This window comes from Eleutherodactylus coqui, chromosome 2 (genome assembly GCF_035609145.1).
Source record: "Eleutherodactylus coqui strain aEleCoq1 chromosome 2, aEleCoq1.hap1, whole genome shotgun sequence".
Lineage (NCBI taxonomy): Eukaryota > Metazoa > Chordata > Amphibia > Anura > Eleutherodactylidae > Eleutherodactylus > Eleutherodactylus coqui.
This window is the reverse complement of record NC_089838.1, coordinates 325,912,631-325,984,719: the sequence shown is the minus strand read 5'-3', so window position 1 is coordinate 325,984,719 and position 72,089 is coordinate 325,912,631. Positions and strand designations below refer to the sequence as shown.

Below are 72,089 nucleotides of genomic sequence, written 5' to 3'. Positions count from 1 at the left end.
GGGACCTTTATAACTGAAAGGAGGTTTACAAAGCCAACTTGTAGTTATAAAGGAGTTTTCCCTTACTGCTACAGCGTTGATGTCCTAGATATAGCAGTAAGGTAAGTTGACTAATTTTTCAAGCAAAATATATTTCACACTGTAGAGTAAAAATGCTGAAAATTAAATATATATATATATATATATATATATATATATATATATATATATATATATATATATATATATATGTATTTTTAGAATTCAGTGTGTTAAAAAATTTGGAACTATAAAACTATTTTAATTGTCATGTGAGGGTTCTAGCAGGGTAGTTTCATTCATTTCTGCTCAATGCAGAATTTCTATGCATTCCATGACATTAAGAGTCACACAAATGGAGGTTAACTGCTAGTTTATATACACAACCACCCTTTTGGATATACCATGTTGGAATTTCTGCTTATATCACTGGAAGTTCATCTGCCCTGATATGGCTAACACCATAAATTTACCAACATTGGAAAAGTGATACCACAAAGTTTTGTTATTAATTTAATTTTGTTTGCAATATACTTATCAGGTTTGTCAAGCACATCATATTATTTCTTTTCTTTATTCACCCAGCTCTCCAGTGGGAATTTCACCCAGCTTTCCACACAAGATTTTGCACTCAGCGTTCTGTTTCTCAGAACCTTATTCTCACACCCTTCTTTTCTAATTGAGGAGGGGCAAACCCATTGCATACTCTCCTTTCTTACGTCATCTAACTCCACCCCTTTTAGTCTGGTTAATTGTTTGAACATTTTGCTCGCACTTGATTTTTACAATTCGACATCCTTTTGGTGCCTCCCAGATCACCAAGGATGTCATTATAGAATAGTCTGCTCAAGGACTTGTGTGGACCCTGACTCTTAGAGAGAAGGGACATCACCCTTTCCAGGAGAGTATATCTCCCCAAGCAGTGTCTTCTACAAAATAATTGGATTTGGCAATAGCAATAGAAATCTCCTGTCTCTAAGTCAAATCTTTACCTAAGTAGAGAGAATGGAAGCAGGTTATCCCCATCTAATAGATCAGAGATTATCCTAATGCTGTCTTTACTGAATCTTCCAATATTTAGGTTGGGAATATAGTACGTGAGAATTCGTATCAGTAAATCAAAATGTCTCCCTCTAGGGAAGAGCCTCAGCCCATGAACACATACGTTCCAGGCCTGAAGAGCTAGAAGCATAGGGGAAGACAGACTTTACGTATTTACAGTTAGACCTGTTTTCAGATAGAGTTTTTCTAGCATTGAGGCCTAAAACAAGGACTCGAAAGATCTGTTCCCATTGAGGTGTTTCTCCATGTGGTACCAGTCTTGAGTCTGAGAGCTATCCCACCACACAGCAGATTGATTCATGATTGTTGCTTTGTAGTAAGCATGTAAATTGGGGACTCCCAGACCACCTTGCTTATGATATAAATGTAGAATCGGAGCCCCCCTACTTGGCCTTTTATGGTTCCAGATGAAGCCCATAGGTGTTTTTTTATTTTTTGGCAAACACTGGATGTGGGATTGGATAGGCTAAAGGACCGCAATTTTCGAGTACTTCCGTACTCGGGCGAAAAGATTCGGGGGGCGCCGTGGGTGAGTGGGGGGTTGCAGCTGGGAGTGGGGGCGGAGAGGGAGAGAGAGAGGGCTCCCCCCTGTTCCCCGCTGCTACCCCCCGTGCCGCCATGCCTCCCCCTGCCCCCCGGCGCCCCCCGAATCTTTTCACCCGAGTACTGAAGTACTCGAAAATCGCGGTGCTCAATCGAGTAATTACTCAAAAAGAGTAGATTCGCTCATCTCTAGTCCCTACTATGGAGTAACATTATATTACTGGTATCAACTGGTTAAATGCCTATTTCTGAAGTCTGAAAGTATGCTGCGATGTTTATTTTCCAAAATATGTGTCATACCAGCAAAACTCACTTTTTCTTCCTACACATACAGGCACTGCAACCCTCCCGCCTGTGCTTCAGCAAAATCTGACACTTAGCTATGCAAAGGCATATGTAAGAGGGAGCAGTAAGTGAGGATGAAATTCTTCAATTAATATTGAACATTTCTTGCTCGGTACCAACAGATTAGCTAGTCATGGGAGCTCACAGCAGTGGGGCAACCACAGGTGGTCAGCTTGTCTGGGGACCTTTATAACTGAAAGGAGGTTTACAAAGCCAACTTGTAGTTATAAAGGAGTTTTCCCTTACTGCTACAGCGTTGATGTCCTAGATATAGCAGTAAGGTAAGTTGACTAATTTTTCAAGCAAAATATATTTCACACTGTAGAGTAAAAATGCTGAAAATTAAATATATATATATATATATATATATATATATGTATTTTTAGAATTCAGTGTGTTAAAAAATTTGGAACTATAAAACTATTTTAATTGTCATGTGAGGGTTCTAGCAGGGTAGTTTCATTCATTTCTGCTCAATGCAGAATTTCTATGCATTCCATGACATTAAGAGTCACACAAATGGAGGTTAACTGCTAGTTTATATACACAACCACCCTTTTGGATATACCATGTTGGAATTTCTGCTTATATCACTGGAAGTTCATCTGCCCTGATATGGCTAACACCATAAATTTACCAACATTGGAAACGTGATACCACAAAGTTTTGTTATTAATTTAATTTTGTTTGCAATATACTTATCAGGTTTGTCAAGCACATCATATTATTTCTTTTCTTTATTCACCCAGCTCTCCAGTGGGAATTTCACCCAGCTTTCCACACAAGATTTTGCACTCAGCGTTCTGTTTCTCAGAACCTTATTCTCACACCCTTCTTTTCTAATTGAGGAGGGGCAAACCCATTGCATACTCTCCTTTCTTACGTCATCTAACTCCACCCCTTTTAGTCTGGTTAATTGTTTGAACATTTTGCTCGCACTTGATTTTTACAATTCGACATCCTTTTGGTGCCTCCCAGATCACCAAGGATGTCATTATAGAATAGTCTGCTCAAGGACTTGTGTGGACCCTGACTCTTAGAGAGAAGGGACATCACCCTTTCCAGGAGAGTATATCTCCCCAAGCAGTGTCTTCTACAAAATAATTGGATTTGGCAATATCAATAGAAATCTCCTGTCTCTAAGTCAAATCTTTACCTAAGTAGAGAGAATGGAAGCAGGTTATCCCCATCTAATAGATCAGAGATTATCCTAATGCTGTCTTTACTGAATCTTCCAATATTTAGGTTGGGAATATAGTACGTGAGAATTCGTATCAGTAAATCAAAATGTCTCCCTCTAGGGAAGAGCCTCAGCCCATGAACACATACGTTCCAGGCCTGAAGAGCTAGAAGCATAGGGGAAGACAGACTTTACGTATTTACAGTTAGACCTGTTTTCAGATAGAGTTTTTCTAGCATTGAGGCCTAAAACAAGGACTCGAAAGATCTGTTCCCATTGAGGTGTTTCTCCATGTGGTATCAGTCTTGAGTCTGAGAGCTATCCCACCACACAGCAGATTGATTCATGATTGTTGCTTTGTAGTAAGCATGTAAATTGGGGACTCCCAGACCACCTTGCTTATGATATAAATGTAGAATCGGAGCCCCCCTACTTGGCCTTTTATGGTTCCAGATGAAGCCCATAGGTGTTTTTTTATTTTTTGGCAAACACTGGATGTGGGATTGGATAGGCTAAAGGACCGCAATTTTCGAGTACTTCCGTACTCGGGCGAAAAGATTCGGGGGGCGCCGTGGGTGAGTGGGGGGTTGCAGCTGGGAGTGGGGGCGGAGAGGGAGAGAGAGAGGGCTCCCCCCTGTTCCCCGCTGCTACCCCCCGTGCCGCCATGCCTCCCCCTGCCCCCCGGCGCCCCCCGAATCTTTTCACCCGAGTACTGAAGTACTCGAAAATCGCGGTGCTCAATCGAGTAATTACTCAAAAAGAGTAGATTCGCTCATCTCTAGTCCCTACTATGGAGTAACATTATATTACTGGTATCAACTGGTTAAATGCCTATTTCTGAAGTCTGAAAGTATGCTGCGATGTTTATTTTCCAAAATATGTGTCATACCAGCAAAACTCACTTTTTCTTCCTACACATACAGGCACTGCAACCCTCCCGCCTGTGCTTCAGCAAAATCTGACACTTAGCTATGCAAAGGCATATGTAAGAGGGAGCAGTAAGTGAGGATGAAATTCTTCAATTAATATTGAACATTTCTTGCTCGGTACCAACAGATTAGCTAGTCATGGGAGCTCACAGCAGTGGGGCAACCACAGGTGGTCAGCTTGTCTGGGGACCTTTATAACTGAAAGGAGGTTTACAAAGCCAACTTGTAGTTATAAAGGAGTTTTCCCTTACTGCTACAGCGTTGATGTCCTAGATATAGCAGTAAGGTAAGTTGACTAATTTTTCAAGCAAAATATATTTCACACTGTAGAGTAAAAATGCTGAAAATTAAATATATATATATATATATATATATATATATATATATATATATATATATATGTATTTTTAGAATTCAGTGTGTTAAAAAATTTGGAACTATAAAACTATTTTAATTGTCATGTGAGGGTTCTAGCAGGGTAGTTTCATTCATTTCTGCTCAATGCAGAATTTCTATGCATTCCATGACATTAAGAGTCACACAAATGGAGGTTAACTGCTAGTTTATATACACAACCACCCTTTTGGATATACCATGTTGGAATTTCTGCTTATATCACTGGAAGTTCATCTGCCCTGATATGGCTAACACCATAAATTTACCAACATTGGAAAAGTGATACCACAAAGTTTTGTTATTAATTTAATTTTGTTTGCAATATACTTATCAGGTTTGTCAAGCACATCATATTATTTCTTTTCTTTATTCACCCAGCTCTCCAGTGGGAATTTCACCCAGCTTTCCACACAAGATTTTGCACTCAGCGTTCTGTTTCTCAGAACCTTATTCTCACACCCTTCTTTTCTAATTGAGGAGGGGCAAACCCATTGCATACTCTCCTTTCTTACGTCATCTAACTCCACCCCTTTTAGTCTGGTTAATTGTTTGAACATTTTGCTCGCACTTGATTTTTACAATTCGACATCCTTTTGGTGCCTCCCAGATCACCAAGGATGTCATTATAGAATAGTCTGCTCAAGGACTTGTGTGGACCCTGACTCTTAGAGAGAAGGGACATCACCCTTTCCAGGAGAGTATATCTCCCCAAGCAGTGTCTTCTACAAAATAATTGGATTTGGCAATAGCAATAGAAATCTCCTGTCTCTAAGTCAAATCTTTACCTAAGTAGAGAGAATGGAAGCAGGTTATCCCCATCTAATAGATCAGAGATTATCCTAATGCTGTCTTTACTGAATCTTCCAATATTTAGGTTGGGAATATAGTACGTGAGAATTCGTATCAGTAAATCAAAATGTCTCCCTCTAGGGAAGAGCCTCAGCCCATGAACACATACGTTCCAGGCCTGAAGAGCTAGAAGCATAGGGGAAGACAGACTTTACGTATTTACAGTTAGACCTGTTTTCAGATAGAGTTTTTCTAGCATTGAGGCCTAAAACAAGGACTCGAAAGATCTGTTCCCATTGAGGTGTTTCTCCATGTGGTACCAGTCTTGAGTCTGAGAGCTATCCCACCACACAGCAGATTGATTCATGATTGTTGCTTTGTAGTAAGCATGTAAATTGGGGACTCCCAGACCACCTTGCTTATGATATAAATGTAGAATCGGAGCCCCCCTACTTGGCCTTTTATGGTTCCAGATGAAGCCCATAGGTGTTTTTTTATTTTTTGGCAAACACTGGATGTGGGATTGGATAGGCTAAAGGACCGCAATTTTCGAGTACTTCCGTACTCGGGCGAAAAGATTCGGGGGGCGCCGTGGGTGAGTGGGGGGTTGCAGCTGGGAGTGGGGGCGGAGAGGGAGAGAGAGAGGGCTCCCCCCTGTTCCCCGCTGCTACCCCCCGTGCCGCCATGCCTCCCCCTGCCCCCCGGCGCCCCCCGAATCTTTTCACCCGAGTACTGAAGTACTCGAAAATCGCGGTGCTCAATCGAGTAATTACTCAAAAAGAGTAGATTCGCTCATCTCTAGTCCCTACTATGGAGTAACATTATATTCCTGGTATCAACTGGTTAAATGCCTATTTCTGAAGACTGAAAGTATGCTGCGATGTTTATTTTCCAAAATCTGTGTCATACCAACAAAACTCACTTTTTCTTCCTACACATACAGGCACTGCAACCCTCCCGCCTGTGCTTCAGCGAAATCTGACACTTAGCTATGCAAAGGCATATGTAAGAGGGAGCAGTAAGTGAGGATGAAATTCTTCAATTAATATTGAACATTTCTTGCTTGGTACCAACAGATTAGCTGGTCATGGGAGCTCACAGCAGTGGGGCAACCACCAGTGGTCAGCTTGTCTGGGGACCTTTATAACTCAAAGGAGGTTTACAAAGCCAACTTGTAGTTATAAAGGAGTTTTCCCTTACTGTTACAGCGTTAATGTCCTAGACATAACAGTAAGGTCAGTTGACTAATTTTTCAAGCAAAATATATTTCACACTGTAGAATAAAAATGCAGAAAATTAAATATATATATATATATATATATATATATATATATATATATATATATATATATACACATATTTTTAGAATTCAGTGTGTTAAAAAATTTGGAACTATAAAACTATTTTAATTGTCATGTGAGGGTTCTAGCAGGGTGGTTTCATTCATTTCTGCTCAATGCAGAATTTCTATGCCTTCCATGAGATTAAGAGTCACACAAATGGAGGTTAACTGCTAGTTTATATACACAACCACCCTTTTGGATATACCATGTTGGAATTTCTGCTTATATCACTGGAAGTTCATCTGCCCTGATATGGCTAACACCATAAATTTACCAACATTGGAAACGTGATACCACAAAGTTTTGTTATTAATTTAATTTTGTTTGCAATATACTTATCAGGTTTGTCAAGCACATCATATTATTTCTTTTTTTTATTCACCCAGCTCTCCAGTGGGAATTTCGCCTAGCTTTCCACACAAGATTTTGCACTCAGCGTTCTGTTTCTCAGAACCTTATTCTCACACCCTTCTTTTCTAATTGAGGAGGGGCAAACCCATTGCATACTCTCCTTTCTTACATCATCTAACTCCACCCCTTTTAGTCTGGTTAATTGTTTGAACATTTTGCTTGCACTTGATTTTTACAATTCAACATCCTTTTGGTGCCTCCCAGATCACCAAGGATGTCATTATAGAATAGTCTGCTCAAGGACTTGTGTGGACCCTGACTCTTAGAGAGAAGGGACATCACCCTTTCCAGGAGAGTATATCTCCCCAAGCAGTGTCTTCTACAAAATAATTGGATTTGACAATAGCAATAGAAATCTCCTGTCTCTAAGTCAAATCTTTACCTAAGTAGAGAGAATGGAAGCAGGTTATCCCCATCTAATAGATCAGAGATTATTTTAATGCTGTCTTTACTGAATCTTCCAATATTTAGGTTGGGAATATAGTAGGTGAGAATTCATATCGGTAAATCAAAATGTCTCCCTCTAGGGAAGAGCCTCAGCCCATGAACACATACGTTCCAGGCCTGAAGAGCAAGAAGCATAGGGGAAGACAGACTTTACGTATTTACAGTTAGACCTTTTTTCAGATAGAGTTTTTCTAGCATTGAGGCCTTAAACAAGGACTCTAAAGATCTGTTCCCATTAAGGTGTTTCTCCATGTGGTACCAGTCTTGAGTCTGGGAGCTATCCCACCACACAGCAGATTGATTCATAATTGTTGCTTTGTAGTAAGCATGTAAATTGGGGACTCCCAGACCACTTTGCTTATGATATAAATGTAATGATATAAAAGCCCCCCTCCTTGGCCTTTTATGGTTCCAGATGAAGCCCATAGGTGTTTTATTTTTTGGCAAACACTGGACGTGGGATTGGATAGGCTAAAGTACAAAAAAAGTATGATTTTTGGCAAGGTAATCATTTTATACAGTACCACTCTTCTGAACCAGGAAGGTTCCGTCTTCCCCAGTTTCTCTTGTTCTTTTTGGATAGATATAAGTAGGGGATCTAGATTCGTGGGGATGATATTTGATATAGGATAGCATAGTTTTATATCCAGATATGGAATTGTAGGTTTACATTAAAGGGAAATTCCTTCTCTATGTCTGTTTTCAATGTTGTGTCAACGTTGATTCCCAATATTTGCGATTTGTCTATATTTAAATTGTAATATGAAGCTTTGCTAAACTCTGAAATAATATAATTTACTGCTCTCAGGGCATTCAGGAAGTGGACCAGTCATAGGAGCATATCGTAAGCAAAAAGTCCAATTTTGTATTGTCTAAACCCTAACGGGATACCTCTGATCCCTGGGGACACCCTAATAAATTCCGCCAGTGGTTCCGTGACCGTTATGAATAGTAAAGGGGAAAGTGGACATCCCTGGCATGTTCCATTTGTTATGTGGAAGGGAGAGGAAAGTGCACCGTTTATCAAGATTCTGGCAGATGGCATAGAACAGAGAGCTGTAACTGCTTGTAAAAAGCTCTCCCCCACTCTAAGCTTTTGAAGAGCAGCAAATGCGAACCCCCAATGGTGTCTATTAAACACCTTCTCCACATCCAGAGCAAGGAGGAGAGAAGGTACCCGACTCTCCTCTTTTACCACTCACCCCTCCATGATATGAAGCTTGGGTAGTTTCCTCCTCTGCCTGTCTGTGATTTACAGCAGTGGCGGCTGCTCTGTCCGGCGGGCTGAGGGGAGTATGCGCTGCTTCTCTGCATAAAGTACAGCTGGTGGGGGGGCAGTCCCCTGTTAGCTGCAGCATGCCCCTCACCAGCTCATCGTGCAGCAAAAAAATCTGCCACTCTCTGCAGCGGAGCTTTGGAGGACTTTCTTTTAGACATCATCAAGATCCAGCTAGGAAAGGGAATAGCTGCTGGGTGTTAAGTTAGTAGCTGCTTAGGCTGTGTTTCTTGCAGAAATCAGAGAGAGACCTCCGTCCTCCTCAGCAGGCCACGCCCCTATATATATATATATATATATATATATATATATATATATATATATATATATATATAAATAATGTTTGAACACAATGGGAACATACTCTCTTCGTACAAAGTTTCATAAAGTTTTCCTTGGTGTACAAAATCCTACACATTCGCAGGTTCACACGGCACACACTCTCCGGACAGCATTTACATACAGTTTTGGAACTATGTATAACAAGCTTCTCAAAACAAAGTGTACAAAAATGTATAAACAATAAGTTATAGGTCCTTCCCAGAGAACTAATTGTGCTGACGAGACCGTCAGTCTGGATTCTTTACTCCCTCAGCATGGAGCATTCTGTACACTTGAAGGCTTTTTGAACTGTTACTGCATATCTGCAAATTGTTATTAAAGGAAAATGACAACAATACAAGCCGACAGAAGCGTACCAGATGGAAGAGCGATACAATACGGAATCACATGTACTGCCCCAACACCTACCTTTAGTAGTCAGGCCCTGGCTGGGTCATTATTTAGCGAATAATCTCTTCGGTAAATATGTTTATACAAAGTCTGAGAGATTGTATCATTTGGATCATCACTTATTGCATTTTTGCCTTCCTAGTTTGTACATGCTATATTTCAAACATGTAAATAAAAACTTTTATAAAAAGAAAAAAGCCAATTTTTTATCATTCCTTTACTCTCATTTCCCAACATCATTGTAATACATTGAGATCTCTGAAACTTATAATTCATGGACATAACCAAATCAGATTCTGTTGTTTAACTTTCTCTATGCTGAATTTTCATTTTTAACCCCGCATGTTTTAACTCATGGTGAGTGTAACCGTTTCCTGTCTACATAAACGTCCTGATGTTATTTTGCCAAATAGTTTGGTTTCTAGAGTGTTATTACACAAGCATTAGAGGCTATGGGTAACACTCTTGATTTACTGCTAATTGTCAGGCTGCACCTGAATTTGCATTTGTTTCAAGTTTGAAGTGCGGACGCATGCCGGCAATCCATGGTAGAACGTGAGCTGTTTTGCCAGACAGTAATTGGCACATTACCGCAATGTGTGAACCCAACTTCATGTAAGAACTAGATTAGGGAATACACTAATGCTAGGAGTGGCATGAGGGCAGAAGTCACCTTATATACTGTAATTCTCACATTTGTCCTATTGTCAAAGTGTCACAGGTAAACATGGCAGCTGGGTAGAACAGGAGACAGGAGCTGCTGATTGCTTTCAAACTTACCAACCATTTATGTCTTTGGTGATTTCCATCCCCATCAGCCCCAACTGCTGCCCTCGCCCATGTACAGCCACAGTCAGTATTAACTTTCTTGAATCCCCTTAAAGCATTAGATTCCACTGCGGAACACAACAGTTGTTCTCATAAATCACTGAATCATCCACTCTCTCTCTCTTTTCTATTGCTCTTAGCTGCTGAGGACATCTCTACTAACCTCGGTCCTCCTTTTACTTCTAACTCCAATACACTTGCCATGAAAAGTAACCCTTTTAAATCTGATTCACCTTTGTTTTGGGTCTTCTCATGACTCCTTCAACTGTTCTCTCTGGAACTTAGTCCATGTGCAACAAACACCCCGTTGTTCAGGAACGTCTTTCTTTCAAACTCTTACAACCTGCCGGCTCTGATAGAAACATGTCTTCATCAGTCTGACACCACTTCCCCTATCGCTTACAGTGCTTAACACATTTCTCATACCCCCAGACCTGAGGATAGGCATGGTGGAGGAGTGGGTATACTTCTTTCCATACAATGTACTATCCAAGTAATTTGCTGACTCCCCTCATTACATTCCTAGTGTTGTTTCCTACAGCTCTATGCTCATTTTACCAGTTTCTGGACTGTTTTGCCCCTTGCTTCCTCATTTCCCATATTGTGGATTACTGTGTTTCCCTGAAAATAAAGCCCTGTCTAATATTCATATTTGCCCAAAAAAGGTGCTAGGTCTTATTTTTGGGGAATGTCTTATTATTATTCAACTGTTTTGTCTGGAACACAGTCCGTGTGCAACAAACACCCTGTTATTCAAGAACTTCTTTCTTTCAAACTCTTAAAACCATGTTCAAAACCTATAACTATGCCCCTCAGCATCCAAACAAGCCTATATCACCCCCCTCTTTGCCTTACTATCCAGTGATCCTCTATTTTTAAACATACTGTTGCAACTAGTTTTAAGTCACTAGTGAAATAAAAAAGTCGGGAGTGATCAAACAAATTGTAAAAAATAATTGTGACTCCCGATTCCGGCTACCATTATGATCAATAGGAGAGAAAAAATCAGGTTCTCTAATTTGGCCTCCTTGAACAACAGTGATGGTGGTGGCAGCAGCGGTCCAGAGGTTAGTAATGCTGCCTTGCAGTTGTGGTGTCCCAGGTTCAATATCCCATATAAGACAGCTTCGAACCTAGAACTCCAGCACTGCAAGGCAGCAGTGTTAAGCCGAAACACCTGGCCCTTCTGCAGAAAGTTGGTGCATTTTGGCGACTTTTGATAAAAATTGGAACAGGATGAGTTGATCCTATTTAGCAAAAATCGACCTGATTTTATTGCCCGGCCGATCATGATGAGTAAACCTAGTTGCAACCCGACTACTGAAAATCTCCACTTGTCCTGTGCTGCTATCAACTTATCTCTAATCTTTCCTTCATTTCTAAACTGGAACACTTTTATTTCTCTGCTAACTCTCTTCTTGATGCCCTACAATCTGATTTCAATATTTGAAACTATACAGAAATCCAGATCAGATCATCATAATATGTTATTCTCACACACGGAGCAGACCACCATAATATCAGTTATCATCACACACATGGACCAGACCATCATAACATCTGTTATCACACACATGGACCAGACCATCATAACATCTGTTATCATCACACACATGGACCAGACCACCATAACATCTGCTATCATCACACACATGGACCAGACCACCATAACATCTGTCATCACACACATGGACCAGACCATCATAATATCTGTTATCATCACACACATGGACCAGACCACCATAACATCTGTTATCATCACACACGGAGCAGACCATAACATCTGTTATCATCACACTCATGGAACAGACCACCATAACATCTGTTATCATTACACACGGAGCAGACCACCATAATATCTGTTATCATCACACACATGGACCAGACCACCATAACATCTGTTATCATCACACACATGGACCAGACCACAATAACATCTGTTATCATCACACACGGACCAGACCATCATAACATCTGTTATCATCACACACATGGACCAGACCACCATAACATCTGTTATCATCACACACGGAGCAGACCATAACATCTGTTATCATCACACACAGACCAGACCATCATAACATCTGTTATCATCACACACATGAAGCAGACCACCATAACATCTGTTATCATCACACACATGGACCAGACCACAATAACATCTGTTATCATCACACATGGAGCAGACCATTATAACATCTGTTATCATCACACACATGGACCAGACCACCATAACATCTGTTATCACACACGGACCAGACCACCATAGCATCTGTTATCATTACACAAGGACCAGACCATCATAACATCTGTTATCACACACATGGAGCATACCATCATAGCATCTGTTATCATCACACACATGGAGCAGACCACCATAACATCTGTTATCATCACACACATGGACCAGACCTTCATAACATCTGTTATCATCACACACATGGAGCAGACCACCATAACATCTGTTATCACACACATGGAGCAGACCACCATAACATCTGTTACCATCACACACATGGAGCAGACCACCATAACATCTGTTATCATCACACACATGGACCAGGCCATAGTACAATGCAGACGAGTTTATTGAAGAAAGAATCCAAAATATTAATTATCACAAACTTTCCATGTTGCTTCACTTCTCAGATGGGGTTGTCTTCTGCTGGGCATCATAGCCTGTGTGGTGGCTGAGCCACATGTCAGGATCTGGGTCATCTGAGGATCCTCTGAGCCTGTGGGTGAAGCTGCCCTTAATCTGATGTATTATGTGCAGCATATACAGGTTTTATATAATTTATTTCTATAATGGAATGAAGCCAATAAGGAAAGTGTGATGAAAAATTTAGAACCCAAATAAGAGACAAAAATGTTTTTTATTGGAAGCCGATGTGACTTTGTCTGGACCTGATCTGTAAAATACAAGAGAGACAGAAGACAGTCAGTAAGGTGATGGCAGAAGATAGAAGTTAAATACAGTAGATAGATGTACAGTGGCCCAAAACACCTATTTCTGGCCCCTCCATAATTGTCATACATGTCATGTTTTTAATGTGGATGCCCTGTGCAAAATGTCTTGTTTGCTGTTATGTGTATTGCACAGCTGCAGCATGCAAGAGGTTAATGTCTGAAAGTGGCTGGGATATGTCTGGAGAAAGTATCAAAATCTGTCTAGTCACATGATGTCTCCCTTCTATAAGTATGAGTGATTGGGAGCAGGATTCAGTCTTTCATCATCTTCTATGGTTGTTAGTCGAGTAGGAGTGCTGGCCACATGCAGGTACCTTCAACCCTCATGTGATAAAGTGATGGAAGAGGAGGAAAGGTTTCCCGAGTCCTTCTATATCAGGAACCACCTCTGAGGAGAGAAAGGTCGTCTTCAAGAGTTCTGAGTGAGCGTCAGTGGAGTGTCTTGTTTCCCCTCCAGAGTAATTCTGAGAGTGTGTGTGTGTCCCGGAGCAGAGCATTACTGATAACTCAGACTGTAGGCCCAGTTTCACCCTGTGTTCTCCTCCCTGGCCAATCACTAAAAAGCTGTCTATCCTGCACATGCGAGTAAGCTGTATTGTATCGTGATTTACAGGAAAGTTCACCAGTCATTGCCCATTCCCAGTGACTTAGTTATTAAGTTCAAATCATGTGTGTGGACTCTCTTTATTTAACCATCGAATACTCAATGGTGTAAAAGGAACGGTGGCGACAACTTCAAGTCCACCACACTTATTCAGGTAACCGTCAACCAGCGTTGCCTGGAAGAGTCCTAGTGGTGCCTTGGCCGAGCTTCCATGCGTCCCTCCGGGAAGGAGTCTGGTAGAGCCACCATAAGTGACAACTCTACCCCACCAGCTCCTCAGTGTGGGCCTTGTGGTCGCTGTGGGGCACCACAGATGGTGTAACAATTTCTCTGAATGTCCCATAGATGTAATGTATAACAATCCACATACATGATGCAGGGTTATCTGGCAAGTTAAATTCCTAAGGCTGGCTTCACATGGGCAAGAACATCACATGAGGTTTGTGCGTTGAGAGAAATCTCGCAAAAATAGAAACCCCATTCTTTTTAATCGGGTCATACACATCAGCAATGTTTTCCTGCACGGCACCGCGATGCAATGTGGGAAACAAATTGCAGCATGTTCCATCTTGCTGCGTGCTCTTACATCAAAGTTCCCATTGCTTTCAATGGGGCTTTCATGTGATGCAATGCGAGGTCTCCAATTGAAAACAATGGATCCCAGAGGATCCCTTCTTCCCTGAAGTAAAGTGAGGCTGATTTGACATGAAAACATCTATCATCCACAGGGAATTTACATGGTGAGGAGAGCGATATGGGGCCCCATTTCGCGCTCGCCAATGTGAAGTTAGTATTGCTGGAATGTGCAGTTACACCCCAACAAGAGGCCACATTGTATCATAGCCTCCATTGTCGGTGACATCATAGGATAGTCATGGGTTGACAGCTCATTAAAATAATAAGACGAGACCCTCTTTGTAGACTCCCGATGCAGAGATAGAAAAGAGCCTTGTCTAATTATTTTAATGGGGATGCTACATTTCACAGTTTAGGGGGTCAGATATTACCAAGTGACTTCGGTAGTACCTTCATCTATATCACCTTACAGAGTACACCAGGAGGTCGTAAGTGATGTTCGGCCTCAGAAAAAGCTGAGTGTGCACACATGCATAAAGACTATTAACAGAAAAGCAAGCCTGCTAATCACATAATATCATTCAGCATTAGGGTTGCCACCTGGCTGGTATTTTTCCTGCCAGGCCGGTGCCGGTATTATTTTTTTACAGGCCCTTTTACAAGCCGATATTTTCAGAGCCTGCACTGCCCCTTAGCATCTGGTAACTCTCCTCCAACAAGGGAAAGACAGACCTGCAGAGACGACAGCTTCCAGGGCCTGTGATGATGTCTTGTCATGTGATACCTTGTGTGGGAAGAGTCAGGGATCACATGACCACGGGGGCTAAGTAAATGTAGGACTCTGCAAGTGTGTGTGTCAGTCAGTGTCAGGATGGATGTAGGGGAGCTGTGTGTGTGTGTTGGAGCTGTGGGGTTCTGGATGGATGATTGAGTGAGTGGAGTTGTGTGTGGGGGTCAGGATGGATGTAGTGGAGCTGTGTGTGTGATGTGTGTGTGGGGATCAGAATGGATGTAGAAGAGCTGCGTGTGTGATGTCTGGGGATCAGGATGGATGTAGTGGAGCTGAGTGTGTGATGTGTCGGGATCAGGATGGATGTAGCAAAGCTGTGTGTGTGTGATGTCTGGGGATCAGGATGGATGTAGCGGAGCTGCGTGTGCAATGTGTGGGGATCAGGATGGATATAGCGGAGCTGCATGTGTGATGTCTGGGGATCAGGATATATGTAGTGAAGCTGTGTGTGATGTGTCGGGATGAGGATGGATGTAGCAGAGCTGTGTGTGTGTGTGATGTCTGGAGATCAGGATGGATGTAGCGAAGCTGTGTGTGTGATGTCTGGGGATCAGGATGGATGTAGTGGAGTTGTGTGTGTGCGGGTCAGGATGGATGTCAGTCCAGTGCTGCAGTGACAGTGTTGGGACCTCAGGAGGAGAGCGGAGGAGCAGTACATGCAGTACGAAGTATGCACCATGTACTGCATGTAATCTTGTATGTTTAGGTGGCATACGTTATACCAGCTGTACATATAATTACATACAGGACATATCTACCTTACATCAGCATCACAATATACAGGGGAGGTATATCTCCTGTATATAGTGATATGGACCATGCTGCAGTAACCTGGGTATTTCATGTATATAATTATATATGCGTAGATTGTATGCGATGCGAGCGTCTGCAGCGTGTACTCGCGAGTAGATGGCGTGTGAATCACATTAAACATCTTCTCACGCTGGCCTGGTTCCCGCACATGAGCACAAATGCTGGATGGGATCCAGGAGATAAAGGAGGAAAAAAATGCAGCGATAAACCGCGCCCCGACATGCCCCCTTTGTACCATGACCGGTATTTTTTTGTGACAAAGGTGGCAACCCTATTCAGCATACACTAAGGGCTGAAGTGGCTAAGCGTGTTTTAGTTCCTGTATTTAGCCGTGAAAATCATGATGGCATAACGGGATGAAATTAAAACATTGTTTCCACTGTCGGAATTCTCCTGTGTTATTACTATGTGCGAGAAAGACAGGGCACGACCGATCTTCTCGCATTTTTTTTTCAAACTTGCAAACTGGGGAGTCTTAATTGTCCAAGAAAAAAAAAAGGCTTCATGTAGCAGCGAGCGTATTAGCGCATGCCCCATGTGTCTTACCATTAGTGAAAGAGAATGAAGTTGCTGTTTACGTTTCTGATAACTTACTTTGGGAATGTTTAACAACTTCATATTCTTCACTTACATTTACTACGGTCGGTGTGCAGCAAGACGCTATTGTTGGGTTATTATGTCTTGTTCACATTTACCATTTATTCATTGGCTAAAGTACAGGATGAATATTGGGGTTACAAGCGGTTAAACCGCTGAAGGGAAATAATTCTATTTGTACCATTAGTTAGTGATAGGCAGGATTCAGCAGCAGAGCTGTATCCGTTATGGGATTTCTCATCACCTCCACCTGCCTAACCATTTCCTTCCACAATTACAATAAAAGTTTATATATTCTTGTACTCTGGCGTCCGCTTTGGATCCTGGAACTGTATCACCTACGATTTTCCACAACTCTACTTTAATATGGGAAAATAGAAGTATCTTTTCTAATCATTGCTTCCATCCAGAGAGGAAACCTGAAGCTGCTGGGCCAAATGTAAAATCTGTAACAGGGCTCCCAACTATATGCCTCATTCCTAGTACTGGTTTAACCATATGGGAGAAGAGACTTTTTACGGCCCCCTAAGCCTCCGGGGTCTGGGTGTGACCACCCCTTCTGCACCCGCTGCAGTCATGCCCCCGCTTACATCTGTTCAGAGCAAAATTAAGGTCTAGAAGTCATACAAAGTGTCACTTTGTTATTTTACCTTCCACACTCAGCTTTGTTCCTTCTCCGTACTGAGTTAGTTTTTCATTTTTATTACTTCCTCTACAAAGTCGGAGCATCACAAAGCAGTAATAGGTGGAGTCATCTGACATCTGCAGCCCCCGTATGTGGAGATCTGCTGCTCCTGTTATTACAGTTCTTCCTCTATAACTGGGATGTACCATATCTTTGTAGGGGTGGTAGACATAAGGGCCGGTTATGTTGCCGAGTCTCCAGTAAATATTAACCCGCAGGACATCACTCTCCTTATATCTGCTGTATGAGCAGTTTAGTATCACAGACTCTCCTGTACGACCTCGGATGTTATACGGCTGTGTAACACTGAATGGTGAGGAAGATGATGAAGGACCTAGAGAAACACAAGAAATCAAAATGTACTGATATTAAGTGAATATAATTATGCTATGCTTGAAAAAAACCTAATATTTCTACATGCACACAAGCGAATTCATGATCCATGTCTTATGGATCCCAAATATATGATCTGTTTTGTGGCCCTTATGGCATCTACTATTGCACAAAGATGTTTAGAGAACCACCATTCAGAAACTAGCTGGCATTATTCCACATGGCTGTCAATTGACGGTCTCACTTTGGAATGAAGGGCCAAGGGTTTGCGCGGGTAACAGCTCCCTGTTATTGGCTGCCAGAGGTAGCGAGAGCCTGGATCTGTCATGGGGGCAATGGAGAGCCACCCCTGGTCTCGCGATCGCCGTTATCTAATGGGTAATGGCGGTAGCATAAAAGTGTAAAAAAAGTTAAATTAAATTAATGTTTCAACTCCCATCACAGATCGGATCTTTGAGGGGAGCAGAAACTACTCACCTTCATCCTCCACAATGTCCTGTGGTGTTCTGGTCCTTCCAAGACCTGATGCCGTCCTCTGTGCATGTGGGCCAGAAGGAAAATGTTGGACGCATGCGCAGAAGGCCTGGGAGGCCGGGAGATTTAAAAAATCCCTGCTCCCAGCTAGCATTAGTAGCTAGGAGCAGGAAGATGTCACTGGGGACCGCTGTATGTAGTTCCTGGTCACATGATTGCTGTTATCCATTGGATAATGGCAATCATGTAAAGTAAATAAAGTGTAATAAAAGTTTAAAAAGTTTAAGTTTCTTCACCCCTCATGGATAATATCCATGAGGGGAGATAAAATTACATACCTAAGGCCCCCGGATTTATCTGTGGACCTTACCCCGGCTTCTGCGCATGCACCCATTGCCAAAGTGGCAGACACATGCGCAAAAGCCATAGATTGATGAGGTAATTTAAAATCTCCCTGTCCTGGCTACCAAACATAGCTGAGAGCCTGAAGATTTCAGGGGGGCCGCAGTATGTCGTCCTTGGTCATGTGACCACGTAAAAGTAAAAAAAAGGTAGTTTCACCTTCAATCACAGATCTGATGTATGAGGGGAAGTGAACTTATTTACCTAAGCCCTCTGGCAATATCCTCCATAGGATCTTTATCCACGGACCTTTCCACAACTTTGGCGCATGCACCCATTGGCAAAATGGCGGACGCAAGTGCAGAAGCTTGGGAGGGCATGGGAAATTTGAAATCTCCTTGCTCCTGGCTATTAAAGGTAGCCGCGAGCCTGGAGCAGTGATCGAGGGGCACGGTGAGTGGTCCCTGGTCACGTGACTGTCATTATCCAATGGAAAATGTTGATCACGTAAAAGTTAATAAAAAGTTGAAGTTTAATCTCTACTCTCCAATGCAATTGGTGAGGGGAGATGAAGCTTCTTACCAGAGGTCTCTGCATTTGAACCCTGATGTGATCATCCCCCATGGACCTTCCCTGGCTTCTGCGAATGAGCCCGCTAGCAAAATGACAGTCAAGCATAGAAACCAGGGAAGGTCTGTGCAATTTAAAATCTCCTTGCTTCCGACTACCAAAGGAGCAGTGACTAATGGCGTCGTGTAATGGTCTCCGATCATGTGACAAAAATGTAGCGGTCTACCTTAGGCCGGTCTCACACCACCAGATAGAATCCGCATGCGTTTGATCCGTGGTAATATGCAAATCAATCAAATGCATTGGATTACACAATTCCTCTCACGTTAGCGGGTCCGAAAAACGTAATCCATTCACAGAAAACTAAACGCAGCATGCTCTATTTTACCACGGTTATCCGCAACATAGAGCCCATGTTGCACTATGGTCATGGATTTACCCACAACTGCATTGTGTATGGGCGCTAAGCAATGGCGTGGGAAATATAAGCAAAAAAAGTTGTACTTCACATGACCGCCTGTGTGAGTACGCAGTTATGCATAGTACATTACATGGCTGTACACCATGGCCGGGCTCCACTGCAGGCCTCCGCAAGCGGATTCCACATTCAGCCGCTTGAGTCCAGTATTATTCAGATCACTTCCTGTAATACGTAGTTTACAAGGAGCCTTGGGAATGCTCACCTTTCCAGGAGCAGATTGTTGAAAGCCTTCTGTTTCAGATCGCCACACCTCAGCAAGCTTACGAAGCCTCACAGAGTGCCACTCTTCACACCCCATCCCTGCTGCTGAGGTCAAGAAATACCCCCTTTTGCGGCAAGCATGGGAGGAGAAGGGATACCTGGTTTTATTGCCCCAAGTGTCCATCTCAAACAGGCCTCCGTAATTACCCCTGTTTTGGGATAAACCACGTAGTTTACATTATTAATGTTTTTTTAAGATTTAGGGGATGCCAATGGGGCGGGGGATTATTTTTGGGAGCCATTTTTTTGTCTGCACAAGTGTGCAATGGAATTTATTCAGTTGTGCCCTGATATCCAATGGGTGGTCCCTCCATTACAGGCCTAGCCATGTGTCCTGTAAGCAGATTTGGGCTACAGAGGGTATGTTTCTGGACACAGGACAAACAGGGGGATCCATTTTGGGGTGAAATGCTTCATTCATATGTGTGCTGTACAAGAAAACCTGTTTTTAAAATTTCCAAAAAAGGAAAATTGTAATTTTACTTAGATTTATTCAAAACTGTGGTGTCAGAATATGAAATACACCCCTATATGAATTCGTTAAGGGGTCTAGTTTTCAAAATGGGGTTATTTGTGGGGGTTCTCCATTGTTTTGGCTGCTCAAGGGCTTTACAAGTGGGCAATAAGGCCTAAAACACCTTCACGCAAAATGTCTGTTCTGAAAGCCACTAGCTGCTCCTTTTGTTTTGGGCCCCATTGTGCATACAGACAGAAGATTAGGGCCACAACTGGTATGTTACTGAACACAGGACAAACAGGGTTATCCATTTGGGGTGTGGTTTCATGTGCACTATAGAAAAAAAAACAGTATTTAAAATGACATATTTGCAAAAATATGAATTTTATTTTTTCTCTAAATTGCATTAATTCTTAAAAAATACTGGGGGGTCAAAATACTAATGACACCCCTCAGCGAATACATTAAGATGTGTATTTTTTAAAATGGGGTTATTTGTGGGTGTTTTTATTATTCTGATACCTATGAGTCTTTGTAATCTTTGCTTGGTGTAGGAAAACAAAATGTTCCCCAAAATGTTAATAGTTATTGTTAAATTGTACGTCTCCTAAATGGTTAAAAAAACTAAAGTTTTTCCAATGTGCATCCAGAATAAAGTAAACAGATGGAAATATATATCTCATCAAAAATTTGTACAGTATGTTTGCACATATTTTACATATTGCAGTTGAAAATGTGAAAAAGAAATCACAACTCTTTCGACATTTTCCCAATTTTGGCGCTTTTAATAAATATACACAAATTCTATCGGCTTATTTTTACCACCTAAATAAAGTACAATATGTGGCAAAAAACAATGTCAGAGTTATTTAAATATGCAAAGCCTCTATGGAATTATTCTATGTTAAAGTGAAACATGTCAGATTTCCAAAATTCGGCCTGGTCATTAAGGAGTTAAGACATATATTTACTTTTTTTTTACACTGTAAAACATTTCTGTAATCTCCCTGTTACAAAGCATCTAAATCTGCCCATTCTGAGTATTTGCTTTATGATCACTTTCTTTGCTGCTGACCGAGGCCGGCCCCACCTTCAATTCCCATTTTACAATAATAAATATTCCTTTACCTGCGAAGGTCAGTTCTGTGCCAAATCTGCTTTGTGTTATTTGTCTATAACTGATGTCCACACGGCAACAATACTGGGGGGATTCATTATCCTTTACACTGTGTATACGGAGAGAGACGTCTTCAGACACGTTCACCAGTGAATATCTATCAGATCTGTCTGCTGAGGTCCAGGTGTGAATCTTGTTCTTATTAAGGGCACACAGCTCACTATATCCAGAATACCAGGACACTGGTAACGCCTTCCCCAGGGTCTCCAGCGGGTAATGGCAGGGGATGATCATCTCTTCTCCTGGGACAGCGATCAATTCCTCCATCTGAGTCACCCATCTTCCATCTATAAAGTTAAACATGGGATATACGGTATATGTATTGCACATAGCTGATGGAACCTTGTCAGCACTGACACATGATATATAACTCCTTTATGATATCTCCCCTTTTTATATGGTTGTTTTGTGTAAATTTATTTCTATCCTTGTTTTTTCAGTATAAAAGTTTTTCCCGCATAGAAAAGGGGTACAAAAGAGGTAGCAGGGTGTTCCCATCTCAGACCTATATGGCATATTTGCAAGATATGCAACTAATGTTTGATAAGTAAAAAGTTCCATCTGTCTACAATTTATTCCCTAATGTACCCTCAAAAAATCACAGAGGTGAGGAAAAAGAAAAAAAAAAAAACACATATTCACTGAAAAAGCCAAAAATACCTGAAAGTCTGCAAAGCAGACACGGTCGCCATAGGCACGATCGCCATAAGGCAGGCACAGTCGCCACCGGCACAATCGCCGTAGGGCAGGCGCAATGGCCTTAAGCCCTGAAGATATGTAGTAAGCCAGACAATAATGTGTGGAGGAGCAGCTTGTTCCTGGCAGGCTAATATGCAGTCACCCACTCAACCCAGCCCAGAATGGGGAGGAGTGACTGCATATACTAATAGCCTGCACATGTGAACGATACCAAAGATGTCAGCCATAGATGGGTGGTGACCCACCATACAGGATATCAACCCTGGCTGATATGACAGCGGGTTGCCCTGTATCTCCAAGGTGGGCCACACTGGCTGACATCTTGGGCTCCCCCACCAACTAGCAAACTACATACAAAGATACTAATGCATACTAATAAAATGCGGGTGTTAGTACTGCATTTTGGCCAAAACGCATAGGCTGACGGACCGCGTCGAGGTCACACCGCTTCCGTCAGTACCTACGCTAACTCACAATAAATTACATAAAATCACAGAGGTGAGGAAAAAGAAAAAAACACATATTCACTGAAAAAGCCAAAAATACCTGAAAGTCTGCAAAGCAGACACGGTCGCCATAGGCACGATCGCCATAAGGCAGGCACAGTCGCCACCGGCACAATCGCCGTAGGGCAGGCGCAATGGCCTTAAGCCCTGAAGATATGTAGTAAGCCAGACAATAATGTGTGGAGGAGCAGCTTGTTCCTGGCAGGCTAATATGCAGTCACCCACTCAACCCAGCCCAGAATGGGGAGGAGTGACTGCATATACTAATAGCCTGCACATGTGAACGATACCAAAGATGTCAGCCATAGATGGGTGGTGACCCACCATACAGGATATCAACCCTGGCTGATATGACAGCGGGTTGCCCTGTATCTCCAAGGTGGGCCACACTGGCTGACATCTTGGGCTCCCCCACCAACTAGCAAACTACATACAAAGATACTAATGCATACTAATAAAATGCGGGTGTTAGTACTGCATTTTGGCCAAAACGCATAGGCTGACGGACCGCGTCGAGGTCACACCGCTTCCGTCAGTACCTACGCTAACTCACAATAAATTACATAAAATCACAGAGGTGAGGAAAAAGAAAAAAACACATATTCACTGAAAAAGCCAAAAATACCTGAAAGTCTGCAAAGCAGACACGGTCGCCATAGGCACGATCGCCATAAGGCAGGCACAGTCGCCACCGGCACAATCGCCGTAGGGCAGGCGCAATGGCCTTAAGCCCTGAAGATATGTAGTAAGCCAGACAATAATGTGTGGAGGAGCAGCTTGTTCCTGGCAGGCTAATATGCAGTCACCCACTCAACCCAGCCCAGAATGGGGAGGAGTGACTGCATATACTAATAGCCTGCACATGTGAACGATACCAAAGATGTCAGCCATAGATGGGTGGTGACCCACCATACAGGATATCAACCCTGGCTGATATGACAGCGGGTTGCCCTGTATCTCCAAGGTGGGCCACACTGGCTGACATCTTGGGCTCCCCCACCAACTAGCAAACTACATACAAAGATACTAATGCATACTAATAAAATGCGGGTGTTAGTACTGCATTTTGGCCAAAACGCATAGGCTGACGGACCGCGTCGAGGTCACACCGCTTCCGTCAGTACCTACGCTAACTCACAATAAATTACATAAAATCACAGAGGTGAGGAAAAAGAAAAAAACACATATTCACTGAAAAAGCCAAAAATACCTGAAAGTCTGCAAAGCAGACACGGTCGCCATAGGCACGATCGCCATAAGGCAGGCACAGTCGCCACCGGCACAATCGCCGTAGGGCAGGCGCAATGGCCTTAAGCCCTGAAGATATGTAGTAAGCCAGACAATAATGTGTGGAGGAGCAGCTTGTTCCTGGCAGGCTAATATGCAGTCACCCACTCAACCCAGCCCAGAATGGGGAGGAGTGACTGCATATACTAATAGCCTGCACATGTGAACGATACCAAAGATGTCAGCCATAGATGGGTGGTGACCCACCATACAGGATATCAACCCTGGCTGATATGACAGCGGGTTGCCCTGTATCTCCAAGGTGGGCCACACTGGCTGACATCTTGGGCTCCCCCACCAACTAGCAAACTACATACAAAGATACTAATGCATACTAATAAAATGCGGGTGTTAGTACTGCATTTTGGCCAAAACGCATAGGCTGACGGACCGCGTCGAGGTCACACCGCTTCCGTCAGTACCTACGCTAACTCACAATAAATTACATAAAATCACAGAGGTGAGGAAAAAGAAAAAAACACATATTCACTGAAAAAGCCAAAAATACCTGAAAGTCTGCAAAGCAGACACGGTCGCCATAGGCACGATCGCCATAAGGCAGGCACAGTCGCCACCGGCACAATCGCCGTAGGGCAGGCGCAATGGCCTTAAGCCCTGAAGATATGTAGTAAGCCAGACAATAATGTGTGGAGGAGCAGCTTGTTCCTGGCAGGCTAATATGCAGTCACCCACTCAACCCAGCCCAGAATGGGGAGGAGTGACTGCATATACTAATAGCCTGCACATGTGAACGATACCAAAGATGTCAGCCATAGATGGGTGGTGACCCACCATACAGGATATCAACCCTGGCTGATATGACAGCGGGTTGCCCTGTATCTCCAAGGTGGGCCACACTGGCTGACATCTTGGGCTCCCCCACCAACTAGCAAACTACATACAAAGATACTAATGCATACTAATAAAATGCGGGTGTTAGTACTGCATTTTGGCCAAAACGCATAGGCTGACGGACCGCGTCGAGGTCACACCGCTTCCGTCAGTACCTACGCTAACTCACAATAAATTACATAAAATCACAGAGGTGAGGAAAAAGAAAAAAACACATATTCACTGAAAAAGCCAAAAATACCTGAAAGTCTGCAAAGCAGACACGGTCGCCATAGGCACGATCGCCATAAGGCAGGCACAGTCGCCACCGGCACAATCGCCGTAGGGCAGGCGCAATGGCCTTAAGCCCTGAAGATATGTAGTAAGCCAGACAATAATGTGTGGAGGAGCAGCTTGTTCCTGGCAGGCTAATATGCAGTCACCCACTCAACCCAGCCCAGAATGGGGAGGAGTGACTGCATATACTAATAGCCTGCACATGTGAACGATACCAAAGATGTCAGCCATAGATGGGTGGTGACCCACCATACAGGATATCAACCCTGGCTGATATGACAGCGGGTTGCCCTGTATCTCCAAGGTGGGCCACACTGGCTGACATCTTGGGCTCCCCCACCAACTAGCAAACTACATACAAAGATACTAATGCATACTAATAAAATGCGGGTGTTAGTACTGCATTTTGGCCAAAACGCATAGGCTGACGGACCGCGTCGAGGTCACACCGCTTCCGTCAGTACCTACGCTAACTCACAATAAATTACATAAAATCACAGAGGTGAGGAAAAAGAAAAAAACACATATTCACTGAAAAAGCCAAAAATACCTGAAAGTCTGCAAAGCAGACACGGTCGCCATAGGCACGATCGCCATAAGGCAGGCACAGTCGCCACCGGCACAATCGCCGTAGGGCAGGCGCAATGGCCTTAAGCCCTGAAGATATGTAGTAAGCCAGACAATAATGTGTGGAGGAGCAGCTTGTTCCTGGCAGGCTAATATGCAGTCACCCACTCAACCCAGCCCAGAATGGGGAGGAGTGACTGCATATACTAATAGCCTGCACATGTGAACGATACCAAAGATGTCAGCCATAGATGGGTGGTGACCCACCATACAGGATATCAACCCTGGCTGATATGACAGCGGGTTGCCCTGTATCTCCAAGGTGGGCCACACTGGCTGACATCTTGGGCTCCCCCACCAACTAGCAAACTACATACAAAGATACTAATGCATACTAATAAAATGCGGGTGTTAGTACTGCATTTTGGCCAAAACGCATAGGCTGACGGACCGCGTCGAGGTCACACCGCTTCCGTCAGTACCTACGCTAACTCACAATAAATTACATAAAATCACAGAGGTGAGGAAAAAGAAAAAAACACATATTCACTGAAAAAGCCAAAAATACCTGAAAGTCTGCAAAGCAGACACGGTCGCCATAGGCACGATCGCCATAAGGCAGGCACAGTCGCCACCGGCACAATCGCCGTAGGGCAGGCGCAATGGCCTTAAGCCCTGAAGATATGTAGTAAGCCAGACAATAATGTGTGGAGGAGCAGCTTGTTCCTGGCCCAAGATGTCAGCCAGTGTGGCCCACCTTGGAGATACAGGGCAACCCGCTGTCATATCAGCCAGGGTTGATATCCTGTATGGTGGGTCACCACCCATCTATGGCTGACATCTTTGGTATCGTTCACATGTGCAGGCTATTAGTATATGCAGTCACTCCTCCCCATTCTGGGCTGGGTTGAGTGGGTGACTGCATATTAGCCTGCCAGGAACAAGCTGCTCCTCCACACATTATTGTCTGGCTTACTACATATCTTCAGGGCTTAAGGCCATTGCGCCTGCCCTACGGCGATTGTGCCGGTGGCGACTGTGCCTGCCTTATGGCGATCGTGCCTATGGCGACCGTGTCTGCTTTGCAGACTTTCAGGTATTTTTGGCTTTTTCAGTGAATATGTGTTTTTTTCTTTTTCCTCACCTCTGTGATTTTATGTAATTTATTGTGAGTTAGCGTAGGTACTGACGGAAGCGGTGTGACCTCGACGCGGTCCGTCAGCCTATGCGTTTTGGCCAAAATGCAGTACTAACACCCGCATTTTATTAGTATGCATTAGTATCTTTGTATGTAGTTTGCTAGTTGGTGGGGGAGCCCAAGATGTCAGCCAGTGTGGCCCACCTTGGAGATACAGGGCAACCCGCTGTCATATCAGCCAGGGTTGATATCCTGTATGGTGGGTCACCACCCATCTATGGCTGACATCTTTGGTATCGTTCACATGTGCAGGCTATTAGTATATGCAGTCACTCCTCCCCATTCTGGGCTGGGTTGAGTGGGTGACTGCATATTAGCCTGCCAGGAACAAGCTGCTCCTCCACACATTATTGTCTGGCTTACTACATATCTTCAGGGCTTAAGGCCATTGCGCCTGCCCTACGGCGATTGTGCCGGTGGCGACTGTGCCTGCCTTATGGCGATCGTGCCTATGGCGACCGTGTCTGCTTTGCAGACTTTCAGGTATTTTTGGCTTTCTAATGTACCCTCAAGGAACTCCAACCAAGGCAGTTTCTAGAGAATTTGGCCAACAGGGTGAACACAAAAGAAGCATCTCTTTACTATTTAACATTTTCTACCTAGTGGCAATATAAGGAATTCCCACCCGATGATGATATCAGGAATATGTGCGGCAATATATGGCTGTTTTAGGTCATTTTATTGATCAGGATTTGGAATATATTTTAAAAACTATTTTTTACCTGCAAAAGTGAGAGAGGTCCCATGAGGGTGATACCAGTAAAGAGCTTCATGGCCATCTGTAAATATGCTTGCTCTACAGCAGAACGTGATTCCATCTGCAGCCTTCAGTCCTCGAATTGTGATAGACGCCGTCCGGTCATCAGGATGGTGAACTGCAGAGATCCGGTCTTTATACTCATCAGTAATATTCTTGATATACTTGCAGTCTATTCCATTTACTTTCCCCCAAGTTACTGTAATCTGTGACCTCCCTCTCTGGTCCTCAGCATTGGTGTAAGAACACGGGATGGTGACTGATTCTCCTTCCTTCACATAGAGGGTCTTTGGTTGGTGAATGCAGTAATCTGATGTCCAACATGTCCCTGTAATGACCCACAGAGAGAAATGAGAGAAATCCTGTAAATCAGTAATAAATATTAACCCCTTAGTGACTATTCGTCTGCTTTTTTATGGCACTTGTTAAGGGGTCCAATTCTGAAGCATTAGCCTTTTACAGCACTGCAGCAGAAACCACGCAAGGGTTACCCATGCCAGAGGCAGCAGGGGACTAGCTAGCTGATGACAGCTGGTCTCTATCTGTAACAGCAGGGAATGGCGAAACCACCCATCTCCGCCGTCTTATCCTTTACATGTCGAACTTATTTTATTTTAGACAAATCAATCTCACATTACCTACTATGAGATTGAAGGGAACAAACCTAACTTGGGAAGATGTTGAGACAACTGGAGTGGTTCATGTGATAACTATTTACACTCGAGCTGAGTATTTGGCTGCCCTGAATGTGAATAGTGACGATAAGATGCAGATCCTAAACTTATCTAAGCGGATGTTATCAAAGAGGGAGATTAGCATGTTGAAGAGGGGACTGCCCTTTGTTTCTAGGGCCAGGTATGGTAGGTTTATCTGGACAAAGGACATTGCCTTCTTCACTCGCAAGCTGTAGTGGAGGAAGCTTTTCTTGTGTGATAAGAGAAAGGTAGCTGATTTGGTTTGGAGGTCAGGGATATACCAGACCTAAGACTGTTAGAGGTTCTCTATAATGAGGGACAAAGACCATTGGGGACAGGTCCCTTCATGGACCTGAAACTGAAAAGTGTTAGGAACCTCCCTATTTAATACCCCCATATAGACATATTCAAGAGGATGGCAATGGCTGATCTCAAGGGACTTCCAATCCCGAGAAATAGGCAATGCAATCTTATGTCTTTCGAACTAAGATCACTGCGTTCACTTGAATCTGATTCGGGAATAGTGATAAAGCCATTCGATAAGGGTGGGAACATCATGATTTTGAATCGCAGGGACAATATTAAAACTTGCATGGATTTATTGGATGATCCATCGACGTACAGAAGGATTGGGTCTGACCCTACACTTCCTTTTCTTGGCACTCTGAAGGAGATTCTTACTGTGGCCAAGAAACAGGGATACATAAGTCCAAGTGAGCATCAATTTATGCCTCCTACACATTCTCAGGTGGTAACCTTCTATACCTTACCAAAAATAACAATGACAATATTACCCAGAATGCGAGCATTTACATCGATAACATCCTAAGACCGTTCGTGACTTCTCTTCCATCATGCATTAGGGACACAACAGATGTCCCTCGACATCTGGAAGGCATTAATATCGAGGCACATATGCTGGCTATTTTCATATCAAGGAGACCTCAAAGTGGTGAGGCAGAGGGGTGTACAATATAAATCGACACGACCTATTCATTGAAGATCTTATAAAATATATTATTTTTCATTTTTTATTCAATGGTCAGTACTTCCACAAGCTCAGGGGTACAGCTATGGGGAGCCCATGTGCTTTCTCATATACTAATTTGTATCTGGGCTGATAGGAGGAATAACTTGTATTTTCTGAGAGTTCCTCCGTATGGACAGCTAATATCTTACCCTGGTTACAATTTATTGATGATGTCTTCCTACTATCGTCAGGGAGTGTGTCATCTTTCCAGGATTTTGTCCAACATCTGAATAAAAATGACGTAGGTCTAAGAGTCACAGTGGAGATCAGTGATACATCCATTGCATTTTTAGACATCTTGATCAGATGCATGAGAGAACTCTGTCTTTCATCATATACCGAAAAACTACAGTTACCAACAATTTGTTGGAATGAGATAGTTTTCATCCGTATTCCCTTAAGAAAGCCATTCCCAAGGGTCAATTCCTTCAGGTTCAAAGGAACTACTCAAGTGAAACAGAATTTTCTTTCGAATGTTGTAAACTAAGAAGTAGGATTCTACAGAGGGATTACCCCTAAATATAGTTAATTAATAGAGATGAGCGAGCACCAAAATGCTCGGGTGCTCGTTACTTGAGACAAACTTTTCGCGATGCTCGAGGGTTCGTTTCGAATAACGAACCCCATTGAAGTCAATGGGCGACCCGAGCATTTTTGTATATCGCTGATGCTCGCTAAGGTTTTCGTTTGTGAAAATCTGGGCAATTCAAGAAAGTGATGGGAACGACACAGCAACGGATAGGGCAGGCGAGGGGCTACATGTTGGGCTGCATCTCAAGTTCACAGGTCCCACTATTAAGCCACAATAGCGGCAAGAGTGCCCCCCCCCTCCCAACAACTTTTACTTCTGAAAAGCCCTCATTAGCAATGCATAACTTTGTTAGGCACCACACTACCTCCAACAAAGCACAATCACTGCCTGCATGACACTCCGCTGCCACTTCTCTCCTGGGTAACATGCTGCCCAACCCCCCCCCCCCACGACCCAGTGTCCACAGCGCACACCAAACTGTCCCTGCACAGCCTTCAGCTGCCCTCATGCCACGCCACCCTCATGTCTATTTATAAGTGCGTCTGCCAGAGGAACTGCAGGCACACACTGCAGAGGGTTGGCACGGCTAGGCAGCGACCCTCTTTAAAAGGGGCGGGGCGATAGTCCACAATGCTGTACAGAAGCAATGAGAAATCCAATCCTGTGCCACCTCCATCTGGAGCTGCACACGTGGGCATAGCAATGGGGAACCTATGTGCCACACACTATTCATTCTGTCAAGGTGTCTGCATGCCCCAGTCAGACCGCGTTTTTTTATAAATAGTCACAGGCAGGTACAACTCCGCAATGGGAATTCCGTGTGCACCCACAGCATGGGTGGCTCCCTGGAACCCACCGGCGGTACATAAATGTATCCCATTGCATTGCCCATCACAGCTGAGGTAATGTCGTGCTTAATGCAGGAGGGCTTCAGCCCACACTGCATGCCCCAGTCAGACTGTTGTTCTTTAGAAGTGGACACATGTAGTTACAACTCCCTGTGGACCCACAGCATGGGTGGCTCCCTGGAACCCACCGGCGGTGCATAAATATATCCCATTGCAGTGCCCAACACAGCTGATGTAATGTCGTGCTTAATGCAGGTGGGCTTCGGCCCACACTGCATGCCCCAGTCAGACCTGGGTTTTTTAGAAGTGGACACATGCAGTTACAACTCCCTGTGGACCCACGGCATGGGTGGGTGCCAGGAAGCCACCGGCGGTACATTAATATATCCCATTGCAGTGCCCAACACAGCTGATGTTACGTCAGCTGTAATGCAGGTGGGCAAAAAATTAATTGGATTACACTGTAGGCGAGGGCCCCCAAAAATTGGTGTACCAATAGTACTAATGTACCTGAGAAAAATTGCCCATGCCCAACTAAGAGGGCAGGTGAAACCCATTAATCGCTTTGGTTAATGTGGCTTAATTGCTAACTAGGCCTGGAGGCAGCCCAGTAAAAATAAAAATTGGTTGAGGTGAAAGTTTCAACGCTTTAATGAGCATTGAAACGTATAAAAATTGTTTAGAAAAATAATATATATGACTGAGCCTTGTGGGCCTAAGAAAAATTGCCCGTTCGGCGTGATTATGTGAGGTTTCGGTAGGAGGAGCAGGCGGAGGAGGAGGAATATTATAGACAGATAGATGAAGCAAAAAGGTCCCCGTTTTGGATGGTGATAGAGAACGATGCTTCCATCCGCGGGTGCAGCCTACGTATTGTTTAGGTATCGCTGCTGTCCGCTGGTGGAGAAGAGAAGTCTGGGGAAATCCAGGCTTTGTTCATCTTGATGAGTGCACTGTCGGTTGACAGTGGGTATGCTTATCCGTGATGATTCCCCCAGCCACACTAAACACACTCTCTGACAGGACACTAGCCGCAGGACAAGCAACCACCTCCAGGGCATACAGCGCGAGTTCAGGCCACGTGTCCAGCTTCGACACCCAGTAGTTGTAGGGGGCAGAGGCGTCACCGAGGACGGTCGTGCGATCGGCTACGTACTCCCTCACCATCCTTTTACAGTGCTTTCGCCAACTCAGCCTTGACTGGGGAACGGTGACACAGTCTTGCTGGGGAGCCATAAAGCTGGCAAAGGCCTTGGATAATGTTCCCCTGCCTGCGCTGTACATGCTGCCTGATCTCTGCGCCTCCCCTGCTACCTGGGCCGCGGAAATGCGCCTTCAGCCACTAGCGCTGTCGGATGGGAAGTTTACCATCAGTTTGTCCACCAGCGCCCTGTGGTATAGCATCATTCTTGAACCCCTTTCCTCTTCGGGAATGAGAGTGGAAAGGCTCTCCTTATACCGTGAGTCGAGCAGTGTGTACACCCAGTAATCCGTAGTGGCCGGAATGCGTGTAACGCGAGGGTCACGAGAAAGGCATCCTAACATGAAGTCAGCCATGTGTGCCAGGGTACCTGAAAGCAACGCATGGCTGTCCTCACTAGGAAGATCACTTTCAGGATCCTCCTCCTCCTCCACAGGCCATACACGCTGAAAGGATGAGAGGCAAGCAGCATGGGTACCCTCAGCAGTGGGCCAAGCTGTCTCTTCCCCCTCCTGCTCCTCAGGCTCCTCCCCTTCCCCCTCCTCTTCCTCCTCCTCAACGCGCTGAGATATAGACATGAGGGTGCTCTGACTATCCAGCGACATACTGTCTTCCCCCGCCTCCATTTCCGATTCCAAAGCGTCTGCCTTTATGCTTTGCAGGGAACTTCTCAAGAGGCATAGCAGAGGAATGGTGACGCTAATGATTGCAGCATCCCCGCTCAGCATCTGGGTAGACTCCTCAAAGTTTCCAAGGACCTGACAGATGGCTGCCAACCAGGCCCACTCTTCTGTAAATAATTGAGGAGGCTGACTCCCACTACGCCGCCCATGTGGAGTTGGTATTCCGCAATAGCTCTACGCTGCTCATAGAGCCTGGCCAACATGTGGAGCGTAGAGTTCCACTGTGTGGGCACGTCGCACAGCAATCGGTGCACTGGCAGATGAAACCGATGTTGCAGGGTCCGCAGGGTGGTAGCGTCCGTCTTGGAGTTGCGGAAATGTGCGATGACCCGGCGCACTTTTCCGAGCAGGTATGACAAGTGTGGGTAGCTTTTCAGAAAGCGCTGAACCACCAAATTAAACACATGGGCCAGGCATGGCACGTGCGTGAGGCTGCCGTGCTGCAGAGCCGCCACCAGGTTACGGCCGTTGTCACACACGACCATGCCCGGTTGGAGGCTCAGCGGCGCAAGCCAGCGGTCGGTCTGCTCTGTCAGACCCTGCAGCAGTTCGTGGGCCGTGTGCCTCTTATCTCCTAAGCTGAGTAGCTTCAGCACGGCCTGCTGACGCTTGCCCACCACTGAGCTGCCATGCCGCGTGACACCGACTGCTGGCGACATGCTGCTGCTGACACATCTTGATTGCGAGACAAAGGTTGCGTAGGAGGAGGAGGAGGGTGGTTTAGTGGAGGAAGCATACACCGCCGCAGATACCACCACCGACCTGGGGCATGCAATTCGGGGGGTGGGTAGGACGTGAGCGGTCCCAGGCTCTGACTCTGTCCCAGCCTCCACTAAATTCACCCAATGTGCCGTCAGGGAGATATAGTGGCCCTGCCCGCCTGTGCTTGTCCACGTGTCTGTAGTTAAGTGGACCTTGGCAGTAACCGCGTTGGTGAGGGCGCGTACAATGTTGCGGGAGACGTGGTCGTGCAGGCCTGGGACGGCACATCAGGAAAAGTAGTGGCGACTGGGAACTGAGTAGCGCGGGGCCGCCGCTGCCATCATACTTTTGAAAGCCTCCGTTTCCACAAGCCTATACGGCAGCATTTCCAGGCTGATCAATTTGGCTATGTGCACGTTTAACGCTTGAGCGTGCGGGTGCGTGGCGGAGTACTTGCGCTCGCGATCGAACAGTGGCGCTAGCGACGTCTGGACGCTGCGCTGAGAGACATTGCTGGATGGGGCCAAGGACAGCGGAGGTGAGGGTGTGGGTGCAGGCCAGGAGACGGTAGTGCCTGTGCCCTGAGAGGGGGGTTGGATCTCAGTGGCAGGTTGGGGCACAGGGGGAGAGGCAGTGGTGCAAACTGGAGGCGGTGAACGGCCTTCGTCCCACCTTGTGGGGTGCTTGGCCATCATATGCCTGTGCATGCTGGTGGTGGTGCCTCCCCAGCTGATCTTGGCGCGACAAAGGTTGCACGCCACTGTTCGTCGGTCGTCAGGCGTCTCTGTGAAAAACTGCCACACTGTAGAGCACCTTGACCTCTGCAGGGTGGCATGGCGCGAGGGGGCGCTTTGGGAAACAGTTGGTGGATTATTCGGTCTGGCCCTGCCTCTACCCCTGGCCACCGCACTGGCTCGGCCTGTGCCCGCACCCTGACTTGGGCCTCTGTGTCCTCGGCTGCGTCCACGTCCTCTAGGCCTACCCCTACCCCTCAGCATGCTGTATTACCAGTAATGCAGAAACAGAACGCTGTAATTAAATGTGCCGCTTATTGGCCTGTGGTTGGAGGCTGACTTCGCTTACGGAACGCCAGGAAATAATTTGGCGCAAGCCTGCTGTAACACTTAGTTGGCTGCGTATGATTTTGTAGAACTACTACACCCAGCACACACAGACCCAGAACACTGAGCACAGTGACAGGCAGGCCAAATAGATTTTTTGGCCCAAATTTTTTAGCAAAGGCCCACTGCCTATATTTAATCAATATGTCTTCTGTCCCTGCCTAAGCACTTCTGTCCCTAGAGTATGTCACAGAACTGCAGAGTGTTGCACTGGCAACTGCAACACAGCGGTGATTTCAGAGCCCAGACAGAGCCAGGAAATAATTTGGCGCAAGCCTGCTGTAACACTTAGCTGGCTGCGTATGATTTTGTAGAACTACTACACCCAGCACACACAGACCCAGAACACTGAGCACAGTGACAGGCAGGCCAAATAGATTTTTTGCCCCAAATTTTTTAGCAAAGGCCCACTGCCTATATTCAATGAATAATATGTCTTCTGTCCCTGCCTAAGCACTTCTGTCCCTGGAGTATTACTGCAGGGCACAATGCTCTGCACGGCCGATATACCAAAAAAAAAAAGTGCAACACTGCAAAAAGCAGCCTCCACAGCACTGCACACGGTTAGATGTGGCCCTAAGAAGGACCGTTGGGGTTCTTGAAGCCTAAAATACTCCTAACGCTCTCCCTATAGCAGCTCCAGAAGATAGCACTTTCCCTCCTCTATGTCAGAACGCATCTGTGGCGAGCCGTGGGAGGGGCCGATTTTTATACTCGGGTGACACCTGATCTCGCCAGCCACTCACTGCAGTGGGGTGGTATAGGGCTTGAACGTCGCAGGGGGAAGTTGAATTGCCTTCCCTGTCTTTCAATTGGCCAGAAAAGCGCGCTAACGTCTCAGAGATGAAAGTGAAAGTAACCCCAACATCGCGTGGTACTCGTTACGAGTAACGAGCATCTCGAACACGCTAATACTCGAACGAGTATCAAGCTCGGACGAGTACGTTCGCTCATCTCTATTAATTAAGCATTCCTTCATGTGTCAGAACAAAGTAGGACAGATCTTCTGTACCTCAAAAGCGCAAGCCTGATCATACGTTTAAGGTAATAGGTACTTTTGACAGTGGGGTGCCCCAGATACTGCACTATATTGAAGGAGGATGCCAACATAAAGAACCTTTAACCCAATCCTCCTGCCATTACCTTCCGTACGGGTAGGTATATTAGACATAAAATAATAAAAGCCATCTTGTGTCTCATATTCCTGACCAGATGTAGCTGGGTAGATTTGGGATAGTTGACACATCCCCTTCCTCCAGGTGCTCTGCATGCCCATTTATTGCCAAAGGTTCTACTTTCGTCAGTGCACCAGCGAAGATAATTTATCAGAGCAGGGAGTTTGTAACATACCTTACCTCCAACATTGTGTTCATGCCAAGTTGCTCATGCCCTATGAACTACGTGGGGAAAACCTCCCAATAGTTCAGGAGGAGGATCCTTGCCCATGTTGGCAATGTTAGACTGAAAGAGACTACTTCTATAGCTATCCGCATGTGGCAATGCCATGATAGGGATCTGACACAGTTACAATTTTAAGGAACAGGGGTCATACGGACCTTTGGAAGATGTGGTAATGTGAATAAAAAGCTACTTCAAAAAGAGACTGCATGGATTTACAGGATAAATTCAGTACGTCTGACAACCTCAATGAGGCACTCTCCTTCAACTGCTTTCTTTGATTATTTAATCTCCCTGATTTCTCCTTTTTCCAATCTGCGCCTTGTTTTTTGTAAAAGACTAGAGATGAGCGAGCACCAAAATGCTCGGGTGCTCGTTACTCGAGTCGAACTTTCCGCGATGCTCGAGGGTTCGTTTCGAATAACGAACCCCATTGAAGTCAATGGGCGACCCGAGCATTTTTGTATATCGCCGATGCTCGCTAAGGTTTTCATTGGTGAAAATCTGGGAAATTCAAGAAAGTGATGGGAACGACACAGAAACAGATAGGGCAGGCGAGGGGCTACATGTTGGGCTGCATCTCAAGTTCCCAGGTCCCACTATTAAGCCACAATAGCGGCAAGAGTGAGCCCCCCCCCCCCAACCTTTTACTTCTGAAAAACCCTCATTAGCAAGGCATACCTTAGCTAAGCACCACACTACCTCCAACAAAGCACGATCACTGCCTGTGGGACACACCGCTGCCACTTCTCCTGGGTTACATGCTGCCCGAACCCCCCCCCCCCCGCACGACCCAGTGTCCCTGCACTGCCTTCAGCTGCCCTCATGCCACACGCTGGCCTCATAGCCACACCACCCTCATGTCTATTTATAAGTGCGTCTGCCATGAGGAGGAACCGGAGGCACACACTGCAGAGGGTTGGCAGGGCCAGGCAGCGACCCTCTTTAAAAGGGGTGGGGCGATAGCCCACAATGCTGTACAGAAGCAATGAGAAATCCAATTCTGTGCCACCTCCATCAGGACCTGCACACATGGGCATAGCAATGGCGAATCCATGTGCCACACACTATTCATTCTGTCAAGGTGTCGCATAGCTCAATCGACACTGCAAGGGGAAAGCCGTCTGCGCTCTGCCCCCTACCCAAGTCAGTCAGTGTCTTTGTGCCAGACAGGTCAAACACCGCGATGGGAGCTAAGTTTGCACCAACAGCACAGGTGGATCCTAGGAAACCCAAGACATGAACCAAAAATTGATCTGAGCAGCCAAACATGGCAGACTTGCACCGCGCCCACGACATAGGCCTCGGCCCACAGCTTCAGCAATCCTAGGCAGGAAGCGGACTTTCACTGCACCCAGGACATAGGCCTCTGCACAAACCCTCAGCAATCGCAGGCCTATAGCGGACTCCAATGCTAGCGTAGCTGTGCACGTCTCATTAGCGCTGTATTGCTTCTGTAGTTTGTCCCACTGCAGTGCCCCGGATAGTAGAGCTAACGTCAGATGAAATACAGGTGGGCTTCGGCCCACACTGCATGCCCCAGTCAGACCGGGTTTTTTTATAAATAGTCACAGGCAGGTACAAATCCGCAATGGGAATTCCGTGTGCACCCACAGCATGGGTGGCTCCCTGGAACCCACCGGCGGTACATAAACAAATCCCATTGCAGTGCCCAGCACAGCTGAGTTAACGTCAGATTAAATGCACGTGGGCTTCGGCCCACACTGCATGCCCCAGTCAGACTGGGGTTCTTTATAAGTAGACACATGCAGTTACAACTCCGTGTGGACCGACAGCATAGGTGGGTCCCAGGAAGCCACCGGCGGTACATAAATAAATCCCATTGCATTGCCCAGCACGGTTGAGGTAATGTCAGATTAAACGCAGGTGGGCTTCCGCCCACACTGCATGCCCCAGTCAGACCGGGGTTTTTTATAAATAGTCACAGGCAGGTACAACTCCGCAATGGGAATTCTGTGTGCACCCAGAGCATGGGTGGCTCCCTGGAACCCACCGGCGGTACATAAACAAATCCCATTGCAGTGCCCAGCACAGCTGAGGTAACGTCAGATTAAATACAGGTGGGCTTCGGCCCACACTGCATGCCCCGGTCAGACTGGGGTTCTTTATAAGTAGACACATGCAGGTACAACTCCCTAATGTGAAGTCCGTTTGGACCCGAAGCATGGGTGGCTCCCTGGAACCCACCGGCGGTACATAAACAAATCCCATTGCAGTACCCAGCACAGCTGAGGTAACGTCAGATTAAATGCAGGTGGGCTTCGGCCCACACTGCATGCCCCAGTCTGACCGGGGTTTTTAATACATAGACACTGGCAGGTACAAATCCGTAATGTGAAGTCACTGTGGACCCACAGCATGGGTGGCTCCCGGGAACCCATCAGCGGTACATAAATGTATCACATTGCAGTGCCCTGCTCAGCAGAGCTAACGTCAGATACAATACTGGTGGGCTTCGGCCCACAGTGCATGCCCCAGTCAGACTGGTAATATGTACCTTAACAGTAACCGCGTTGGTGGGAATGTGGTGGCGAGTGCGGACCTAGTAGCGCGGTTTTATTTAGTTGGTTTTCGGAATGTGGCCAGGATTAAGTGGGCCGTGGTGGGGGGATGGTGGGGGGGCTCTCTTGTTGTGTCGTTAAAGGTGAAATTCTTGGACTGCCACCAGATGGACCAATGCAAAGGTATTTGCCAAGAATGTTTTCATTGTTGGAGGAGGAGGGGGATGCTTTTCAGGCACTACGTGTCCTCTCCACGTGTCCGTGGTTATATGCACCTTAACAGTAACCGCGTTGGTGGGAAATGGCCTCGCCGCCATCATGTCTTTGGGAAGCCTCCGTTTCCACACCCCAGTGACATAGCATTAGCAGAGGTATAGGCAGAGCCCAGAATTAGTAACATTTCAGCAGTAGCATTAGGGACAGGCCCCAGTAACATATCACTAGCAGCATTAAAGGGGGAGCACAGTATTAGTTCCATTTCAGTAATAGTAGCAGTCTAGACTGGCCTCAGTAACAATTCCGAAGCAGCAGTATAGGGGGAGCACAGCCTTAGTTCCATTTCAGTAATAGTAGCACTCAAGACAGGCCACAGTAACATTCCCGTTGCAGCAGTTTAGGGAGATAAGTCTCTTTCACATTTCAGTAGTTGCAGTATAGACAAGGCCCCAGTTACATTTATGTAGCAAAAGTGTAGGCCAACCCCACACACCTTGCTGTAGCATGAGTGCAGGCGAAGCCCATAAAAATTACTAGGATGACACTGTAGGCGAGGGCCCAAAAAAATTGGTGTACCAACAGTACTAATGTACATCAGAAAAATTGCCCATGCCCAGCCAAGAGAGCAGGTGAAACCCATTAATCGCTTTGCCCGTTCGGCGTGATTACGTGAGGTTTCAGGAGGAGGAGCAGGAGGAGGATTAAGAATATAATACACAGATTGATGAAGCTAAAAGGTCCCCGTTTTTGATGGTGATAGAGAATGATGCTTCCATCCGCTGGGGCAGCCTACGTATTGTTTAGGTACCGCTGCTGTCCGCTGGTGGAGAAGAGAAGTCTGGGGAAATCCAGGCTTTGTTCATCTTTATGAGTGTAAGCCTGTCGGCACTGTCAGTTGACAGGCGGGTACGCTTATCCGTGATGATTCCCCCAGCCGCACTAAACACCCTCTCTGACAAAACGCTAGCCGCAGGACAAGCAAGCACCTCCAGGGCATAGAGCGCGAGTTCAGGCCACGTGTCCAGCTTCGACACCCAGTAGTTGTAGGGAACAGAGGCTTCACGGAGGACGGTCGTGCGATCGGCTACGTACTCCCTCACCATCCTTTTACAGTGCTCCCGCCGACTCAGCCTTGACTGGGGAGCAGTGACACAGTCTTGCTGGGGAGCCATAAAGCTGGCAAAGGCCTTGGAGAGTGTTCCCCTGCCTGCGCTGTACATGCTGCCTGATCTCCGTGCCTCCCCTGCTACCTGGCCCTCGGAACTGCGCCTTCTGCCACTAGCGCTGTCGGATGGGAATCTTACCATCAGTTTGTCCGCCAGGGTCCTGTGGTATAGCATCACTCTCGAACCCCTTTCCTCTTCGGGTATGAGAGTGGAAAGGTTCTCCTTATACCGTGAGTCGAGCAGTGTGTACACCCAGTAATCTGTAGTGGCCAAAATGCGTGTAACGCGAGGGTCATGAGAAAGGCATCCTAACATGAAGTCAGCCATGTCTGCCAGGGTACCTGTACGCAACACATGGCTGTCCTCACTAGGAAGATCACTTTCAGGATCCTCCTCCTCCTCCTCAGGCCAGACACCCTGAAAAGATGACAGGCAAGCAGCATGGGTACCCTCAGCAGTGGGCCAAGCTGTCTCTTCCCCCTCCTCCTCATGCTCCTCCCCCTCCTCCTCCTCCTCCTCAACGCGCTGAGATATAGACATGAGGGTGCTCTGACTATCCAGTGACATACTGTCTTCCCCCGCCTCCATTTCCGAGCGCAAAGCAACTGCCTTTATGCTTTGCAGGGAACTTCTCAAGAAGCATAGCAGAGGAATGGTGACGCTAATGATTGCAGCATCGCCGCTCACCATCCGGGTAGACTCCTCAAAGTTTCCAAGGACCTGGCAGATGTCTGCCAACCAGGCCCACTCTTCTGTAAAGAATTGAGGAGGCTGACTCACACTACGCCGCCCATGTTGGAGTTGGTATTCCACTACAGCTCTACGTTGCTCATAGAGCCTGGCCAACATGTGGAGCGTAGAGTTCCACCGTGTGGGCACGTCGCACAGCAGTCGGTGCACTGGCAGATTAACCCTTTCTAATCCAATTTGTATCCTGGTTTTCCTAGGGGGCTTACTCTTTTTCTGTTGTTATACAACAGCGCTATATGCTGGCTAAAGCCAGTACTGCATGAAGTGACACGTTGGATAGGCTCCGACAGCAGAGAGGCTGGCAATATAAAGTAAGAGATCCCCAACGGATGTCTTTCAACATCGGAGCTGTACAGCCTTAAATCATAATGTCTTTAGAGGTCAGACAGTGGATTGGAAAGGGTTAAACCAATGTTGCAGGGTCCGCAGGGTGGCAGCGTCCGTGTTGGACTTGCGGAAATGTGCACTGAGCCGGCGCACCTTTCCGAGCAAGTCTGACAAGCGTGGGTAGCTTTTCAGAAAGCGCTGAACCACCAAATTAAAGACGTGCGCCAGGCATGGCACATGCATGAGGCTGCCGAGCTGCAGAGCCGCCACCAGGTTACGGCCGTTGTCACGGCCATGCCTGCTTGGAGGCTCAGTGGCGAAAGCCAGCAGTCGGTCTGCTCTGTCAGACCCTGCAGCAGTTCGTGGGCCGTGTGCCTCTTCTCTCCTAAGCTGAGTAGTTTCAGCACGGCCTGCTGACGCTTGCCCACCGCTGTGCTGCCACGCCGCGCGACACCGACTGCTGGCGACGTGCTGCTGCTGACACATCTTGATTGCGAGACAGAGGTTGTGTAGGAGGAGGAGGAGGGTGGTTTAGTGGAGGAAGCATACACCGCTGCGGATACCGCCACCGATCTGGGGCCCGCAATTCTGGGGGTGGGTAGGACGTGAGCGGTCCCAGGCTCTGACTCTGTCCCAGCCTCCACTAAATTCACCCAATGTGCCGTCAGGAAGATATAGTGACCCTGCCCGCCTGTGCTTGTCCACGTGTCCGTTGTTAAGTGGACCTTGGCAGTAACCGCGTTGGTGAGGGTGCGTACAATGTTGCGGGAGACGTGGTCGTTCAGGGCTGGGACGGCACATCGGGAAAAGTAGTGGCGACTGGAAACCGAGTAGCGCGGGGCCGCCGCCGCCATCATGTTTTTTGAAAGCCTCCATTTCCACAAGCCTATACGGCAGCATCTCCAGGCTGATCAATTTGGCTATGTGCACGTTTAACGCTTGAGCGTGCGGGTGCGTGGCGGCGTACTTGCGCTTGTGCTCAAACAGTTGCGCTAGTGACGGCTGGACGCTGCACTGAGAGACATTGCTGAATGGGGCCGAGGACAGCGGAGGTGAGGGTGTGGGTGCAGGCCGGGAGACGGTCGTGCCTGTGTCCTGAGAGGGGGTTTGGATCTCAGTGGCAGGTTGGGGCACAGGGGGAGAGGCAGTGGTGCAAACCGGAGGCGGTGAATGGCCTTCGTCCCACCTTGTGGGGTGCTTGGCCATCATATGCCTGCGCATGCTGGTGGTGGTGAGGCTAGTGGTGGTGGCTCCCCGGCTGATCTTGGCGCGACAAACCTTGCACACCACAGTTCGTCGGTCGTCTGCACTCTCAGTGAAAAACTGACACACCTTTGAGCACCTCGGCATCTGCAGGGTGGCATGGTGCGAGGGGGCGCTTTGGGAAACAGTTGGTGGATTATTCGGTCTGGCCCAGCCTCTACCCCTGGCCACCGCACTGCCTATTCCAACCTGCCCTGCTGCTGCACTTGCTGCCCCTCTGAAGACCTGTCATCAGTAGGCTTAGCAAACCCGGTGGGGTCAGTCACCTCATTGTCCAGCTGCTCTTCCTCCGAATCCTCTGTGCGCTCCTCCCTCAGACTTACTGCAATTACTACTACCTCACTGATAGACAACTGTGTCTCATCATCATCGTCCTCCTCACCCACTGAAAGCTCTTGAGACAGTTGCCGGAAGTCCCCAGCCTCATCCCCCGGACCCCGGGAACTTTCCAAAGATTGGGCATCGGTCACGACAAACTCCTCCGGTGGGAGAGGAACCATTGCTGCCCATTCTGGGCAGGGGCCCGAGAACAGTTCCTGGGAGTCTGCCTGCTCCTCAGAATGCTTCATTTTAATGGAGTGAGGAGGCTGGGAGAAAGGAGGAGCAGCAGCCAGAGGATTCAGAGTTGCAGCAGTGGACGGGGTAGAAGTCTGGGTGGTTGATAGATTGCTGGATGCACTTTCTGCCATCCACGACAGGACCTGCTCACACTGCTCAGTTTCTAATAAAGGTCTACCGCGTGGACCCATTAATTGTGAGATGAATCTGGGGACACCAGAAACTTGCCTCTCTCCTAATCCCGGAGCAGTCGGCTGCGATACACCTGGACCAGGAGCTCGGCCTGTGCCCACACCCTGACTTGGGCCTCTGCATCCTCGCCCACGTCCACGTCCTCTAGGCCTACCCCTACCCCTCAGCATGGTGTATTACGAGTAGAGCAGAAACAGAACGCTGTAATTAAATGTGCCGCTTATTGGCCTGTCGTTGGAGGCTGACTTCGCTTATGGAGCGCACAGCAGAGCCAGGAAACAATTATGCAGAGTATGCAGAGTATATATATATATGTATGCTCTTTCCCTCTGGCGGGATGACGGCGATCATGTAACGGACACAGCAGAGCCAGGAAACAATTATGCGCAAGCCTGCTGTAACGCTTAGCTGGGTATTAATTAGCGACTACTACCCCCAGCAGACACGCAGTAACCTGAAGACGGTCACAGGCAGCCCAAATATAGTATTTTTCCCCAATTTTTTTTAAAAAGCCCACTGCCTATATAGACAGTATATCTCTTTCCCTGTACCACTGTCCCTGCCTCACCAGTACTGCCCCTATACTCTGTAAAATGACTGCAGACTGAGGACGCTATGGTCTGCACACCCGATATACAAAAAAAAATAATAATTGTGCAACACTGCTCCCAGCAGCCTCAACAGTACTGCACACAGTCAGAAGTTGTAATGCCTTCCCTGTCTTTCTATTGGCCAGAAAAGCGCGCAAATTTCTCAGGGAAGAAAATGAAAGTGACTCGAACATCGCGTGGTGCTCGTCACGAGTAACGAGCATCTCGAGTACCCGAATACTCGAACGAGCATCAAGCTCGGACGAGTACGCTCGCTCATCTCTATAAAAGACTTATATGGTTTATTGTGGTTGGGTTTACCTTTTTGCTATAACCATCTTTGGTATTTACCAATATTATCAGCTATTCAAGTATCTCCCTCTGGTAGAAATCGTGATGTAAAGTTGTGATATCGCAGGCACAATGGAATACAAGCAAGGCTTCTCTCCCAGTTGTATGATATGAATCGGGCGCAGGTGCAGTGAAAGATGTTGAGAATGATGGGATTTCCCCATCAGAGGATTCTCCCAAGAGAGACCACGCCCATTATCATCTGATGTAATTACACATCTGATCATTAACGCTTTAGCCACACCCATTTAGCACAGGACTGAACTATCACAATGACAGCCCCCTTTTACACTAAGACTTTCTACTAGATTTCCTTATTGTGTCTGTTTGTGTTTTATAGAGTCGCTGCTGCCATGGTAAACCATTATATTGGGCATTTATCTTATGTGACTTTGATTGCGTACTAAGATTATAATTTAGTATCAATCATTGAGCGTTCTAAGCATAGGTTTACTAGAATAATTTGGTTCCTCATGAATTGAATAGTACAACGAAATGCATTGAACCTTTTAAATGAATGGATTTTGGAACCAATACCAAGACTCTAACAGAATAATATCTATAACGTTAAATCATGAATATTAATGAAGTTTACAACCTTTCAAGATTACAACGGAATAGTATCTAAAACAACTGAAAATTAGCTAGCCTCCTAAGTAGTCATTTTTCTATTCATTGGGGGCTAGTAATTATGGTACTTATTCTAATATACTAAAAGTATCTGAGCCATTAATAACCTTCTCGTATCACTTCGAGAGGGATATTCATTATCCTACTTAGATTGGGAGATGAGCCACTAGTAGTATTGATTGTATTGGGACTGGTACCTTAGTTAGGGAATTAGGCAGTTCCTGTAGCTCCAGATACTTTAGTTATGGATCTTACAGGGATTCAGCCAAGATTGTTCTGATTGGATATATGTCCCATCAAATTACTGGCAGTAAGCTGCCATCCAATGGTCCAGTTTTACCCAGTTGTCAGGCCTCACATGGAATACTGTTTACAGTTCTGGACACCGGTGCTCAGGAAAGATGCTGCAGTGCTTGAGGGGGTTCAAAGAAGAGCGACTAAACTAATACATGGAATGAGAGAACTGGAATACCCAGAGAGGCTATCAAAACTGGGATTATTCACCCGAGAAAAAAGATGGTAAGGGGCGATTAAATAACTATGTATAAATACATGAGGGGACAATATAAGGATCTCTCCCATGATCTGTTTACACCCAGGACAGTAACAAGAGGGCGTCCTCTACAGTTAAAGGAAAGCATGTTTCATCTTGAACACAGAAGGGGATTCTTTACTGTAAAAGCAGTGAGACTGTGGAACTGCCTGAGGACGTGATGATGGTAAAATCGATAGAGGAGGTTAAGAGGGGACTAGATGCCTTTTGAGAGCGCTATGATATTACAGGATATAGACATTAGGTGACCAGTGGGGTTGTTGATCCGAGTCTTGGCGTCAGGTAGGAACTATCAAAACGTTGATCCAGTGGTTATTCTGACTGCCTGTCAGATTTGTGCTCCTGGAGTCTGTTGTTCTACAGTGTTCCATGAGCACACCTTCACAGGTGTGGGGTAATTTACCTGGTTGGGTGTGGTTTGCTTAGATCAGCCAATCCCCAGGGTCTGTGCTCTCATATAAATACTGGCCCCTTTCAGTGTCTGTGGGGTGTCCGGGTTATGTTTCCATGTCTGTGCAGTTTGCGGTGTGAATTGTGTCCTGCTAGATTAGGGACCACAAGACATGAGAACTCTTGATCGCTGGGCTCGCAGCTTAAGTGACTGGGCCAATTCACGAACTAATCCCTTGTATTTATATTACAGCAATTGCATCTGCTTTATTGTGCGGGGATGTTTGGTGAGTGTGTTGCTTGTTTTTCAGTTTTATGTTATGTCTGTCTGTGAGTCCAGTCCACAGTATGCAGTTCTCTGTCCAGTTGGTATTACTGTGTTTATTATATCCCCTTCTTGGTCACGTTCATGTGGGCCTGGTGCTTATTTGCCCACATAAATGTAAACATACATAGTAACATAGTATCTTAGGCTGAATGAAGACAATGTCCATCTAGTTCAGCCTGTTTATCCTCCTATGTTGTTGATCCAGAGGAAGGCAAAAAACCCAAGATGCAGGAGCCAATTAGCCCTTTTGGGGGAAAAATTCCTTCCTGACTCCATAATGGCAAGCAGAATAATCCCTGGGTCAACCTTTGATAGTTCCTACCTGAATGTAAGACCTGGAACAAGAACCCAGCTGGTCACCTAATGTCTATATCCTGTAATATCCTTCCACTCAAGAAACACATTTAGTCCCTCTTAAACTCTTCAGTGGATTTTGCCATCACCACGTCCTCAGGTAGAGAGTTCCACAGTCTCACTGCTTTTACAATAAAGAATCCTTATGTGTTCATAATAAAACCTGCTTTCTTCTAGATGTAGAGGATGCCTTCTTGTTACCGTCGCAGTCCTGGATATAAACAGATCATGGAAGAGATCCTTGTATTGTCCCCTCATGTATTTATACACAGTTATTTAATTGCCTCCTAGCCGTCTTTTTTCCAGGGTAAATAATCCCAATTTTGTTCACCTCTCTGGGTATTCCAGTCCTCCCATTTCATTTATTAATTTAGTTGCCCATCTTTGAATCCCCTCAAGCACTGCAACATCCTTCCTGAGCAGGGGTGTCCAGAACTGTACACAGTATTCCATGTGAGGCCTGACAAGTGCCTTATATAGTGGGAGAATAATGTTCTCGTCCCTCGCCCCTATACCTCTTTTAATGCACCCCAAGCCTTACTAGCTTTTGCAGCAGCTGATTGGCATTGGTTGCTCCAGTTGAGTCCACTAGTACCCCTGGGCCTTTTTCCATATCACTTTTCCCCAGCAGTAACCTATTTAGTGTATATTGGTGACATCCGTTTCTCCTGCCCATGTGCATAACTTTACATTTATCAACATTGAACTTCATTTGCCATTTTTCTGCCCAAGCCCCCAGCTTATCTAGGTCCGTTTGTAGCTGCACATTGTTCTCCATTGTATTAATTGTCTTATATAATTTTGCCCTTTACAGAATAGACTTGCTAAAGATATTCTTTATTAATTCAATTAAAACTGTATAGACATGGGGCACGTATAAGGCCAAAGGGGAAGACATACGTCAAGGGTGTGTATACTTACTGCTAGGGCAGAAAAACAAACAACTAGTACTCAGACAGACTCACATGGAACATGAACGCTATAGCCACAATGTTCAATGGCAGATAAGGGGTATGTAGCATATAAATCCTCAAAGACTGCTTCTCCTAAATAATGCCTACATGGCTATAATACTTGAAGTGTCGCAAGTCTGATAACCGAGAGTACGCGACCACTCAAGCGTAGATACACATAAAGTGCAAAATTACTGAAACACCAGTATATAGTTCAGTAAGCTTTGGAGATTAGCATCTTAAATGTACCATTCGCAGATGTTATTGCATTTATAGATGCCCAATGTTGGGGATATTGAATATGTGAAGGGCTAATTGATTATATTATAGACTATTACTGCCTCTGTGAATCCCTAATTATATATATTGCATGCTTTCTTTCCCAGAATATCAACCAATTAGATTGGTTAACTGAAGCCAGTTCAGTCTTTTTGGAAGACGGTTATAACCCATAAGCCCAAAACATTACACTTGGTGTTTGTTTCAAAAATCTTACACGCAGTTATAAGGAATTCCCACAATTTTTGGTGGGAGGTGCAGGGGCTACAAAAGTATACAGAGAAAAAAATAGTCCCTAGGGGTCTCCGTAATACTGTTTTACTACCACCACACTGTAGAACTGCTGAGTTTATGAGCAAATGGGAAGCTACTTCAACAGAATTCTCCCTTAAAGGGGTTGTCCCGAGGCAGCAAGTGGGTCTGTACACTTCTGCATGGCCATAATAATGCACTTTGTAATGTACATTGTGCATTAATTATGAGCCATACAGAAGTTATAAAAAGTTTTATACTTACCTGTTCCGTTGCTGGCGTCCTCGTCTCCATGGTGCCGACTAATTTTCGCCCTCCGATGGCCAAATTAGCCGCGCTTGCGCAGTCCGGGTCTTCTGCAGTCTTCTATGGGGCTCCGTGTAGCTCCGTGTAGCTCCGCCCCGTCACGTGCCGATTCCAGCCAATCAGGAGGCTGGAATCGGCAGTGGACCGCACAGAAGAGCTGCGGTCCACGGAGGAAGAGGCCATCTTCAGCGGTGAGTAGAGAAGTCACCGGAGCGCGGGGATTCAGGTAAGCGCTCCGGTGAGCTTTCTTTACCTCCCTGCATCGGGGTTGTCTCGCGCCGAACGGGGGGGGGGTTGAAAAAAAAAAAAAACCCGTTTCGGCGCGGGACAACCCCTTTAAATTAATTCATCTCCTCCTTTAGGAGAGAAGGAATAATTTGAGTTAAGAACCAAAATCTCTAGAGGACCATGTAGAAAAAGCTAAACGCTTTTCTACAGATCCGGACTTTCTCAGTAAGGAGAAAACCCTACAAGATAACATATCTAAATATACGCAACAACTAAAAGAGCATAAACATAATCTATTGTTACAAGACCTTAAGGACTTCCGTGAAAATAAAGCCTAGTGCAACACTAAGCCCATATCTGAAACAGAGGGGCTTGCCTATGACCAAAATCCATCTGATCACACTTGAAAAGAAACAATTTAGTAGATTTGCCTTCCCCCCCATCGTCCTTAATGGTATAAAATAGGACGTTCTAGGCTTCCTATCTTACCGTGGAAGCAACAAAAGACCAGGATGGAAAGTCTCATCATAGATGGTGGAGGACGATCTGGACAGCGTAGAGAGGATGATCAAAAGTCTGCAGGACGCTTGTTCTTTATATCAGTACTTCTATTTTTTCCTTGTACAGTATGAAGCAAGAGGAACTAACTAGACGAGGAAGTCACATGTAATGTCTGAGGTTTCCTTAGACCTCAGAGTAATTAAGGGAAAAGAAATCATATTCACCGAAATAAGGCTAATTTACATAAGTGAGCGCAATATTGGGCCGTGAAACCCGGTCTGATATCGCTCTCAGGAACGTGCAATTTCTCCGCAGATATTATGCATTTTTGTATAAAAAAACACCTCACATTACCTCATGTTTTCAATGGGAAACATAGCTTCGTACTTGCATGCACCTCACATGCTGTGCAATGTTTTTTTGCCGACCCCATTGAAAACAATGGGTGAGCCGTTCTGAGGGAATGCCCAAAGATAGGACATGCCATGATGTTTTCACGCACCGCAATGTAATACGGGAAAAAAATTGCTCACATATATGACCCCATTGAAAAGAATGGGGTTCATCTGTGTGCGAGAATTGTGCGTCTCGCAATACTTAAATCTTGTGTGATTTTTCTCGGCTGTGTGAAAGTGGCCTTAGAAAGTAGCAAAGATTGACAAGTCAAGGTGTTCCATACTGGTAGACGGCTACGCAAAAAGACTGAATGCTGGCAAAAAGTTATAGGGTACATCAATGAAGTATTAGTTTTAGGGTGTGCATGTTTATGCAGCCACATTATTTATTTACTTTATTCTTCCACCCTAAAAGATTTCAGTTTGTATTTCAATGGAATAATTGTACAGATATCGGGTCGCATTGAAGGTGGAGATGAATATGAAATGATTCATCGTGGTATTTTTTAACATGACAAAAACATTGCATTTTAACAGGGGTGTGTAGACTTTTCATGTCCACTGTGTATATGTATGTATAAACTCGTGTGTGTATATATATATAACACAGGCCTTAACATCAGGCAAACATAACGTAAATCCTGCTCGTCTGAGCACTTACTATACATGTAGCGTCCCTGTCTACGTACTGGTAAACAAATGGCTCCTGCCCACAGCCAGCCAGGACTCTCAGACCTGCAAAGGTCTCAGCTCAGCTCCTGGCCCTGTAGGCCCAGGCTTTATAAGGCCTGGTACCAGCCCCACCTGGTACGTGGGAGTGACCATCCCACCCTTTACTTTGGTCACTCCAGGAAAAGCCGGCCCGGATTATGCGGCTTGGAGCCACTTACTTACTACAACTTGTTAGTAGCTTAATGCTACTAACACTATACTGCCGGCTTCCTCCTTTTAGTTTTGCACTGCTTCTTTCAGTTGTTTGATCTCCATGCTGGTATCAGTTTTGACAGTGTCAACCAATGTTGTCTTTGGCGCCGATTCTTCTGTTGCCACTGATCTGTCCAAGCATTATAGATTTTTTCTAGTGACTCTGCTCGCATTACATGGCCACAAAACATGAGTCTGAGCCGGGTCATCTTGCCCTCCAGTGATATATCAGATCTTATATGATTCAGGGCTTCTCTGTTTGTTACTCTTGGCGGACAGGGTATACGCAGCTGCTTTCACCAGCACCACAGACGCCAGGTAACAGGCGCCAGGAGCAGGGAGCTAGCCAGGAGCAGGGGACACCGGAGCAGTGCAGGAGCCGGCGCCACCAGGAGTCTGAGGGAGCGGCCGGTCAGCAGGCAGAAGCAGAGGAGCGGGTTCCCAGAGCACCAGGAGCACTGAGAGTGCGGCCACCGGGAGAGAGGTCCTGCCGGTGAGACTGCAGGTGACGTCACCGGAGCTGCAGAGGAGCTGCCAACAGAGCAGATAAGTGTACTCTGTGTGTATTAGTGTGTGTGGGTCTAAGAGTGTGTCTTAGTTTGTGTGTGACTAAGGAAGGGGGTATTAGAGTGTGAGTGTATAGGTGTCTGTGTGCAAGGTGTAAGTGCAGCAGGATCGGGTGATTGAGTGAGAAAAAAGAAATAAAAGTGTGTGAGCGGTTGCGCATAGGCGGCAGCATGTGTGCGGTTGTCCATAGGCGGTAGCTTGTTAGCGGTTGCGCAAAGGCGGCAGCGTGTGCGCGGTTGCGCAAAGGCGGCAGCGTGTGAGCGGTTGCGCATAGGCGGCAGCGTGTGAGCAGTTACGCATAGGCGGCAGCGTGTGAGCGGTTGCGCATAGGCGGCAGCGTGTGAGCGGAGTGTGAGCAAGTCTATCTTCACTACTTCCACAAGTAAATTGTAGATCCCCATTAGGATGAGCTCCATGCCTGGCAATGTGTGCTACTTGTGCAATGTATGCGGTCTTTGATCAGCCGATCAAGGGTGCTTACTGTTGTACAAAATGCGTGCACGTCGCACATTTAGAAGCGCAAATCCTGGATCTAAATGGGCAACTGGCAACACTGAGAGCTATTGACATCATGGAAAGGAGTCTGCTGCTCACTGAGCAGACACTCGCTGGGGTAGAGGCGGGAGTGGATGGTAGTACGGAAGAGCAGGGGGAGCAGGCAGCTAGCTGGGTGACAGAAAGAAGGAGGGATAAAGGGAAGAGAACCAGGAAGGCTAGTCCTGAACTGGCACAACCCAACAAGTCTGCAACGTTGGCAGATGAGGGGGATGCCATTACAGAGCAAGCACTGCTTCAGCACGACATGCCCTCTGAACGCCAGGGGAATAACTGCTCCAGTGAGACGGGGACGGGGAGCGCAGGGCAGGCTAGACAGGTCCTAGTGGTGGGGGACTTAATTATAAGGGGGATAGATAGGGCAATCTGCCATAAAGACCGGGATCGTCGAACAGTGTGCTGTGTTCCTGGCGCTCGAGTTCGACACATCGCGGATCAGATTGAGAGAATACTGGGAGGGGCTGGAGAGGATCCAGCAGTCATGGTGCATGTTGGCAGTAATGAACAAATTAGAGGTCAATGGAGATGGGGTTAGTACAGTTAGAACCGACAAATCAGCCAATAGTACCATTAGCAACAAAACTAATTTAACCCCTTGAGTGGCAGGTTTCCTACCACCCTGTCGTGCCCACCAGGGCAGGTTTTTTAAAATGGTCTAATCATTGAATTTCAACTAGTTTTGCAGTTGCGTCTCAAGAGCCATAACTTTTTCATTTTTCCATTGACATGGCCATATGAGGGCTTGTTTTTTGCGGGACAAGTTGTGATTTTTTAAACAGGGGGGAGGAAAAAAAGAAATGGGGAAAAAAGAAAAAAAGGGGCCATGTCATTAAGGGGTTAAATAATGCATTAACTTCCTTCTCTGGGTCATTACGACGCATGGATACCACATGTGTGATTGTATTTTTGATTTTTTACAAAGTAAAGGGAGACAAGTGTTTTTTTTTTTTATTATTTTTTTTTGCTTTTTTTTTATTTTTTTTTTTGTCCCTTTAGGGGACTTCCACAGGGACCCATCAGGACCCCTGATCACATTCCGGGGGTCCGATGGTGACAGCCCTTTACATGCTGCAGTGACAGCCCTTTACATGCTGCAGTCACATAGACTGCAGCATGTAAAGGGTTAACACAGCAGAGATCGGAGGTTTTCTCTGATCTCTGCGGTAAGAGCTAGTACCTAGCTGTCCTCTGATAGCTAACAACCAGCTCTCCCTGCCACAGAGACCATCGGCTTGCTTCTGACAAGCCGATGGTCTCTATGGCAACCTGTAAACAAAGCAGGACATTGCCGACATGTCGGCAATATCTTCTGCTGGTTTTTCAAAGCCCTTGCTTTGTTCTCTGTGGGTCTGTGCAGGCAGAGCACGCTGTCACAGCTTGTGGCATTGTGCTCTGTAGCTCCCATAGTGATACATAGCCAGGAAATCTTCCGGGCTATGTTGCTATGAGCAGTGGAGCTCGTCCCCGGAAATTTTCCGGGCGTGCCACTCAAGGGGTTAAAGAACGAAAAAAAACTGTATAAATTGTATGACCACGAATGCAAGAAGTCTGATCGTAAAAGTGGGTGAGCTTGAAGAGAGAATGGACGATGAAAACTATGATAAAGTCGGAATAACGGAAACATGGCTTGATGAAAAGTGCGATTGGGCGGTGAATTTACAGGGAGACCGTGGAAACCAGAAGGGGGAGGGGTATGTCTGTATGTTAAATTGTGCTTGTTGCCAAAGCTATGGGAAGATATAGGTGCAGGAGATAAACACGTGGAATCACTGTGGGTAGAAATACAGGGAGAAAAAAATAACAAAATCCTGATGGGGGTTTCTATAGGCTACCAAAAGCAACAGAAGAAACTGAAACCTTACTACTAAGGCAGATAGAGGAGGTGTCAAAGCGCAACGAAGTAATTATTATGGGGGACTTTAATTATCCAGATATAATATGGGAAAACGAATCCTGCAAATCTCATAAGGGTGATAAGTTCCTGAGAACAATTAAAGATAATTACCTTATCCAACTTGTGCTGGACTTAGTACTAACTAACAAACTGGACCAAATAAAGGGGGTACAGGTTGAGGGGCACTTGGGGAAGAGTGACCACAATATAATCAACTTCCAGCAGTCATTCAATAAGAAGCCTTATCAGGGAGCAACAAATAAACTAAACTTTAGTAAAGCAAAATTTGATCAGCTCAGAGCTATTATCGGCAACATTAATTGGGACAACATTCTTAAAAATATCAGTACAGAGGACAAATGGGAAAAGTTTAAAAGGATCCTAATCACCTCATGTGAGCAGTTCATTCCCTTTGAAATAAAAGAACTTCAAGTAAAAGGAAACCAATGTGGCTCGACAAGACGGTAAGAGGGGCAATAAACGAAAAGAAAGCGTTCAAACTACTAAAGCAAGAAGGCAGCGAAGAAGCGCTAAAATAGTACAGGGAAAAAAAACAAAATATGCAAAGATAAGATCAAAATTGCCAAGGAGGAGGCAGAAAGACTGATAGCCAAAGAGAGCAAAAATAACCCAAAACTATTCTTCAACTATATTAACAGCAAAAGGATTTGCACCGAGAGCACTGGCCCTTTAACAAATAATGCAGGAGAAATCATTGAAGATGATAGAGGGAAGGCAAACCTATTAAATAGTTTCTTTTCAAGCCTATTCACAAACAAAAAGGAAATGCCACATGAGATGCAGGGGAATAAAATGAACCCCACACAAAATATCTCATACCTAACGCAGGAGGAGGTGCGGAAGCGACTAAAGAAGACTAAAATCGATAAATCGCCGGGCCCAGATGGAATACACCCAAGGGTACTAAAGGAACTAAGTGATGTGATAGCTAGGCCGCTATACCTAATATTTGTAGATACTATTAAGACCGGGGTCGTACCATTGGATTGGTGCATTGCCAACGTGGTTCCAATTTACAAAAAGGGGTCCAAATGTGAGCCTGGTAACTACAGGCCGGTAAGTCTCACTTAAGTAACTTGAAAAATATTCAAGGGGTTTCTGAGAGATGCCATCGAAGAATACCTCAAGGAGAACAACGGAATAACTCCTCACCAGCACAGGTTCATGAAGGGTCGATCTTGTCAGACCAATCTGATCAGCTTCTGTGATGAAGTAAGTTCTAGGCTGGACCTGGAAGAGTCTATTGTTCTCATATATCTGGACTTCTCTAAAGCATTTGACACCGTGTTGCATAAGAGGCTGATATATAAAATGAGACAGCTCAGATTGGGTGAAAACGTGTGTATCTGGGTAAAGAATTGGCTGAGAGAAAGAAAGCAGAGGGTGGTAATAAATGTTTCATACTCTGATTGGGCCACCGTCGCTAGTGGGGTGCCAGACGGTTCAGTATTAGGCCCCATTCTGTTCAATATATTTATCAACGACCTGATAGAGGGGCTGCACAGGAAAATATCAATATTTGCAGATTATACAAAATTATACAATATAATCAATGCAACGGAGGACAATGTACGGCTACAAACGAACCTAGATAAGCTGGGGGCTTGGGCAGAAAAATGGCAAATGAAGTTCAATGTTGAAAAATGTAAGATTATGCACATTGGCACGAGAAACGGATGTCACCAATATACACTTAATGGGGTACTGCTAGGGAAAAGGGATATGGAAAAAGACCTGGGGGTACTAGTGGATTGTAGACTAAACTGGAGTTACCAATGCCAGTCAGCTGCTGCAAAAGCCAATAAAGTCTTGGGGTGCATTAAAAAAGGTATAGGAGCGAAGGATGAGAACATTATCCTCCCACTATATAAGGCACTTGTCAGGCCTCACATGGAATACTGCGTACAGTTCTGGTCACCGATGCTCAGGAAAGATGTTACAGTGCTGAGGGAAGTTCAAAGAAGGGCAACTAAACTAATACATGGAATGAAGGGACTGGAATACCCAGAGAGGATAACAAAACTGGGATTATTTACCCTGGAAAAAAGACGGCTAAGGGGTGATCAAATAACTATGTATAAATACATGAGGGGACAATACAAGGATCTGTCCCAGGATCTGTTTATACCCAGGACTGCGATGGTAATGAGAGGCATCTGCTACATCTAGAAGAACGCTGCGGAATAAGTTGGCGCTATACAAATTAAGATTATTATTAGAGATGAGCGAACACCAAAATGTTCGGGTGTTCGTTATTCGGAACGAACTTCCCGTGATGCTCGAGGGTTCGTTTCGAACAACGAACCCCATTGAAGTCAATGGGCGACCAGAACATTTTTGTATTTCGCCGATGCTCGCTAAGGTTTTCGTGTGTGAAAATCTGGGCAATTCAGGAAAGTGATGGGAATGACACAGTGACGGATAGGGCAGGCGAGGGGCTACATGGTGGGCTGCATCTCAAGTTCACAGGTCCCACTATTAAGCCACAATAGCGGCAAGAGTGCCCCCCCCCCCCACTGTCAGCATAAAGATCGTCCTCCTCTGGCACAGCTGTAACAGCTGTAGCAGAGAAGAACGATGTTTGCCCATTGAATTCAATGGAGCGGCAATACAGCATGTTCCACTGAATGCAATGGGCTGCCGGCGATCGCAGGATGAATGGTCGGAAAGGGGTTAAATATATAACCCCTTTCCTGCAATTCATCCAGAAATGTGTTACACTAAAAATATATACCGGCGTATAAGGCGACCGGGCGTATAAGACGACCCCCCAACTGTCACCTTATACGCCGGCAATACAGTGGAGCAAAGAATAAAAAGCATTACTTACGTTTTTAGATGATCTGCGGCGCTCCTGCAGGCTGTCGCTCCCTCCTAATCCACGGCAGACAAGCTTTCTCTATGAAAGGCTTTAAATCCCTGCCTCCAGGAAGACACGTGCCTTCAGCCAATCACAGCAAATGACAATGATGTCATTGAATGGCTGTGATAGGCTGTGTTTCTGGAGGCGGGGATTTCAAGCCTTGAAATCCCCGCCTCCAGAAACACAGCCAATCACAGCCATTCAATGACATCATTGTCATTGGCTGTGATTGGCTGAAGGCACGTGTGCTTCTGGAGGCAGGGATTTAAAGTCTTTCGTGGAGAAAGCAATACTCTGCCGTGGACCAGGAGGGAGTGACAGCCTGCAGGAGCGCCGCAGATCATCTAAAAACGTAAGTAATGCTTTTTATTCTTTGCTCCACTGTATTACCGGCGTATAAGGTGACAGTTGGGGGGTCGTCTTATACGCCCCGTCGCCTTATACGCCGGTATATATTTTTAGTGTAACACATTTCTGGATGAATTGCAGGAAAGGGGTTATATATTTAACCCCTTTCCGACCATTCATCCTGCGATCGCCGGCAGCCCATTGCATTCAGTGGAACATGCTGTATTGCCGCTCCATTGAATTCAATGGGCAAACATCGTTCTTCTCTGCTACAGCTGTTACAGCTGTGCCAGAGAAGAAGGATTTGTCTTCTATATGTTCTCAATGGGGTCAGCGCTGCTGCCGCTGGCCCCATTGAGCGCATATAGAATGCATCCATAGCGAGCAGCGGGAGGGGCAGATTTCAATACTCGGGTGACACCTTATCTCCCCAGCCACTCACAGCAGGTGGGTGGTATAGGGCTTAAACGTTGCAGGGGGAAGTTGTAATGCCTTCCCTGTCTTTATATTGGCCAAAAAAAAGCACTAACGCCTCAGGGAAGAAAGTTTAATTTACCAGAACACCGCATGGTGTTCGTTACGAATAACGAACATCCCGAACACCCTAATATTCGCACGAATATCAAGCTCGGACGAACGCGTTCGCTCATCTCTAATTATTATTTATTATTATTAAGAAAGCAGGTTTCATCGCCAACACAGAAAAGGGTTCTTTACTGTAAGAGCAGTGAGACTGTGGAACTCTCTGCCTGAGGAGGTGGTGATGGCAAAATCCATAGAGGAGTTTAAAAAGGGACCTGATGTTTTTCTAGAGCAGAAGGATATTACCGGATATAAATCTTAGGTTAATTGTTAATCCGGGTATACAGGCAGGTAGGAACTATTAGAGGTTGATCCACGGAATAGTCTGATTGCCATTAGGGAGTCGGGAAGGAATTTTTCCCCCAAAAGGGCCAATTGGCTCCTGCTTCTTGGGGTTTTTTGCCTTCCTCTGGATCAACAACATAGGAGGATAAACAGGCTGGAGTAGATGGGCATTGTCTTCATTCGGTCTTACATACTATGTTACTATGTTACAGCTCAAACGCATTAAATCTCCTTTTATCAATTTTTTTTTTGTCCAGCTTTTACATCCATACATGGCTATGTATGTTTTGTTGCTATGGCGATAACAGTACTTTTACAGATTTTGTCCATGTTTAGCATCGCGCTTCGCCCCAATGCTATCCCACATTTTATCTCTGGCATAGAGTCTCCAGCCTGGTCAATTTTTCAGCCAAGGAAGATGAAGTCTTACACGTATTCTATGACCTCATTGTCGATTTTGATTTGAATTTCACCATTTTTTGCAGTCATCATCATTTTTGTTTTCTTTAACCCCTTAAGGACCAGGCTGTTTTATACCTTATGGCTCAGACACTTTTTAGGGATTTTACCCATGTGGTGGTTTTACTGCTCTATTTTTTTTTCCATCAGGTAGCAAAATTATTTTTGCTGCATTTTTTCCCGTGACATATGGAACTATTTTTTAAATATCTTTTTCACTGACTTTTTTCCCGGTTTTTATTTTTACTGGGGGTAAAAAGGAAAAAAATATATATTTTTAACATTTATAGTTATTTTTTGTTTTAAATTAGTATATTTATCCTGAAATAAAGTATGAGAATGGGTTTGTCATTTTGTTTTGGACTTTTTGATATATAATATGTATGGTTTTAGATTACAGGGCACATGGGTGACAGTTTTAGTTGGCATTGGCTTTGGATTATTTTCTTTTTAATGTATACATTTTTATTTTATTCTGTCATTTTGTTTTACTTAAGTATGTAATTATTTTTTTTACTATCTATGTTCCCCATGATGTCGTACAAGACCCCTGGGGGATATTCACATGTTTAGTTTTTTTTGACAATAGTCACTAGCAGAGCTGGTCAGCTCTGCTGTAACAAGGGGACCCAGCTCACGTAATGGAAAAAACTCTTCCACTTTCACTTTTTAGTACATAGCTCTCATTGAGTGCTATGTACTAGAGAAAGGAGAAGGCAGAAGTGGTTAAAAGCCGCTTCTTCCTTCTCCTTCAGGTTCTCAGCTGTGATGTGTCAGCACATGGGGTTATATCACTGAAGTCTGCTGGGGCTGTGGTAATTGTCTGAGCTATAATTGGTCCTGATCAGTCTTGCAAGGGAAAACCTGTCCTTGTGGGCCAGTGAGACAGCTACAGTGTAAACTGGTTGCTCTGCAGGCCTGAAATGTGGCCTGATGGTACAGTCCTGAACTAGAATGGACTGATGGAGTAGACTATGGGAGAGGTCCTATAATGGGTGTGACAAGTGCCTTATTGCCAGAGTAAATGTGTTAAGGACGTTGCTTAAAGTCTGAAATATCTACTGAACAGGAGCATGTGTCCTTTGAAACAAGGCTTGTGGGAAAATGAGAGATTGAATGCTAGAAAAGTGGTAGTGTTGAAAACTTACTGTGAGTACTTCAGCTGGCAGCTCTCCTTGTTGAGCTGTCAAGCATTTAGACAGTTTCTCTGCATAACTTAGCCTTGGTTCCAGATCCCACTATCTGGTCTCTGTTCTGGCTCCACCCTGTCCCTGATTTGGCTTGCTATTTAAACCTGGCTCTGATCCCTCCTTCCTTGCAAGATTATTTTGCCCTATTGCCTTGACCAAGTGTCATCTCTTAAACCTATTCCTCTCCTGCAAACCATGATTACCAACTTCTGGCTTCCTTCCTGACTATGTTACCCGCCTCATCCATTATACTCCATACCGAGACTTCCCGTTGCTGACTACAAGCTTTCCTTCCTAACTACATTACCCTCCTCATCAATTGTACTGCAAACCCTGACTTCCTGTTGCTAACTCCTGGCTTCTTATCTGACTACTTTCCAGACCTGCAGCTGCTACACCTGAGGCTCCACCTTAATGCCTGAACCGCTACAAAATAATCTTGCGCACAGTGGAATCCGTAGTAACCACCCTGAGAAAGGAAGAATGTTGTGCCTTCTATGAGAAAAAGTTTTCTGGACTACAGGCACTGGTGCTGAATCAACAGACAGAGATAATCAGCTTACAGAGGCAACTTCTTTATTTGCATCACTCAGGATCTGATGTCCGCATTTCACGGCACGCAAAATTCGGTGGGTATCATTGTCAGTATAGAGGCTTCCTTAATCAATGCCGAATTTATTTCCAGATGCAGCCCACCTTGTTTACCAGCAACAGGAAGAAGGTGTTTTTCAGCATTAACCTCCTTGCTGATGAGGCACTCGCATGGGCCTCACCATACATAGAGACCAACAGTAATCTTCTTGATTGCCTTCATGACCGCTATGGGTCAAATCTTTGATGATCCAAACTGCTGCACCGTGATCAGGGGGACATTACATAACCTACGACAAGGGTGACATTCCATTGCAGAGTATACTGTGTAATTTTGTTGCTGGACAAATTAGACCACGTGATATTTAGTTGCACAACAGTGCAAATTCTGTTGGGGATTATCTGAGTGGGTAAAATATGAACTTGTCAGAGTGAGACTCGTGATAAAATGGAAAACTTCCAGCTGTGCATCTGGATAGACCAGAGGCTTTACGAGTGGTAAAAGGAGAGACTGCAGATTTTGGGCATGAACACCCCTTATTCCTTCCGTCAATCCACATTGAGTGCCCCACCGAGGACTAAAGCACCAAATCCGATGAAGGTTGATGTCATCTGCAAACCCCTCTCCACCACTGAAGAAGAAAAGTGCCAGGCTAAAAATCTGTGCCTTTATTGTGGAAGCTCAGTACATTATGTCCTAAACTGTCCCCCCCGGCGCCCCCCAAATCTTTTCGTCCGAGTAGTCACTTACTTGGAAAAAGCGGTGCTCGAGTGCAAAAACACCCGAAACGAGTACGTTCGCTCATCTCTACTCGCTATATAAAGCTGGCCTTGATCCCTCCTTCCTTGCAGGATTATCATGCTCTATTGCCTTGATCAAGTGTCATCTCCTAAACCTGCTCCTCTCCTGCAAACCGTGATTACCCATTACCAACTTCTGGTTTCCTTTCTGACTACGTTACCCACCTCATCCATTGTACTGCATAACGTGACTCCCAATTGCTGACTTCTGGCTTCCCATGTGACTACTCTCCAGACTTGTGGCTGCTACACCTAAGGCTCCACCTTAGTGCTTGAACTACTACACTGTGGGAGGTAAGTCTAAGTATGATCCTTGGGTTGCAGCAATCTCAGCCCCCACCACCAATATGTTAAATTTCTGTGTGTAGTTCTGTGTTCTGCATAGATAAAGGGTGAGTCCTTGTCTCAGGAAGTGGTGGGTAACACAAGTACCAGGATACGAGGTTGACTTACAATAACAGAAATTTTCATTACAACTTTCTCAGTTTTATTTAATTTTTAGAGTAACAGTACAGAACAATTGAAATAATAGAGGACAAAGAAAAAGAAATTAAAAAAGAGAACAGGTAAAAATATCAGTCAAAAATTGCCTGACACAGCAGGCTCATATCAAGCGATGGAGTAACATATCCAAAAACAGCAAAAAAAAAAAAAAAAAAAAGAATTCAAGCATCCTAAATTCAGATTCATAGAACCCCTTTTGGTGGTTCACTGACACACAAGGTTTTTACCAAGGTCCGACCCCACTTACAAGTGGCTCAACATATGCTGGTGAATACTGGTCTGGTGAACTGTAAGATGCTCTGACTTGTTTTTCCTGTAGTCTCAGGCATACAGTAGCTCTCTGGACTTGTAGCACTGTGTCCTTTCATTTATCACTCTTAGAGTTGCTACTCAGGTGGAGCAACAGTTTAGGAAGCAGCACTTAGCACACCCTGTCTCTTTGCTGCCCCCCTTGACACCTGGCCCCTGACACAGCCTCCAAAGTCTTTTGCACCAGTCCTATGCCACGCTAACTTCTTTCTCTTTATGTAGCAGCACTGCTTCGGTTGGCACACAGCCTCTTTCTGTACGTCCTGCTGCTCTTTTGCGCCATAATCAGTGGTCCTAGCATAACTTGCAGACTTTGTACTTTAGTCCCTATGCTTAGCTATGCTTTTTAATTTCAGAATCTGTGCCCTTCTTTTACATTAAGTAGACCCCATCTTCTCATCTCTTATATACCCATCTGTATTGGATATAAAATGGTACATTCCCAGTTGCTAATCTTAGCTAGGAAGAAACAGAAGATCAGGATGGAAAGTCTCATCGTAGATGGTGCAGGATGATATGGAGAATGTACGAATGTTCATCAAAAATTCACAGGAAGCTTATTCTGTGTATCACGCTCTATTTACAGTTGTGTATCCTCAGTATTTTCATCTGACTTCCTCTTTTAGTCTATTCCTTTAGCTTCAAATAAGTAAAGATTACATATATATGTGTTAAATATTTTTACTCATATAAAGGAAGAGACTAAAAGAGGAAGTCAGATGTAAATGCTGAGCAGATTAGAGTAATTAAGAGAAAAAAATCACGTCTGCAGAAAGAAAGGTTAGAAACAAATTAACAAAGTTTCCAACTTGTTGAAAATTGAATCATTAATGTGGAAAGAAGAGACATGACACTTCCGATTTGATACTATAAGGAGTCAAACACCATGACTCCTTATAGTATCATAGACACGATACTTCTCATCATCATATCGTGATGGTGTTAATACATGCCATGTACACTGAGTTGTTACACTCTGATCTGAATTTTGTATGTAAAGCTATATTTAATATGATAAATTCATACTTGCCAACAATCTCAATTATGCTACTGTTACGGCACTCTGCCCCCCGAGCGCCAGCTGGGGTGCCTTGAACTTCCCGCACCCCACTGTCCCTGCCTACTTGCCTCGGCCCTGGCTAACCCCAGGCGGACAACTGGGCGGGGGTCCCTGCTCTTGCTAGGGACCTGGCAACTACCTAGATGGAACTAACTAACGGGGGACAGAGTGCCGACAGAAGAGGCAGGTGGAAATGACCAACAGAACTTACAGAGCAAAGCAAGGCTGGAGATGGAGCTGACAGGCACACTAGAAGGAGACTGACTAGCAACTAGTACTGACTGAGACAGGCTGCAGACAGAACTGACTAGTGGCTAACAGAACCAATAACTGGCAGTGAGCACAGGTCACTACCAGCCTTATAAATGAAAGACTCCGCCCAGGGGTGGAGAGTGGGAGGAGCCAGCTCCCCCACTACTGCGCAAGAGAGGTGGAGGAGTGCGGGCGGCGCCCTATGGGCGGACACGCCCACGCTGCCGCACACCAGCCGCTCCACGTCTCCGGGAGAGCCCCGACGTCAGGGCTCCAGGACGCCGGAGCCGACGCCGGGGTGGCGCGCGCTGACCGCAGGACCCTGTGCCGCCCTGCATGGTAACAGCTACTCTTAGGAACGTCCATCTTCCTACATGTTAGTTAAGGCAAGATGTCTCATAGTGGCTAGCCCAAGTTTCTGGGATGAGAATGGAAATGATGTGTGGGGGCTATGTAACATTAGGAAACAGTTGCAAAAGGGGGGATTTGTGAGGGAAACCATAAGAATTCCTTTCCTTCATTTTATGTTTTGTAACCTGCTCTTCTTACAGCTATTCACTGTGTTTCTTTAGCTCATATTAGTGTTCTGTTATAAGAATGCAAGGCCATCTTCAAGGCCATTTTACAGAGAAATATCAGAATTGTCCAAATTATCTAGGGATGCTAACATTATTATACATCAAGTGGACAAGGGGGGGGGGGGCATTATTATTATGGATACTACCTTTTACATGAATTGTATGAATCTCATACTAAATGACACGACTACATGTAGGAAATTAAATTTGGATCCAGCCAGAGTTTTTTTTTTCTAAACAATTACATACGTTATACAGGAAGGTCCCAGTTTAGGTGTGATCTCTTCTAAAATAGTGGAATATCTGATTCCTGAAAATCCCACAACTCCTGTTATGTAGGGCCTCCCCAAAACTCGGAAAGGCATAGTTCTTCCCCCAATATGCCCAATCTTTATGTGAAAGACTTAGCGCATGGGTGGGCAAAGCCCTGCAACCTCTCATCACACGTATCCCAGGATATTTAAAGGATAGCGGAAGTGTATTGAGGTAGTTGGAAGATTTTTCCTGGCATGCAGATTATGCATGGATTATGTATAACGTAGTCAGTCTGTATACTTGCATACCATACCACACTGCCTTACAAGCCTTGAATTTTCATTTGACTAAATATAGTGATTACAGTAATGATTTGAGGGAATTTACTTTGATTTGTACAGAGTTTCTTCTTAAACATAAATTTTTCATGCCCAATAATCAATTTTATTTACAGTTAGAGGGAGCCCCCATTGGCTCTAAATTTTCACCTAACCTGGCAATTCTATATATGGCATGGTGGGAAGAATATGATATTTTTTTCCACAAATAACCCTTTTTTTTGGCAGTGTGGTGTGGTATGCAAGGTATGCTGACGATATCATCATGATATGGAATTGTGGAGCTCTTTCGCACACCTCCAATATCGCACACCACACTACTGTAAGTGTATCTTACGAACTCCAAGATTTCCTCAATTACATTAATAATACATGTCATTTGAAATTCATGCTCAGTCATGATTTTGATAAAATACATTTTCTGGATCTTCTTCTGCAAACAAATTCGTCAAAAAGTGGTATTGATATCTCACTATTCCGCAAACCAGGATGAGGTAACACTATTCTAAAGGCTACCAGTTGTCATCCACAACACACCATTCAGGCCATACCTACAGCAGAATTTATCAGAGCAAAGAAAAAATGTACAAATCCTGAAACTTATAATGTGTCAGAACAGGAGATTTGTAGGAGGCTGAATGATGGAGAGTATAATACACATATTTTAAATAAGGCAAGAAATTAGGTAACTGAAACAGAAAGAAATTCCTTATTACATAGAAGCAAATGAAAATACAAGGATACATCTAATAAACTTTTATTTACAACAAAGTACAGTAAGGCATTTCCAGAGAGCAGAAAATTATTTTACATGTTTCTGCCCATAATGAAGCAAGACAATGAGGTTAACAAATCCTGGAAAATGGTGTACTATGTAGAGATAGAAGCACAGTAATAGGCTATCTTCTAGTATGATTCCTAATAAGAAATGTGACACCAATTGGATGAGGAATAATGGCTTTTACAAATGTACGGATCCGCAGTGCGGATGTTGCAAATAAGCACTTAATAAGACTCAGGAATTTTTGAATTCTGATAAAAGCAAGAAGTATAAGATACAAAGTTTTATTCATTGTAAGGGCTTAATCACATTGGCACATCGTGCCCGTACACAGATGCCAATGCACCTGTGTGACTGAACCCTTACCGCAGGAAGTAGACGGCCGCACTTCAGGACGGACGACTCCCCGCAGTGCCAAAGAAAGAACACATGACCGGCAATGAAAAGTGTTATCCTGGAAGCATTTCTGCATTTTGGAAAGGACGAATTAGGGAGCTCCAAAAAGAGGTATGAAAACTTATTATCTTACGAAATTTCATCCATCTCTCCCCGAATGCATTATCATTCCATGATTGCTGCAAAGGAAGGTTACTACTATCATGATATGACCTCCAGTTTTAAAGAATTAGACAAACTGTATGTTTTGGGGTAAGAAATCTGTGTTTAGTGTAAACCTGTCACAGTAGGAATGTGCATGATGCTACACCAGGCTGTTTTTGGCAAGGAAAGCTATGGAAATTGGTAATACTAGGATAGCATATGAAAATTTTTGCTATATAATTAAAATTGTTCATCATAGTTTAATGAGTACTAAACCTATGTTATATGGTTGCTTTACAAACAGTTAAGCAAACTTGCTTCTTTCTTAAAGGGTATCATATTTCCAATGTGGGTAAATTTATGGTGTCAGAGGCCTGCCCTATTATGAAAGATATACTTGTAGTGATACAAGCAGAAATTGAATAAACCCCAAACGGTATTAGGGGTATTGGGCCTTAAGGCACCAGCAGCTAACCACCATTTCTACAGTATGCTTACTGATTGTAAATTCTTCCCCTATCTGCAACAAGTTTTTGTGCAGGTTCCAGTGGTGTTGTCTCTCCTGCAGGCATGGAAATTCTGCATTGAGCACAAATTAAAAATCCTTCAGCTACCAAATTCACTAACCATGAAACCGCTTTACTAGCACTCTCACATCCCAATCACAATAGTTCTCAATACAACTTCATTCTTTCCGCTGAATTTAAAAAGGCAGAAGAGAAGGTAAGGGCAGCAGGGGCAGATTTTAAGTGCATCATTGTATGGAATCAATAAACGTTAACTAGGGGTTTTGAAAATGTTGTTTAAACTCCCATTCCCAATGCAGATATTGACTGGGAAGCTTTATTGAAAAAGTGTATGGAAACTATTTCTGCAGAATCTTGGAAATTAATATATTTTTTCTTCCTAGCTACAAAACAAACCATCAAGCAATCATGGCAAAAAGCTTTTGTGGACTTTTCTGAGCTAAAACATTGAATAAAACTGGTATTTAATTAATTAAAAATTAAACGTCACTAATAGCTGGTAGACAGGATGGATTTCTAAAAGTCTGGACCCCATGGATAGACTATGCCCTCCCTTCTCAAAATAATAGACCCCCAACCTCTATAATTAATCACTAAAGACAATGTCATATAGCCTTGTACTCTTACGAGTGAAGTCTTCCCTTTTCGTTTGCCCCCTTTCCCCCCTGATCTCCACCAGGGCTCTGTTTTCATGCATCAGTGAAAAAATTGATGCATTCGTGATTTTTTTTTGGGGGGGGGGGGGGGGGGGCGAATGTTACTTTTTTTTAAAACAATTTCTGTTTATTAAGAAATGTGAAACAAAACATATAATTCTGAGAAGCACCCAGGCAGATTGCTTAAACATACAGGAAGAAACAAACATTTGTAATTAAGACACACAGGTCTCGCCAGAGATACAATGTGATACGATTCAAGGCTACTATGAGAATTCTCATGTGTATTTTAATTCAATAACAATCATGACTTGTAACCACATCATAAGACAATGCTGATGTCATTAACCATAAAACAGTAACCGAAAAAACAATAATTGAGGTGTGAGGAGGGGGGGGGGGGGAGTGGAAATCGTCTAAGCTAATTCTTGGTAGTTTCTGCCTGAAGACTTGCTATTTGATTACTCATGAAATGAATTTTAAGTAGCTGTGTGAGTGCCTTAATGGATGTGGGAGATATGTTTGAGTTAAGCGAAAGCAAGTTACCACATTGGCACTTGTGTAATCATCTGGTTGTTTTTTTTTTGGTAAATCAATCCATGGAGACCAGCTGGTTTGGAATTTAGTTATGATGCTGTTCTCCCAGCTCATGAGTTCTGCAACGCAATATATTTGGTGTATTTTATTTTCCTATTGACTTTTGGTCCCCTATTGACAGGGTTTTTTTTTTTTTCCACATTAAAGGGATGAGTAGTTTGGCTGTGGATCAAAGGATTCTTAGCAGGGAGTCTGTCCTTGGTGAAAAATTCTTCAAAGGTTGCCACAGCAAATCCTCTTCAGGTGTCAATTTTAATAAGGTCAAACAGATTTTGTTGATTTTGGAAAATATTTGTTTCCAATATGGAATTATCTCTCGGCAGCTCCACCAAATGTGGAGGAGGGTGTCCCCTTGGCGGCAGCATCTCCAATAGATATCAGAGGGTGTTTAGTTCAGTTTGAATTATTGATGGGGTGTTTAGTACCATCTCATTTGAAGTTTATATGGGTTTTCTTGAATGTGGACACATCTTGAGAAACTATGAGAGTTCTTAGGATTTTGTCTGTGTTTTCTTTAGACAGGGTAATGTTTAAGTCTTTTTCCCATTCTCTAAGAACCATGGTTTAGGTTGGCCCGAGTCTAGGAGCATTCCCTTGTGAAGCTTAGACATTAATTTTTTACAAGGTTTGGAGAGGGATAAAAATGTTTCAAACCACAATAGGTCTCTCAGTGTATTATGATACAGATCATGAAAATTTGTGAGTAGTTTATAAAGATTTAGTGCTTTTAAGAAATTAGGTTTGTAGTTAGGGGTGAGAGATTCAATTTGTTCTAGTTTAGTAATTTTAGGGTCTTTTAGTATTTCATATATTGTTATGGATATCCTGTTCCTGATGTGGGAGGATGGTGAAGATTTTTTGCCAAGGATGAGAGGTATTAGGAGAGCTGGTGTAAAGGGGGAGAGTCTGCCAGATTCAGTAGTCGGGCTTATTTTGTGTCTGTATTCTCTCGTTAGACAAAGGAAGGTAGTGGTCTTCTGCATTTAGAAGGTCTCTTTCCACGTGGATTGATTGTAGGTTTGTGTTCGGGTCCACCTAGCAATATGTATTGCCTTATAGTAGTTTTGAGTGTATGGGAGGCAGAAGCCTCCTTTTTGTTTCTTTTGGGTGAGGTAGTCATAGGCAAGCTGTGGTGTAGAGTTGTTTCAGATGTATGTACTGAAAAAGTTTAAGGAATGCTTTGGTGGTAAGAATTGGGGCTGTATGTGGCGTGTAAAAGATAGTTGGCATAATGTATGTTGCTACTAGATTTTACCTACCCACGCAGGAGATGAAAAGACAGTTCAGGTGTTTTATTTGGTACTGGACCTTCTTAAGTAGTCTTGCAAAATTGAACTTATAGAGGTGAGATGGGTCTGCAATAGAGATGAGCAAGCACACTCGTCCAAGCTTGATGCTCGTTCGAGCATTAGGGTACTCGAGATGCTCGTTACTCGAGACGAGCACCACACGGTACTCAAGTCAATTGCATTTCCTTTCCCGCATGTTTAGCGCCATTTTCTAGCCAGTAGACATGAAGGGAAGGCATTACCACTTCCTGCTGTGATGTGCCAGCACTATCCCACCCCCCTGCAGTGAGTGGCTTGTGAGATCAGGTGACCGCCGAGTACTTAAAGTGGTCCCGCCCGCAGCTCGCCTCAGACACACGCTGGCAGAGGTTAAAGATAGTGCTTCTGCTGATATAGGGAAAGTGTAAGAGTAGGATCCTGTCTTCAAGAACCCCAACGGTCCTTCTTGGGCTACATCTGACCGTGTGCATTACTGTTGTGGCTGGCTGGGAGCAGTAGTTCACCGTTTTTTTTTTCATCTCGGGCTGTGCAGGCCATTTCATCTATAGCGTTCTCAGTCTGCAGTGTAATATGCAGAGTTTAGGGAAAGAGCTGCTGCTGAGATAGGGAAAGTGTTAGAGTAGGATCTTGTCTTCAAGAACCCCAATGGTCCTTCTTAGGGCCACATCTGACCGTGTGCATTAAACTTGTGGCTTGCTGGGAGTTGTAGTGCATCCATTTTTGTATTACGCATCTAGGCCTGTTACCAGCCTTTCAGTAATTGTGTTCTTAGCCTGCAGTGCCGTACAAACAACTCTCATAATGAAACTGCAGTCAAATAATTCCTAGCCTGGTGCGAATGACTTCATTTATATCGTTCTCTGTCTGCAGTGAATTAGACACAGTGTAGGGCCACAGCCACTTCCATAGGGAAAGTTATATACACTATACAGTCCTGATCCTCCGTGCAAAAACCACAAAGCTCCTTCTTAGGGCTACATCTGACCATGTGCATTATACTTGTGGCTGGCTGGGAGTTGTAGTGCATCCCTTTTTGTATTACCTCTGTGATTTTATGTAATTTATAGTGAGTTAGCGTAGGTACTGACGGAAGCGGTGTGGCCTCGGCGCGGCCCGTCAGCCTATGCGTTTTGGCCAAAATGCAGTACCAACACCCGCATTTTATTAGTATGCATTAGTATCTTTGTATGTAGTTTGCTAGTTGGTGGGGGAGCCCAAGATGTCAGGCAGTGTGGCCCACTTTTGAGATACAGGGCAACCCGCTGTCATATCAGCCAGGGTTGATATCCTGTATGGTGGGTCACCACCCATCTATGGCTGACATCTTTGGTATCGTTCACATGTGCAGGCTATTAGTATATGCAGTCACTCCTCCCCAATCTGGGCTGGGTTGAGTGGGTGACTGCATATTAGCCTGCCAGGAACAAGCTGCTCCTCCACACATTATTGTCTGGCTGACTACATATCTCCAGGGCTTACGGCCATTGCGCCTGCCCCACGGTGATTGTGCCGATGGCGATTGTGCCTGCCTCATGGCGATCGTGCCTATGGCGACCGTGTCTGCTTTGCAGACCTTCAGGTATTGTATTTTTGGCTTTTTCTGTGAATAATGCCTTTTTGTATTACACATCTAGGCCTGTTCCCAGCCTTTCAGCAATAGTTTTCTTAGCCTGCAGTGCCGCACAACCAGCTCTCACTGTGAAACTGCACTCTAACATTTCCTAGCCTTCTGCGAATGACTTCAGTTATACCGTCCTGTGTCTGCAGTGAATTAGACAGAGTGTTGGGGCACAGCCACTTCTATAGGGAAAGTTATATACACTATACAGTCCGTATCCTCCATGCAAAAACCCCAAAGCTCCTTCCTAGGGCTACATCTGACTGTGTGCATTTTAATTGTGGCCTGCTGGAAAGTTGGAGTGCATCCATTTTTGTATTAAGCATCTAGACCTGTTCCCAGACTTTCAGTAATAGTGTTCTCAGCCTGCAGTGCCGTACAACCAGCTCTCACCGTGAAACTGCACTCTAACATCTCCTAGTCTACTGCGAACGACTTCAGTTATACTGTTCTGTGTCTGCAGTGCATTAGACAGAGGTCTCACCACTAAACAGTACTCTAATATTACCGGGACCACTGCAAAGTATTTCAGCTCTGCCGCTGTGCAGAGCGTCTCACAATACCCTTTCCTTGGTGGGGTTGAGATAGCCGCAGTTACCAGCACTATCCACTGGCTATAGAGTCTTCTCCCACTCCACACAGCCTCTATTATCTACAAGTCTCTGCAAGCGGTAAATTACCCATAGGTATCAGCGCAAGACAGCGGGTTAATTTTTTCAAGTCACAGCATAGAGCCTCCTCTATCTACAAGTCTCTGTGCGGTGAATTAAGCCACAGTTGTCAGTGCTGTACAGTGGGGTAATTTATTTGGGCCTGGCTCTATTCTTAATCCACCATGATGAGGAGTAGGGGTAAGGGTCGAGGACGCGGACGTGGACGGAGACGCGGATGTCCAAGTGAGGGTGTGGACACAGGCTGAGTTGCTGGGGTCCACCTATACTTTTGCTACAGAAATGTTTCTGGGCTCTGCCTATACTTTTGCTACAGAAATGTTTCTGGGCTCTGCCTATACTTTTGCTACAGAAATGTTTCTGGGCTCTGCCTATACTTTTGCTACAGAAATGTTACTGGGCTCTGCCTATACTTTTGCTACAGGAATGTTCCTGGGGTCTGCCTATACTTTTGCTACAGAAATGTTACTGGGGTCAGCCTCTACTTTTGCTACAGACGTGTTACTGGGGTCAGCCTATACTTCTGCTACAGGAATGTTACTGGGGTCTGACTATACTTTTACTACAGAAATGTTACTGGGGACAGCCTATACTTCTGCTAGAGAAATGTTACTGGGGTCTGCCTATACTTTTGCTACAGAAATGTTTCTGGGGTCCGCCTATACTTTTGCTACAGAAATGCTACTGGGGTCTGCCTATACTGTCGGTGCACAAAGACTTCCCATCGCAGTGTTTTATCTATCTGGCACAAATACACTGACTGACTAGGGCAGAAATGTGGGCCGAGGATGAGGTACTTGCTAGGGTGAAACTCTGCAATGTTTGGGCACCCTGATTTCTTCCTGTGTAATACCATCTTTGTGCACTGACAGCATAGACGAGCCCAAGGAACGGAAAGACTTTCTCTTGCGATGTTGAACTATCTGACACCTACACAGAATGAATAGTGTGTGGACACATGGATTTCCCATTGTTGTGTAACTCGCGGTACCTTGGGTCACACAAGGTGGAGGCTGGGACTGAGCCTGACCCAGGGCCCGCTGACATACTTCCCACACAGACTATTGCGGATCCTACCTCAGTCATGGTTTCTTAGCCTTGTTATACCACCTCCTCCTCCTGCTTGGGGTCAGGGGATCAGCACTGGGCAACATGTATTTTTTCTCGTGTTACCACAGTTATCTGAAACACTAGTTTGGGCCAAACAAAAAAAGCGTAACTGATTTAATGAGACGTTCACAGCTGTACTAGCATCGGAGTCCGGTTTATGCCCACGATTGCTGAGGGTGTGGGCAGAGGACGAAGTCTTGGGGGAAATGCAACTGCGCCAGGTTGGGCCCATGGAACTTCTTCCTTGTTCATCCAGTCTTTGGAGCGATAAAAGCAACTATAACTAATTTAATAAGACGTTCCCAGGTTTACTAGCATCGGAGTCTGCTTTATGCCCACGATTACTGAGGGTGTGGGCAGAGGACGAAGTCCTGGGGGAAATACAACTGCACCATGTTTGGCCCGTGGAACTTCTTCCTGGTTCATGCAGTCTTTGGAGCGATGAAAGCAACCGTAACTGATTTAGTGAGACGTTCACAGCTGTACTAGCATCGGAGTCCGCTTTATGCCAAGGATTGCTGAGGGTGTGTGCAGATGCCGAGGTCCTCAGCAGAGTGAAAGTCTGCCATGTTTAATACTTTCTTTCGATTTCATGGGCTCGCCTATGCTGTGGCTGCCCAAAGATTTCCCATTGCTCTGTTGTAGCTATCTGGCACAAATACCCTGAATGATTTGGGTAGGGCACAGACGACTTTCCTAGCGCGGTGTTCAGCTATCTGACACCTACACAGAATGAATTGTGTGGGGACACATGGATTTCCCATAGCTATGTAACTCACGGCACCTTGGGTCACACAAGGTGGACGCTGGGACCGAGCCTGACCCAGGGCCCGCTCTCGTGCTTCCCACACAGAGTATTGCGGGTCCTACCTCGGTCATGGTTTCTCAGGCTTATTATGCCACCTCGTCCTCCTGCTTGGGGTCTGGGGCTCTGTGTTGGTCGGCATATATTATCTCTCATGCTGCAAATTACCACAGATATCCAAGATACAGGATTGGAGCATTCACAGGAAGTGTTAGGGATTTCATGAGACTTTCA

General features: G+C 45.1%; 1 protein-coding gene across 1 annotated transcript; it reads right to left on the bottom strand.

Annotated features, from left to right (window-relative positions):
• Positions 1 to 21,273: 21,273 nt before the first annotated feature.
• LOC136610302 (uncharacterized) lies at positions 21,274 to 48,592 on the bottom strand. Its single transcript, XM_066589532.1, has 3 exons — positions 48,479 to 48,592; positions 27,537 to 27,899; positions 21,274 to 21,716 (listed from the first exon to the last, which is right to left on the bottom strand). Exons 1-3 carry the CDS (start codon positions 48,516 to 48,518, stop codon positions 21,274 to 21,276), a joined length of 846 nt encoding a protein of 281 aa, XP_066445629.1. The 5' UTR covers positions 48,519 to 48,592.
• Positions 48,593 to 72,089: the final 23,497 nt, after the last annotated feature.

Coding starts and splice junctions, on each gene's coding strand:
- LOC136610302 (XM_066589532.1), bottom strand. CDS start 48,518: ATGATGAGACTTTCCATCCTGGTCTTTTGTTGCTTCCACG. Junction 27,900..48,478: donor GGTCTTTTGTTGCTTCCACG/GTAAGATAGGAA, acceptor GGGTCATTACAG/GGACATGTTGGACATCAGAT. Junction 21,717..27,536: donor GACCTCTCTCACTTTTGCAG/GTAAAAAATAGT, acceptor TTAACTTTATAG/ATGGAAGATGGGTGACTCAG.